Consider the following 72,089-nt stretch of genomic DNA (forward strand, 5'->3'; position numbering starts at 1 on the left):
GTATCAGCATGACCTTTGACGTTGTTCTCTTGGGGTCTTTCTTGATTCTATAGAGCAGGGATTGTACCCTTAATTACTCTGAACTTTGGCTTAGTCCTTTCTTCTGACTTGGCAGTTCATCCTGAAAATTCTTTCAGTGAAACAGGTTTTGCTCAGGAGATCTTTTATAACTGGGCAGGGAAACCCATCTGACCAAAACAATTATGTGCTGTCTTTACTGCAAGTCAGAGGCCCAAAGTAAATATATTTTCATTGCCTTTCCTTATAGTCCCATGAGTTTCTGATTTAAAATCTAGACATAAAGTTAATGTTCTAGAAAGAACTTTTTCCAAGTGGGCCCATCAATAGGCCTGTCATAGTCACTCTGTACAGAGATTCTGGTTTATATATTAAGAAGTGTTCATGCCTCAAAAAGGCAAATAATAAAATTATTTATTCCTTTAACATCCTAATTTGTTCTTTCTTTGTAACTAAAATTAGCTAACTCAGAAACCTAAAATCTTTTGAAGCAGTAACATAAAAATGTTCCCCTTCTCGATTTCCATAAATGGAATTATTTAATTCCTGTATTCTTGTCTGTCATTCATAACTTTTTGTACTCTTCCCACCCCTGACCTCACAAGCCCTGCAGTATAGTGTTGATGTTACAGGTGAAATTTTTAAATACTTTGAGGCCATGGGCCAGGTTTTCTGAACAGTGCTTTACACACTCTCATTCTCTCTTTGTCTCTTGCTCTCTATCTCTCTCCCAACTTGTTTTGTTTACCAATACTTTCATTAATTATTCTATTTTCTCCCTGAAAGAACTCCATGATTCATTATTAATACCTTCATTTTTAAAGATGAGAAAACTGAAATCTATGAGCTTATCCAAGGTAACACTGCAGCAGTTCATTCATTCATTTAGTAAACAATGAACTGAGACAAGAGTTCAGTCTTTCTTTTGCTTAAAATCCTTCACGGTCTCCTAGTTGTTCCTAAAACAGTCTACCATGCTTGATTTGGATAACAAGGCCTTGACTTAATCGTTCCCACCTCAATGTCCCACCTGTTTCACATTATTCTCCCTAGTTCCTCCGCTTCAGGCACAGTGCACAGCTGTTTGTCCCTTACAGGAGTCCCAAGTCTTCTCTCCTCCATGGCCCTTTGCACATATGGATCTCTCTTTCCTATCTTATAATAAATGCTTCTCATCCTTTATTTTCAACTTAAATTTTACTTCCTCTTGGAAGCCTTCTCTGATCCCCCTCAGACTACAGAGGTGCCCTCACATACATTCTCGAAGCACCTAGCATTTCTCCTCATACACTAATCAGAATTGTTATGGAACAATCATTTGCTTAATTACAAGTTCTCTGAAGGCAGGCACTGTCCAGAATGTTTTACAGAAAGTTTGAAATCAATAAATGTATCTGAATATGTAAAAGTGCATATGTATTGAATAAGTAAAATGCATGAAAAAGCAGGATCTGCCTAGTAAAGCAATAATATGCCTATAATATTCTTTAATAACTTAAAAACATTATTAAAACTTAATGACTGTTGTTTCCATTTGAATTTCTTAATTTCCTTCTCAATTATTATTTTTCATGTGTAATAATCATAGGTGAAGTTATATCAGCATATATAATCACCTGTTTCAATCACTTTCTCTTAACAAGTACTTTTATCTTTTTCATTTGCAAATATCCTTAGAAATTATCTAAGAAAATATAGAAACAAATTATGCTTTGTATACATTTCACATAGAAACATACACTAATAAAGCGTAATATTATAAACCCAATTTTACATATGAGCAAACTAAAGTTTAGAATTTCTCAAGGAAAAACAAACATGGTATCTGAGTGATTTTGACTCTGAAACCCATGCTTTTAACCACCATGTTGCATCATCTTTCCAAAATGTTCCCCAAATATTCACTTATTCGTTATCGAACCCCCTCAATACACAATCTGAGAAGAGTGTAAATATACCATTGAACAGCTTAATAGGTGTGCTATCAGGCTTGCTTATAATGTTATGCATAATTCATCATTACAGTACGATCAGCTACACTATTTTTTCAGTCTGTGCTGAAGACTCATGGCAATTTGTATGAAAGAATATTGTGCTACAATTATAAACGATTATAATTGTTGATATTATCATTAATGGATAAATGTTTTTGCTTTTTAATTTAACTCAGAATTTGTTTATTGTATATTTAGTATATAGCCAAGATGTCAAAGACCTTACATATCATTGGAATCCAAATAATACATAAAAGAAATATATAACAATGTAAAACAATAATTAAATATATAAATAAAGAATAGTCTATTTTGAATAGAAAAAATATTAGTAGCGCAATAGGTCTGTGTTCTAGTTCTCCCTCAAATCATAACATGTAGATAGTTATCATCTGAATCTTTCATTTGACTCAATATAATTATCTTTTATGTATGTTTTCTATATTTCCTGAACTAGACTATACATCCTTGAAGACAGTTCATATTCTATAGCGCTTTTATATCCCAAGTGTCTTGAGAAGACATGGTAAAACTTGATATTCAATTAGTATGTATTTACTTTATGGATAAAAACAATGGGATCATGTTATTAAGGTTTTTGAAGACGGTGGAAAAGTAATTCAGCTTAATCTCCATAGCAAGGTAAAACCTCTGAATGCTTTTGAGCAGAGAAAATTTTCATGATCTTAATGCTCTAGTAAGATTAAATTGAGGACAAAGAGAGAGTAGACAACTCCAGGAAAGCGTAGATTCAGGAAAATTAGTTTGGAAGCTTCGGTAATCGTTCAAAAGAGGGTAGTAGTGGGAGTAGAAAAAGAAATGGAAGGAAGAGACATTTGCAGGTAAAACTAAAAGGACTGGGCCGAGCCCGTGGCGCACTTGGTAGAGTGCTGCGCTGGCAGCGCGGCGACGCTCCTGTCGCGGGTTCGGATCCTATATAGGACTGACCGGTGCACTCACTGGCTGAGTGCCGGTCACGAAAAAACGACAAAAAAAAAAAAAAAAAAAAAAAAACTAAAAGGACTCAGTGACTAATCTCCGAGATGTTGCTGAAGACAACATCTTAAAGATAACTTCAAGATTCCAAGCCTGGAAAATGTGGACAATGGTTTGGTCATTTCCAGTAATCGGTTAGGGGAGATGTCCATTGGAAATGTCAAAAAGATAATGAGTTGTACTTGAGATGAGAGAAATATCAATAAAACTGGGTAGTAAAAGTTGGAAAATGAGCCTGACTCTTGAAAGAAAAAACAGATTAGTGATATAGACGTGGCAGTGAGCCACCTAAAACTGACAACCAAAGCCATGAATCACATGAATAAATTACCATACTCAGCATAAATGTAATAAGTATTTCCTTTTAGGTAACTATCTATAATTTCTTTATAATTTTATTATATTCTATTACATATATATTTATAAAATGTTCAATTCTTATTGTACTCCCATATATTTTTGCAAGTTTATGTCCTTTAAAATGAACTCAGAACCTTAAAATACTGAATTTTGTAGAATTTCTAAGGTTTCTTCTTTCTTGGAAATTATTTACAGTATATTTTTTGAGTATTATGCTGTATTCTAGAAACTCTAAATGCTTCACTGTGCCAGTTGGAACTGTGTTCTGTTCTGTCTTGTGTTTTCCCAAAACATTGCTAATATGATTAATGAAGCAGGCAAGAAAATTGGAATGCTAGTTGTTGTTTTTTGTTTTTTTTTTCTTCCACCTCCTATGGATGTAAATGCAAAAGGCACTTTTAAAACATCCTCTATTCCTCTCCTTCCACCCAAGGGAGGAAATGTACATTTCTGTTTCTAAGTTACACATCCTCTCTGGCATCAGACTTATCCCCAAAGGATTTTCAACTCAAAAAACAGTGTGTTTTCTGTGCAAATCGCATAACCAATCTAAATTTTAATAACTCCAATATTGTATCTTTTGCCATGTCTACTGCAATATTGTAGTGCAAGGGTGACCTTCAGAAGTCCCCACTTCTCCTGGAACTCACCTCTCACTCATTGTGAAAAACCGTGACCCTTTTTCAGATATATCCAAATGATTCTTCATGACTCCTGTCTTTCTTTCTTTCTGACTGTCTTTCTGTCAGCTTTAGACGTTGTTCACATTGGTTGTATCTTTGCAAAAGTCATTTGTCAAGCACTGGCTACTCAGCTGTTACCAAATGCAACTGAAAATTTTAATGGGGCACACTCTTAATATTAAAATGAAGAAATATTGTTAATTGTAGTAATTAAAAGGGATCATAAAGAAGGGCAAAAATATGAGCTTCGGATGCATACATGCTCCATGTTACATTTAAAACAATAAATTTTAGGCAGGGTAGTTGCCAGATACTAACTTTGGCTAGCCAAAGTTTATTTTTTTAAATATAGCATAGAGCATGTATATATCCGAGGCTCATATTTTTGCCCTTCTTTCTGATCCCTTTTAATTACTACCATTAAAAATATTTCTTCATTTTAATATTGAGAGTGCCCCATTAAAATTTTCAGTTGCATTTAGTAACAGCTGAGTAGCCATAATTGTGCATTGAAGATGTGCTCTGTGCTTGAGAGAAAAGTTCTGGTTTTTTGTGAGAAGATCTGATGAGAGAGATTTTTGGACAAGCAGAAATGAAGGATGCAGCAAATTATCTACAACTGAACAAAAGCCAAATGACATTCTGACAGAGTCTTCAGAGGACCCAAGCAATCTGCCCACACATAATGTTGATATCTGGCAACTACCCTGCCCAAAGGAGAGGCACTATTATGGTCTAGCTGAATATGCATAAAAGCACAGAGGAAACTAATGAGGGTGTTTGTACATATGTTGTGTGTCCTAAACTATACCCCCCAAAAAAGGTGCACTGCACTGTGCAAGCATTGTGGCAAGAGGGTTGGCCTACGATGGGATTATCGCTTAGGAATGAACAGATTTTGTCAACTGATTCACATTATTCATTCTTACAAGAGAATTATCGATAAATCAGGATATTCAACTAAAGAGTATTGATCAATTAGATCTCAATCTAAAGTGGAATTGAAACAACTAAGTCTGAAATCCAGACACCCACCAAGAGTATCAATGAATGTGAAAAACCAGACTGGTGTTCTGAGGATTTTTGTTAAACCGAGAATCAAAACAAAAGCAGTTGGATAGTAATACCAGATTTATAATTTCTATTATATTTGATGTTTCAAGTGGAGTTTTCCCTTCTAATTATTTAAATGTTTCTTTCTACTAAATGTCTCCTTCTCTTTTGACTATCAAAGGGTTATTTCTGACATGGTCTCACTCTCCAGTGCTATTATAGAATAGAGTTCATTACACTCCATGCCATTAAGACAAGTGACTTTTGTTTGCATTTGTCATTATCACTTTCTTCATTTCTCATAATATAATTCCAAGTCTGTAGATGATGTGGAACTGATTATATTTTAACTGCTCTCTGTTTACATAGATAAAAGAATCTTTAACTCACAGGAAAATATTTCTAGTCTACATTTTGAGATGGATGATTTCTGATGCTCTACTCAGAACTTTTTCATTCAACTTGCTTGCAAGGTAAAGCTGCTCTCCTTTTTAGGCTGTCCATGTATAAATGCTTTTTTATTTTTATTTTCTCTGATAATTTTAGGATCTTATCCACTCATTATGACTCTTAGAATAAATTTGGTTTGCAGATTGGTTCCCCCAATTCAAAGGTAGAAAACCATCAGGGGCCACCAGAGGCTGCCAGTCACCAGTGACTATTTGTTAATTTCCTATAAATGTGCACAAAGGTGGAGACGATATAGTTCTTGCCCTCAGAAAATTTACAAAATAGTACATGAGAGAAATACACAAAAAGCTAATATACAAGGCATTGTTTTAGAGGAAATGTCAAAGAAGCACAAAATAGTGTAGAGGACTCAGGGAATCAGGAAAGCTTCTCTGAAGTATGAACATGATTTTGACTGACAGAATCAGGAAAAAACACACTCAAGATATAATTACTTTTTCTTCTAGCTTCAGGCAGGAAATAATTCTGTGTCTTTTTCGCTTATCAAAGTCAAGTTCTCAAATGCCTTACGAATATTTTTATATACTTTTATTCATTATATTTACTTGATTGATTACAACTGCTAGTGATATTTGCATATTCGTCACTTATTGCTTTCAAAGTGTGTTGACCCAATTGACAGTACTATGATTTTCAATGACAAAAATTTCAATTATTTTATTCTAAATTTGGTCAGTGCTTATCTCTGAATTGTCACTTCTCTGGATATAAGACATAGTATATAGAATCCTTAGTGTGGATATAACCAGTAAGGATTCTATCAAGAAAGAAAAAAGTAAAACATTTTCTGCAAAGCTTGATTGTTGTGTGACTGCTTTGGATATTGTAGGAAAATCCATCAGTTCTTTTGTAAAGACCTTTTCCACTTCCTGGGAATGAATATATACTTAGTCTGTAAATGAGATCGGGCTTTAGAAGGCATACTCTAGAGCTAGACTTTCCTAAGTCAAAAAATTCTAGCATCTATAACTTACCAGATCTGAAACCCTACGCAAGTTACTTAATCTATCTTAGTTACTCCATCAATAAAATGGGTATAAGAGTAGCAACATCACAGTGTCATGCGGATTCAATGAGTTCATATATGCAGAATGCTTGCAACAGCACACCTGGAACATCATAAGCCATCAGTAAGTGATACTAAACTCAAACACAGTACACAGTACACAGTAAGCATCAGACAAAATGTTGGCTCTTCTAATTATTATTGCTATCAACATTAGATACACTTAAGAAAAAAGAATGCCAACTGACAAGTCTGAATTGACATGGCCGAAGGGTTAAGTGGATGAAAGAATGCAAAATATTTATTACCTTGTCAGGTAAAGACATTTCCAGAAGAATAAAACTTTAAATATGGTTGACTCTGTAAGTCAGAAATTTACAAGTGGTCTATGGCTCATTAATGAAGCACTAAATTGGACAATCAGCCTTAATGGGAATTGCACAGTAAAAGCATTGCATGTCAAGTTGAGACTCTGGACTAAATGCATAATCACACACTTCAGCAATTCAGTTTCAAGCACTCTTTGTGTCATCTTTCAGACTAGACAGATAGATAGACAATTTTTATTTGTAGAGGATATTTTCTTATTTATTAATTATATCTTATCTTCTGAAAAGAAAGAATTAAAATAAAAAGCACAGTTAAAATAGATAGCAAATATTAAATTATAGCACACAGACAGAATAAAATTCATCAAAGAATGAGACTAATAGAGTTATTGTGATTAAATATAAAATCGAGGTAAAAACTTATTGGTCATCAAAGATAAGAGCAAACGTTGAATGTTATTGGTAACTCTTAGGAAGAAATATTTCAAAATCTACTTCTCTTATATACCTGACGTGCTTTTTTTTATTAAATATCCAAGAAATGCTCTCTAAATGCCCTACATTCATGCCCTCACTGCTTTAAAGTTTTGTTTTCTTTTTACTAATATGAGGAACTGGCCATTTGTTTCAGAAGTTTCTTTATCATGTCTCCTAGGAAACCTAGATAATCGTCAAGCAAATAAGCCTATTTGTATGATGGCCTTAACTCCTGGAGTCCTCTAGAGAGAGATGAAGTGTAGCAGCCTGCACACTACCCTTCCTTGAGGAGCTAACCTTTTGCTTGTGTGATTAGGCATCTGAAATACATCTCACTTTCCTTTTATAGCTTATATTTCCTGGAAAGATGATTGACATGACACCTCACAGTTTAACATCATGGAGCAGTTAAATCCGACTCCATTACCTGTCGAATTTAGTTTCTTAATCCCAAATACAATATGCACACAACTTAGTCCTATCCAGCTTTTATTTAAAGCTCATGTCACGGTGCTTTATGTGGAGTCAAGCAGTATTAAACGGTGTGGAGTGAAGCAAATGGAAAGATTAATTTTGCAATGTGACACTAAAAGGAACACTTTAAAACAGGGATTAGGGGCTGGGTCCGCTCAGGAAAAATACTGAAACATATCCATTATAGGCACCAGTACCTTGATCTACTGCCATGAGAAAACCTGAACTTATAAACATAACTTTTATATTCTTAGGGAAAAATACACCTAAAATGGAATAAAAAGCTGAACATTTCTGCTTAGAAGTAGCCTGGCACCTTTCTGATTTATCCTCCCACCCCCACCCCCACCCTTTAATAAAAAGTTATTAGAGTAAAACTAAAACATAAATTTCTACAGAAAAAAAAGAGATATATCTATGAACATAACTTTTAGAAAATCCAAGCTTACAGAGCCTTGCAATCAAGTCACTACCTTCAAAAATAACCATTACAACGATGTTCATGAATATAAGTATGTCATGGCTTTTCTATGAGCAAAAATACAAGAGAACTAGATTAATAATTTGTTTTTATTTTGTTTAGTTTATTTTATTTCCTCTATGTTAATACTTTTGAACATAATTAAATAGGAAATACACATGCTCAAAAAAAAAAACCGAAATCTATAATGACCATTTGAAAACTCATTATTTTGTCTTGAGGAGCAGCTGAAGGAAAACATAAAAATTCCAAGTATATAAAAGTACATCACACAGAGAATGTTCGAAAACAGGAAATGGCATGAAGTATTCAGATAAGAACCAAGGGTAAATTTCCTGACAGATAACGCTGCTAGAGCCCGGGATGTGTTACCAAGGGAGGCAGAGGAATCCCATTTTTCACAAGTATTTAAAAACATGATAGATTCTCATTTCACTGAACAACAAAATTTATTGGATTTTTATTCTAAATTGAGCACTGTACTAGAGAGTCTTGGGAGGATTCAAGAGAAATAGAAGCTATTCTCTAACTTTGAAAAATTTTGACTGGAGAATGGAAAACACAACCATAAAATGATCAAAAAATGCTAAACCAAGGAAAAGTTGGCAAACTATTTAAGTTGTATACTGGACAGTCATGGCAGTCAACACTTCCTGATCAGCCACTATAAAAAGACACACAGATTGATGGAAAAGAAAGATGGGCTTCCAGGCAAAGGGGATCTTGTGGGCAGTACAGGGAGAGTCTAAAGGACATGAAAGAACTGAATTCCATAAAAACAATGTTGGTTTATCTTGTTTCTTCCTCTGAAGAAAGAGAATAGTACTAATTTCTTCACATGGTTGTAAAGGAACATAAGTTAACACATATAACATATTGTCTAATTGAGTAAGAACTCAAAGAGTGGAAACCATTCCTAATATCATCATCATCATCAACATCTTCATCACCTGCCTCTCTTTCCCTCCTACTTTTTCTACCTCCAGTAACAGAGTTGAACTTAACAGGTAGCAGTTTCAGGTATTCCGCCTCCACCGTGATGTGCGTTGAAGCTGTGTCTCCAAACCAGCTCCCATTTGTGCTCGCAAACATGACGAAAGCATTGTGATTCCTGCAGAGTTTAAGCAGCACCTAATCAACTGAAAACAAAAGATTCCTTCAGTTCGCTCTAAGTATAACAGGAGTCACCGTTGTCTGAACACAGGAAAGCTAAGGCCTGAAACCCGAACTATTGGGCAGACAAAGCAACCAGATGCAGCCCTTACTGTAGGATTAATTTTAATTTTTACCTGGCATTTCCTCAGAGGAAGACTTACACCATATAAAGAATATTTTTCAGGTTCTTTAGATTCATATTTATCATTTTCAGGTGGGTGGTGAATGATTTCATTAGTAGTATTTACTCAGCCCTATAATTTGGCAACTTTCAGCAGATATACTCACTAATTTATCCTTGTGAATTCTATCTTCACTCAGAAGCAAAAAAGTTTACTACTGCACTCAAAATAGTCCTTAATGAATGTGCTAATTGGAAGCACATTAGCACATTTCATTTGTTTCAGTGTTTATTTCTAAAAAGTAGTAAATTTGCTGTCCTGTGTAGATTAGCATTAAGTAATTTCTACTGTAAGAAAACCATTTGCAAGTTCCTCACCTCAGCAGCAAAGGCTTGAATGATAAGAAAAAATTTATAACAAAATATTTTTAAAAGTGATATTATTCAAAGGAAAATTGTTATGACTTTTAATAGAAATGGCTGAGGACACTATAGATGTCTTCTATTTTGTTACAAAGAGGAGTGGTTTATGACATCAACCAACAGAACTGAGCCCCTGAAACTCAGCAGAATCCCACGCAGTTTCACAATGCCTAATAAAAATTTATAGGTTTAGTGCACTGATACTTACTTAGATATTCATTAAAGGACATTTCACAGGTAGAAAAAAAATTACTTTCTAGAAAAATCATTCTTTTAAAAGGTCCCAATTCTGTCCAGTTCTCAACACCAGTTTATAGCCCCAGACTGTGTTGCACCTCAGAGGGTTATGGGAACCCCCAAATTTACTACCAGTCAGTCAGAAGTGTGGGTAGGCTGGGGATCCCCTAAATGTGACCATCATCTGAAATGAGGGCAGTCTTGTGGAGGACTAAGCCCTTAACACATGGAGTCTGCACTAACTCCAAGAAAGTAGTGCCAGAATTGAATTAAATTGCAGTACACCCAGTTGGAGTGGAAACAGAGCAAATATATTCAAGAACAGAAAAAAGTGAATTTGTTCTCTCTTTCTTGTGCCCTTGGACATCAGAACTCAGAGTTCTCTAGCCTTTGAACTAAAGCACTTTTCACCAGTGGCTCCCAGTTTCTCAAGTCTTCGGCCTCAGACTGAGAGTTATGCAGTTGAATTCCCTGGTTCTCGGGCCCTCGCATTTTGACTGAGTCACACTTTTGACTGACTGACCATAAATGCAGGAGTTCCCTCAATCCTCCCAGGTTAATGATTCACTAGAACAGCTCAGGAAAGTGCTATGCTTACGATTACTTTTATCATAAAAGGTACACATAGTCAATATCTAGGAGGAAGCTCAGAGCTTCTGAGGCCTCTGCATGTGGAATAAGGGAGCATCTCCCTCCATACACTTCAATATGCTCACCCACCTCCACCAAGCCTTAGGGTAGAGAGTTTTTATTGGGGTTTCATTATATATGCATGACTGATTAAATCATCATCCACATGATGAAAATCAATCTCTAGCCCCACGGCTTTTCCCTGGAGGTTGGGGTAGCCTAAAGTTCCAACCTTCTAAATACCTAGAAGGTCTTATCTGGCCACCATCCCCCATCCTAAAGCCCACAATTAGTTATCTCATTAGTATAACAAAGAGACCCCTACCACTCAGGAAATGCTAAGCATTTTTGAAGCTCTGTGCTATGAATTGTAGACAAAGACCAGATATATTCTCTATCATGCCACAATATTTTACACACTTGTTTATTCACTGTCCTCCACATAAAAATATATGTCATGAGGACAGAGAACTTGTCTGTCTCATTGACTTTTGTACCCTGCACCCAAAGGAGTTCTAAGCACATTATAGATACTCAATATTTATTAACTGAATAAATGAATAAGTGTAAGGATGAATCATTTGTATACTATAACTTTTTTCATTTGAATATTGACAGATTTAGTAGTCCTCTAACTTCCCCTATTAAAACAAAAAATCTATAACAATGATCACTCATAAACTTTGAACAAATAATACTTGGACTTGGATAGATTCATGAATGGTAAAAATTTAATACAATTCAACAAGTATTTATTGAGTACCTACTATGTTTCAGGCACTGTTCTAGGTATTATGTGTTTAACAATTGGGCCAGATGACTTTAACTTCAGCAAGTTTGAAAGCCACCATGATCTTACAATCACTGATGTCAACATCTATTACCATCTCATGCAGTGCTTGCAGCTTAATTATCCCAAACACCACTTTTATTATACCTTTTTTAGATAAAATACTTGGAATTTTATCAATAGGTTAGAGGATGAAGTTTAAGATCTATCACATGCTGACCAAATTAATCACTCCCATTTGTATCATCCCCTAGGATAAATGCTCTATATTTCATGGACATCAGAACACATTTTACTCGTTCCCATCTTCAAGCTCTTGCTCCTTCGTTGCACCCACCAGGAATGCTATTCTCTGCCTTCTCCATTAATCTATATCTGATTCATTTATCTGTTGCAATCCAGCAGTAGGTCCCTTTATTGTGGCTTCCCAACCTTTGTATTCTCTCTATTTCTCTCAGTTTCTACAGTATTTGTATCTTCAGCACTCACATGGCACTTGCCCTACTAACTATATAGATTTTTTGAATGTACCATAAAAGATTATTACTAATATTTTTCAAACCTGAGTCAAATGTTAACTGATTCTTTACAATTGCATTCTCCACATTTGAAAAAGAATTATAGAATATTGAACTATTTTCTGTGTGTTTTCTTGAACTTCTCCTTAAGCATTTAGATACCTGGAATTTATTGTCTGAATCTAACTTTTTACAGTTCTGCAAGACAGACTAAACAAAAAACAAAATAACCTTACACACAACCCACTTATAACCATTATTATAGATTTTTCTCTAATTCTTTCTTCCAGAATTTGACTTAATAAGGCAAACTGTATTTTTTTCTAATCTTCAATACCTCCAAATAGATATAGGAGCTTCTTTATGGCCTGCAGTTCCAAGGTACATACAGCCTAGATGTAGGTTTCTTTGGGGGCCATTCCAAAATAAGTGGAGTTTTAACTGTGTATTTGTCATTCACAATAGAAAATTATGTGGGCAGCTTTCATTATAGTTGGGTAAATTTAGATAAATGAAGTGTGTCAACTCGGTAATTACTAAATGTTATATGTGAAACAATTAAAGCATGAATGCTTTTAGACAGTCTTGTAGCTACAGGCTGTTTTTTATAAATTGTCATTCAAAAAAATAAAAGCTGGTTTTAAAGTGAATCAAAGGAAGAAAAGAGGTAAGGATGCCCTACAAGTCACTCTACTCTCAGGAAGGCTGTATTTTACCCTCTGGTGATAAAGTGAAACAATGAGATGACTTTTTTAAATGACATCCTCTTCCTCTCTGCTTGAAAATGAACAATGCTTAATACTTGTAATGTTCCTCAGAGTATAACTGAGGCAGAGATATTGCACTCTTTTATAAATTAAACTATGATTCAGCTACTAAGGCAAGACAAGAACCAAGAACTCATATATTACATATTAAATCATATTCTCTTAATACTGCTAATATTAGTCCATTTCTCAAAATGAGCAAAGTTTTGAGAATTCCCTTTCAATGAACAAAATAATATAAAGTCTGAATTCGTTTACAATGAACAAAATATAGTATACATTACTTCTCAGCAATAAGGCTATTTCAAACAATAGTAATTCACAAATGGTGTACTAAAGTGAATTGATCGATACCTCTTTTCCTTGTAAATATCTTGCAATAAGATCAAGCCATGCATTCATTTTGTTAAGCTCTGCGAATTCTCATCAGTTCAGGGAACTACCAATTTTACCTATATTGATATTTGGCTCCAACTTCAAATGAAAAATCAATATTTTAGAGAAAGAATTGTACCTTGCTCTTTAGATATTCCTTTAATAGATAAATAACAAAGAACCCTCTCCCTCTCTCTTCCTCACCCTTTCCCTCTGCCTTCCCAGCCCTCCTTCCCTCCTCCTGTCCTGTCCAAAATTTAGTGACTACTAGAATTTCTTTGGATACTATTTTTAAATTATTCACTGAATGCTTTCCATTTCCTAAAGATCCGTCAATTATGCTCACCATTTGGTTGTCCCTTGCCAGTGGTATTTCCACTGGGTAATATAACTTCAGAATTAAGGCTATTTGAGAGATGACAGCAGTGACTATACATTTCTCCTCATCCCTGATTTTAAGCTGGGCACAGGCTGCCCAGAATAAAGCACCATTTCCCAGCCTACATTCTGTTAAGTGGAATGTAAGCAGAAGTCAAAGGTAAAAACTCCAGGATGTTTTTAAGGAGACATGCCCCTTTTCAAATCATTTCTTTTTCTCACACTGAAGTGAGAACATGGTAGCTAGATCTTGAGTGGCCACCGTGGATCACAGAGTAGAAGACATGTATTGCTGATAATGAAGCAGGAAGATAGAAAGAAACTGAATATCTGATGACTGTGAGGCACAATTACCAGCCTTTGGCTGCTTATCCCTGCCTTCATTTCTGTGAAGGGAAAATCAACCACTACATTAATCAAACCATTGTTATTTGGAAGCTTCAGTCATATGCACCAAAACTTATCCTGATAAATGTAAATGTCCAGTGAATATCTTTCATCTGAATAAGGAATTTCCAAAGTTCAAATGATGGGTGCTCTTAAGAAAAGAACACAAAGGGCTAGTGGGTTAGCTCAGTTGGTTAGAGCATGGTGTTGATAACACCGAGGTCAAGGGGTCAAGAGTTTGGATGCTCCTACTGGCCAGCCACCAAAAAAAAAAAAAAAAAAACACATATTTCATTGTACTTGCTATTTGATTAAATTGATCTTTTCTGGTCACCTCTTCTGAACTCTACTACTTTAAAATATGTTCCTAAAATAATCAAAAGAAAAGTTGTACTTTTTAAGAAAAGGAAATCTGTGTGATGCTGATACCACTAAATCTATATTTTCACTTTTTTCAGGGCCACACTAAAATACTGGTTTTATTTAGCATTCTTTACAATACCCAATTAATTAAGCATATTCAGTCACAAATACCTATTATAGCTCCAAGCATAATCCAATATCTACCACCTGAACATCTTCAAGAACTCTAGTCATCCTAGGTCAACTTTTCCTTTAATGTGTAAATAAAATAGTTCCAGACCTATTCAACCCAGAAACAGCAGAAAGTTCAAGGAGTCCTTGAAATACTTATATTCCTCCTGATCTAATGCTCTCCAGTTTCTTGCTTCCACTGACTCCTGCACTCCTACCCTCGTCTTGCTTTCTAAAGTTCACTTTCCTTTCTTCTCTGCCTTACTCCATACTGGACACCACACCTATTCTTTCTTTTAAGAACTGCATGCACAAGGCTGTTGTGTGTGTTTCAGGTCGAATTTCAGATCATCTACATCATAGAAATATCTCACTGCCCATCTTTGTATTCTGGCCCTCTCTGCAGATTTTTTCCCCATCTTTCTTCTCTTTTCCTCATCTTCCTGGCCCTGAGAAACCATCTTTTTATCCCGATCTCAAGATACTGTCTCCTAATTCCTATTACTTTGTTTGCAGATCTACATAGTCTTAGTTAAAGTAATCCTTTATTGCAGTCCAGAATAGGAAGTGGGGAGAGGAGGGCCCACAGGCTCTTTTCATTCACAATCAAAAGATTCATTAAGGTACAGGAAATCAAACACAGACATAAGAGATATAATCTATATCTTCAGTTATGATAGGGATCAAAAGATTAGAAGTATCAGTTTTTCTTAACTTTGGTCCAGATTAAAGTTTAAATATTTAGGCAGGGCTTTCTCTTAAATGAGAAAAATCTCTGTGAATGAAAGGGGTAGCTGTAGAACCTCTATTCTCCTGTCCTTCTGATCACATTCTCCACAGTTGTGAACTTTTTTTTTTTTTTTTTATTACACAAGCCCTTTGCTCTCTACATATAATACCACTAAGATCTTCTAGGTGACTTCCAGGGCATTGCTCTTTCCAAACCACTTTATTGGAGTTTCTTTCCCAAATCTATTTTGATCTCCTTTATAAAAGTAACAGGAGTTAATGACCACCTTTGAAGAGTATGGCTATTGACTAAATTGATGAGAAGGCTGTCTCATTCCTTTGCATCAGGACATGACCAGATTTCATTTGCTTTCATGAGTGAAGAGACTTTCTCACCAAAACTACTACTTCATAATCCTCCTGTAGAAAAATAAAACTCTTAGAAAAGATTCCAAGAATAAATTCCTACAGAAGGCATAGTCCCAGAATTTTGAAAATCATTTTATTTTTTTTCCAATAATCATCTATTTGACACCTTTTATCTGCTAGCCATCAGGCTGGTCAGTGGAGCTATGTAAAGATAAGTATGATTTAATTTTATACTCTGGAGTAGGGAGAAAGTCAAAGGGAGATATGATAAAAGGCATAAGAAGAAGCTATGTGAGTACACAGAGGGGCTCTTATCCCAGTCACAGAGGCTTCATGAAGGACGTAATATATGAGCTGGATTTTTAAAGACAAATGGAAATAAAAGTTAGCTAGAAAAATGAGGTCTCACAGGACATTTCATGCAAAATCAATATGAGCAAAGATTTAGAGGAATCAAACCTCACATGCAAGTAGTTTTGAATTAAGATAGCATTAACTGTAAAGTGACAAATGGAACAAGATTACTGGCTCTAATTATTTATTTACCTATTTGTGATTTGTCTGTCTTATGCTCTATGAAAGTGGAATTTTTGTCTTTGTTTTGTTTTGTTTTGCTTTGTTTTCTGCACCTGAACAATGCTGGTCACATGGTAGATAGTAGGTACTCAATAAATATTTGTTGAATGAAAGAATGACTCTAAATTTAGCTGGAGAGGAGGGTAAAGACCATAAGTTCTATCTGAGGGAAACTTGTGCACGCATACAATAGGAAGCATGTATAAGAATGTACATAGCAGCACTGTTCACAAATAACAAAGTCCTGGATACACCCTGTTGGGAAAACTGAATAATCAGGCCTCCTTGTCTTAGGTCCAGTTGGGGGGTGGTGTGGAGCATTCTTTGTAAACAAGTTGTGTGTGGGTGGAGTTAGTGCACATGCACTGCGCCGCAACCTAGCTGCCATTGACTGCCTCTGACATCCACCACACCCAGCCATGCTCTCAAACCTACAGCACCAAGGACCTTTTTGCCAGTTTCCTAGTTCATAGGCCTGCATGTGAGGAGTCTGGGGACACAGCCTGGCGTGTGAAGGGTTTGTGACCCAGTCTGGACAACGGGCTTGAGGGGTCTGTGAGCTCCAGACCCAGCCCTAGCCTGACAATTGGCCCAGTCAGCAGGATTATGGACAAGTAAAAGAGCATAACACAACACAATGCCCATAACTGAAGAGCAGATCAATAAAATGTAGTATATTCATAAAATGGTTATTATAAAGTTATCAGAGCACAATAATATAGATCAGTCTTAACAATAATATGTCCCAAAAGATTGCATACATCATGATAGCTTTTTTGATGTGAAAAACATCTAAAATAAAAATATATATGTTTTAGGAATATGTATGGTAGCAACAAGACAATCTAAAAAGAAAAGTAGATTCAGAATGATGGTTACTTCAGGGAAAGAGGGAAAGGAAATGAATGGAACATATTTTTAGGTTTAGATTATTGTCAAGGTCTTAACATGTGTTTTGGGTGGCATTTATTGCTTTATTAAAAATAACAAATTATCCATGCATGGCAATATTGAGAATGTGTCACAAAATAAACACTAAATCAATGTTGTGCAACTGCAGCCCAAAGAATAAAAAGGAGGGGGAAAATGTGCTCCTGAGCACTTGCTCTCTTTTAGGAGTGGGGTGAGGTGACAAAAGTTATTCTGTACTCTAGAATCAGGTCATCTGGGTTCAAATTCCAAGCAGACAGCTTTCCAGCTGTGTGATCTTGGACAAATTCCTTAAAGGCTTTGTCCCTGTTTTCCTCAACTGTAAATGGGACTAAAAATAGTACTTTGATTTTAGGGTTGTTTTGAGATTACATTGAATATATGTAAATGCATGTGCCTGGCACATAGTGCTAAGTAAATGGTGATAAATCCAAAAATAAATAAATACTGGCTGTTAGTAATATAGGATCAAAAACTTGAAGACCTTATATATTACATTTATTATATGTAGTTTCCTCTGTACCTGCAAAGGCTTGGAGAACTCCAGAAAAACATTAAGTCAGGAAATAACATGACTAGATTTTCATTTTCAACAGGTCCCTCTAACTACAATATTGTGAAGGAGTGTAATCATTTTAGCAGGGAGGCCAATTATTACAATAGTTATGAAGAAAGGTTATGAAAGCCTGAAATACAACAGTAATAGTGGAGAAGGAAAAATGGGAACAGAATGGTGAATTATAAGGAAACAGAATCTTGGTGCACAGTTGTATGTGGGATGAGGGGCTTGGAATGACGCCCAGGAGTTAGGATCATGGGGTGAGCACATGTTGGCACTGCTCCCACAAGTGAAAACACAGGAAGAGTGGAGTTTTCTCATTCTCGGTACTATTGACACATTGGCATGAATTAGCCCTGTAAACAGAGAAACAGCGTATTTCTGCGGAAAGATGATGAGTTCAGTGTTAGATATGCTGGCTTTGAGATGCCTACGGGGCATAAGCTATTACTGTCTAATAAATAATTGGATGATAAGAGTGTGCAATTTAGGAGCAAAGTCAGAATTTCCAGTTTAGATTTGGACTCTATATTTATATTTATACAATTATATAATTTATATAAGAAGCCATGGGAAGCAACGAGTTCACCTAGGTGGAGCACATGGAGTAAGAAGGTAAAAACATTGAGGATATAAGTCTGGAGAACACATCGATCCAGGAATTAGCAGAACATAAACCAGTCAATAGATTTTTTTTCTTGTGTTATTACATTCTCTAGGACCTCCAGTAGGTGTCATATAGCAGTGACAGCAAGCATTAAGGTGTTGTTCCCAAATATAGTGAGAATGCTTTTAAATTTTTCACCATTTAGAATGGTGCTTCTGGAGAATTTTGGTAGATGCCAAGGGAGAGATTGTTAAAGTGCTTATATCCGAGGAGATTAAAAATAACCAAGGACACAGATGGAGGAATAAGTTTGAACAAAGGAATATACTAAAGAGAAACCTCTGTACTGTTTTCCATCATGCCTGTACTAATTTACATTCCCACTAACAGTGTAGAAGAGTCCACTTCTTTCTCCAAGAATGGAGAAAAGGAAGTGAGAATGAGTTTTCATTGTTTTCTAATAATTACTTCCCTTTCTTTTATATAAAATATATGAAGTGTTTAACTTACTTAGACTAACTCTCATAACCATTCTGCCAAAAAAAAGTCAGACCAATATTCTGACCTGTAAGTTCATAGGTTTAGAGAATGGAGAACAGTTTATGCCTAATAGCCTCAAATTCTTTTTATAAAACTATAGGCTATCCAAATGCAGACATCTTTTAATGGATTCAAAGTGTCCCCTGAGAGCTAAAAACCCAAAGCTTTATTTATATGGTAGAGCTGAATAGGATTCCATTTAGGGAAAATAACACTTAAATATGATTTTTCTACATATTTAAGTTCAATTCTGCTGTTGCTACTAACTTCAAATACGTTTGGAAATTCCCTTCAGATTGAGATTCAATAATCCTCTCTCTCAATGAAAAAAGAAGATCTATGGTATAGATCAGGGATTGATAAACTACAGACCACAAGCCAAATTCTCCCATTTTTCTAGAGCTACTTGAACCCACTAGCACCACGAGGCACTCAGAGACCAACCCAGGCATCCATCCTGCATCCCATGCTCCACACTTAGCACCTGCCTCTCCAGCTGGCAGCAGAGCCTTGTTGCTGCCCAGGGCCAGCACTTGTGGCCACCTGAACATTGGGAACTTCATTGTCAGCATCTAGTGGTAGAATCTCGGTCCAGGAGTCACCTCACCACCAGCTCCCACCTTCCCCAGCTGGCTGCTCTTCCTCCAGAGAAAGTCTTAAGAACCACAACTGGGTGTGAAGTTTGCCCACCACTGGGGACCACACATTTCAGGCAAATAGGAGAAAATAGTAGTTTTCTCTCTTGGGGACGTAAGTATTCTTGATTTTGCCTCTTAGCCCCACAAAGCCTAAAACATTTACCATTTGGCACACAAAATGTTTACTGATCTCTGATGTAGATCATTTCTTGGAAATCAAGTAAAGGGAAGAGCCAAGAATAAAAAATTGTTTCAAAGAAAGTTGCAATTATTTGTCTAGCTATGGAAAATATATCTTTTTCTTCCTAGGTTAACTAAATTACCAAAAGGTAAACTATGTGACTTTGTCACGGTTAAGGTAACTCAGGGTCTCTAATCCAAGACACAATTGGACATTTAGGTTTATTAATAAGTCCTGTGCATTGAAGGATATTTAGGGCCATCCCTGGCTTCTACTGACTAGTGCAGGCAGCAAAGCCCCTTGCTTCCCCCAACACAGTTGTGACAACCAAAAACATCTCCACATATTGCCAAATGTCCCCTGAGGAGGGGGACAAAATCACTCTCAGTTGAGGACTACTGGAATAATTATAAGGTCTCACAAGATTTGCCCCCTCCTGTTCTATCAGCATTTGAATTGGCAGAGCCAGGAAGACATAGCAAGCACAGGACATCACACATAAATGGGGAAGCGTCTAAGATCGTTGCTTTGAAACACATCATTGCCTATGACTTTTATTTGCCAGCTGCCATATGGCATTTAAACTGCCTAGCAAAGCTGAAAGGGCCAGAGAAGATAGTGACCCACTGATCGGATCTACTGGCACATATGTTAGTAAAGGGAAGTAAAATTCTTTATTCTGATATCACTTCAGAAGATGGCACACATGGTGATACACCTGTGCTTAAATGAAGACAACCTTTTTCCTAAACCTTCAGGTTTTCTGGCACTCACGGACAGGAAGTGAGGCTTAATTTACTGAAAAGTCCAGACCAAGCTAAGATGGAACATGTATACTAAGGTGCTCTGACTCAGGAGGGGCTGGAGCAAGAAAACTAAGAGCGTTAAGGCTTTCCCGCAGCTTTGCTCCCTCACTGCTCCAGCCCATCGAACATCTGTGTTTAGTCTCTTTTCTACTAGATGCAAACTTGTCTTGGTATTCAAGGGCTGCCTCCCTGACAAGACCTTGACAGAATCCCCTGCGGGTTCTGGTTGCTTCTGTCATTGTAGCAACACCCTTAGCCTCAGGTAGCAATGTCCCGGCTTACACATGTATAAGTTTTTTCTGTGTATCTTCAGTGTTTTTTGTTCTGTCCCTCTTGTTTTTATTAGAGTGCCTTGTTCCCACATAATTCCCTACTGCGACTGGGACAGTTATCTGCAACGCGGCAGGTATTCAGTAAATGTTGCCTGCCTGCCCGACCACTCAGACAAGGACTCCCATCCCCAGCATATTAATGATGGGACTTCTTTTGAGATGACATAGTTGTGTTATATCTATGCTGGAGATTCTTTGATCTCTGTTGGTCTCTGCCTCATTATTTCTTTTTCTAAAGGCTTTATCAGTCATACACACAAGAATTCTAGCCATGTCTTTCCCTTAAGAATAAGAATATGGGCACGAATAGCAAAATGAGATTCAACTTAGAAAAATGCACAGAATTTTTCTTAAGAGAGTCTAAGACCAAGGGAAAAAAAATTTGATGAAGGAGTAAATTTAAAAGAAAGGGAGAGGGAGACAAATAGCAGAACAATAGCACCTCTTTTGATGTACCCTTGCACACTCTGGATCCATTTGTACTTGTCTTAATGACAGACCATAGTCTCCTCATCTCCTGGAGAGCAGAGGCTATTGTGTGCGTGTTCGTGTGTGTGTGTGTGTGTTGTAAGTTTAGTACCTCTGTATGTACATATAATAAAGAGCAATGATCATTCTCACTATTAAATCTTAATGTTCCCCCTATAATAACAGTCTTTAGAGATACTCCAGAACAAGTTATTTGATCAGGTTATTTTGGAGATACCTTTTCCCGTAGACCCATTCGGCACACTAGCATTGTTTAACTTTGTTTTACACTGCATGTCCCCATTTTGACCACAAAATCCTTCCATCATATCACTCCTATTTCTAGTTCATTGCCAAGCTGGGAACACTGCTTTGCATTGTAGGGTGAGGTTAGAGAAGGAACTACAACAGCAGCCACAGACTGCTGTCCAAAATGTCTCTCTCCTCTATTCCTGTAATCTTACCAGGAAGCAAGAGAACACCAGATGGGACAGCCTCTATCTTCCCTCAAATCACGAAGCTTTCATTAGCAGACCTAGCTAGGAACAGAGAGGATGAAGCAGGCTCACTTGCTCCCCTGTGACTTTCCATAAAGCATTCCAGAGGCCTCCAGAAGGCAGCCTGAGGCTAGCAGCAGGGCCATGTCCAATACTGACTCAGGCAGGTGCCCACTGGGATCTGGGTGGGCTTTGACAGCCAAAAAGCTATGTCAAGTCAAAAGAGAATCTTCAAAGGGAAGGTAGGGGAGATGGACACAGGGTCACTGTCCTTTCCAGTATAAACAATGACTACAACAAACCAGCATGACCTCCCAGGCCAGACAACTCACTGGGCTTCCTTTTGGCTCATTTCATTCTGTTTGGAACCCTATGAGTGACAGTTGCAGGATGAAAAAAGAAAATGACAAGTCACAACACCTGTTCTTTTTCTTCCTTCTGTAATATAAGCTTCACATCCTGCAGAAAGGCCAGAAGTCATACTATGAGTCTCTGTACTGTCTGCTGTTAATGAGGCCTCCAGTGACATTTCCCCGCCAGACAGTGAAACAGGTAACAATATTGGTTCTGAAAAAGGAGAGATGGGTCACACCTGGGGCATCCCTGATTATTTCCAGCAGCCAACCCCTGCCTTGGGGGAACCCCAGCCCTGGCAGGTATACTAATCATGGCAGAGTGGCTGGGATAAAAGGCCCTGGATTATTGGGGTGATGGCCGTGCCAGCCTGCAGAGCATTGTGCAGAAACTCATCTCAGGGATTCTGAGAGTGAGCTGCCTGTGTGGTGAGAGGTGCCTGTTTCTGGGAGTCTCCACATGCCTTTGCAGCTCTTCAACCACTTGCAAGGAAAAAGTGACTCTAAGGCTGGTCCCAGGCATTTGCTGATACTCAATCAAACCATAAGTGGGCTACACTGGCTTCATCTAGAATCTAAGCTGCATGCAAAACAACCTTGTTACCAAGACTGATTTGTTTGGTTCCCCAAGGCCATCACTAGCTCATGAAAGCTTCCTAAGCATGTTGACTTGTTTGGGTAGATAGTGTGAACGTTGTGTCCTTCTCACCATGCACCCCCTTCAGATATCATCTCTATAGGCTAATACATGCAGTTCTGCCCAGCACAGTCCTCCCCGTCTGTGTTACCATGAAATGGTTCGTTCATGCTCTCCATTTTACACTCACCTTTTTTCCCCTTTAGCTCCATATATCATTACATTCAGAGCAATTGCTACCTCCCTGACTATGATTGATCCCCACTTATTTCATCCTGCATGCAAAGTATTTGATTTCAAGTGTGGTTCAGTCTGCTCAGTGAACTCATTATAAAGTCAAGCTGAACATCTCACAGATGTGAAACACCTTGTATTTGAGGTTCAGCAATCTAATTTAGAATCTCATAATAGATATTCCACTGGTGGTGGGCACAGGGGCAACTACCTGGCTGGCATCTTCCTGCCCATCTCCTATCCCATAAAGAAACTGTCATTTCAATACAGGCACACCAGAATACTTCCCATTTTGAAATATAGCTTTATTTATCTCTTGACAAATGTTTCTTGGCCCTGATGAGAGAGTAATACTTTGTAGGCTGTTTTATTAAGCATCTCAGGAGGTCAGCTGCTGAAAAAGACAGCTTGCAGCTGCTTGCCTCTCATCTAGTTAGCAGGCTTCTCTATGGGTCTTGTGTTACATTTTCTAAAATTTGCGGTGTGGTTGTCATTTTGCTAAGAATCTATATACCAAGAATCTTTGCTCAGCACCATAATGTAGTTTAACTCCGGGAGAACTGATTTCTGATGTCTCTATGGTGGATGAAGGGAGAATGGGGTTGAAATGGAAAGTTAGCTTTATTTGCAGAGAGATGCATTGATTCTGAAAGATTGATGAATTAATTTTTTTCCACCTATTTGGTGCTTTCAAAACCAATGAGCATTCAAGGCTCAGTTCTGGCTGCTGATGAAGTTTTTATTTCTCCACTTTCTATTCTAAAACTGTGAAAAGGAGAATATTTGCGTTTGCAAATGCAATTGTTGCCATTCCCCTGCAGAGCAGGCTGAGCCTTGAAAAGAACTGGAACTTTTGTTGCTTTGCTATATCAGTGAATGGATTTCTGATCATATAGAAGGAAAAGTGAGCTGATAGTATTTACATATAACAATGAATAGGGACAGGTTAATGTAGCTGTGTTAAGCAACATACATGGATTTTTATCTACATTTAAATTCTGCAAAAACACAGGTTTTCCCAGAATCGCATCCCACCTCCTGGCTTCTCAGCTCGATCTACAAAAGGGGTCATCAAAGCACAGCCTGTGGGCCAAATCCATCCCACTGCCTGTTTTGCAATTAAAGCTGTTTGGAACACAGTCACATCTATTCATTTCTGTTCATTGCTGCTGCTAAGCTGCAAAGTCAGAGTAAAGTAGTTGTGACAGAGACCATAAAGCCCTCAAACCTAGAAAATTTGCTATCTGTCCCTTTACAGGAAAAGTTTGGTGATGTCTAATCTAGGAAAAGATATCTTATGACTCTCTCTAATTCAGGTTTAACAAAGCATGTGTTTTGAAAATATTTTTCAGTAGGATAACTGAGATGAGGATTATAATCAGCCCAGAATAAGAATCTGACCCCACTGAACTTTCAGGAAGGTTTCATGAATCATAAACCTCTGCTGTGTCTACCCAAGAGAGGTCTTCCACTGCAATAGTTAATTAATAGCAAAAATCTGATATAATACATTCATATTTTGAATGATTTTTTGACTTGGAAAGCTCCCTCTTCATCGACTTTTGATTTCTACTTATGGACTGGGAAATTAATTATTTCATTTTATTTTTATTGCATTACATTTGGGTCAGACACATTACTCAGGAAAGGTGGGATTAGGCATAAGTGATAGTAAAGTTTTATAGCATACCTGCCCCATAAAATTGTTGCATTGCTGTATTTTTCCCCATTTGTTCCTCACTTCTGCTAGTTTCCCTTTGGTTGGTATGACCCCTTAGATAATACTGGCAGCTTCAGAGCTGGTAGATCGTAAGGGTTGGCTCACATCACACATCACTATATAGTTGGGAGGATGCCAAACATCCATGACTATTGCCTCCTGGATTCTAGATTTGACTCTCAGACCATGAATTATACATAATCATTAAAAAGGGTAAGGTGAGGCAATGAAATTAGATGGATGAACGGATATGATAAACAATAGATGACAGATAGATAAAGAAAGAGAGATAGATAAACAGAGACAGACAGACAGGAAAAAGCACAAGACTAGGAATTAAAAGACCCACATTCAAGTTTTGCTTCTATACTTACCTCAGCCAAGTCAGTTACCTCTTTGGACACTTGGTATCCTGAAAATGATAATATATTCTAGGAATCTTAAAGCATATTTTTAAGAGGAAATGTGACAATATATCTGAAAGTATTTTAAGTTATAAGTTTATAAGTACAAAGTTATTAGTATTGTTACAAAATAAAAAATTACTTTTTACAGGAAAGTTCACAGCCCAAGAGCATTCTGACATTGCCCGGACCAACCCTCTCTCTCCCTGCTTTTAAACAGAATGAAGTTTGTGCAACTAGAGATAGGATAGGTCAATGTGCACTGTAAAGGATTGAAATGGGGGGTCGATAGAGAGAGGTAGGAAGAAGGACACTGAGTTTTTAAAGTCTGGGAACTGCACAGAAGAATCCTCCAGAGCAGTTTCAAGTGTGTGATGGAAACAGAGAGAAGAGAAATTAGGTTTTCCTGAGTGCTGTTCATGTCATATATTTGAAAACTCTTCACAGTCTGAGAAATGCAAGTCAAAATGTGTTATTTAACTCATCGGTTGTTGGAATTCATCTCTTTGAACTGGAAAATACCAGTGGTGACTGAACTGCATAGGTCATCCAGGCTTATAAGGGTATATAATGCATTATCATCATTAATGGGTCCTTGAGTTTTTTTTTTTATAAAGTATTACTCTTAGGCATGTCTAAATTTATGCCAGTATGTGATTTTAGCTGCTTTTTATGTATATCGTAAAAACTGTCTCATTTAAAATACTCTTCTCCAAAATCCATTAGAAACGCCTATCACTGGTGCTGGAGATACCGGACAATGGCAGGGTACCATGTCCAGTGAGTCAGAGTGAGAACATTAGTCCAGAGATTTTCAAATTGGGGTGTGTGTGAGGTGTGATGAGTGTATAGTTTGGAAGAAAATATACATATTCATCTTATTGCTTTCTTAAAACAAACTAAGGAAAATATGACACATGTCCCCTTGTCTGTTGGTGATATGTAGATGATAGAGCCAAAAAGCCTATAAAGGGTGAAAAAATTTTGATGGAAATTTGTTTAAAAAGAGATTGAGAAACCTGTTTATCAGTCACTAGGAAGGACTCCAGGACTGAGTAACATGATGATAAACTTGTCCTGAAGGATTCGGAACAAAAGTTAATGTTTAATAGAGGAAGGAGAAGTATTGCTGTGAACCTACTATGTGCAATATATATATATATATTTATGTTTTATATATATTATTCCATTTAACTCACTCAATAACCCTCTAAAGAAGGTACAATGATCATTATTGTATAGAAACAAAGCTGAGATTTAGAACCTACGTATGATTATACATCTGGCAAGTAAGAAGGTAAGATTTGCAGCCAGGTGTTTTGGTTCCAAAGACCTGGTTCTCTCAAGTCCCTTCCACTCCAGGTGAGTGGCAGTGCCACTCCCGCGGGCCTCAAGGTGAGAAAGAGAATCATCAAACTCTGAAGCTGGCCAGGGACCCCACTGTGCTGACCTCACAGATGAGACTCTGAGAAGTTAAGTGACTTTTCCAGGGTCACATAATTAGTGAATGTCCTAGACTCCTAATTTCCTGAGTCGCATTCACACCCATTTCTCAAAATGCAGGTCAGGGTAAACAGGAAAATAATACCTAGGAACCTGGTCCACACGTGCATTAGAAGAGGTTAGTTGGCTTCCACTAATAGTTTTGCTTCTTAAATTTTTTCTATCAGTATCTTCTGGTCATCTTGCCATTTTTTATGTTTTCCATTTCAAACAAATGTAGCCAAAATTATGACTTTTGTACATACCTCTTTTCACGGCTTCTAGAAGAGTCCAGCTGTATTCATTTCCTAGGGATGCCATAAAAAAAAATTACCACAAACCTGGTGGCTTAAGACAACAAAATTTATTCCTCACAATTTTGGAGGCCAGAAATACAAAATCAAAAACAAAGTGATGGCAAGGTTGATTTCTTCTAGATGCTCTGAGGGAGAACCCGTTCCATGTTTTCTCCTGGCTTCTGGAGGTTGTCAGCAATTCTTGGTGTTCCTTGGCTTGTGGCTGCATATCTCCAATCTTTGCCTCCATCTTTATATGGCCTCTGATTCCTCTCCTTTTTGTCTCTTATAAGGATACTCAGCTTTGGATTCAGGGACCAACCTAAGTTCAAGATGATCTCATCCATTTGCAAAGACTATTCCCAAATAAGGTCACATTCATAGGCACTGTGACCTATGATATGGTTAAGCTCACAGGAGCAACAGGCCCTGTACACCATGTTCCAATCATAGACCAAAGGAGAGGTGTCATCCTCACCTCTCAGAATCATGGACATGTGTGCTGCCAGCTGGGTCTTGAGTTCCCAAGAACTCAACAACTCAGACTCGGCCCTGTGGAATGGGAAATGGTTCTTGAAGACAAAGACTGGGTCTGAGTCCCAGTAGCTTTACCACCATGTCTTGGGTAAGCTGCTAAATGTCTTTACGCTTTAGTTTCCTCATCTATAAAATGGTACAATAGAAGTATCTACATCTCTTCAAGCATAAAGTCTGTTCTTTAGATTCTCTTCTATTTGGGTCTAAAAATAGTTATTTCCGTCACATTTCTTGTTCTCTCTTTAACTGCTCTATGGAAACACAGTACCACTTCACTTCCTCATTCTAACCAGAAGAAGGGCCAGCAAAGGCTCCCCAACTACAAAGAAATCTGTAAAATTTAAATTAATTACTCCCGGGAATGTGCAGACACCTGCTTAGAACAATAAAATAATTTCTTGTATTTATGAGGGGTGGCCCTGGATGAAGGGAGCAATAGAGTGAAGAGGATATTTTAATTACAAGGACAAGTTATTGTGCTAAACTTTAAAAATGTGTTCTGTGAATTTAATTACAGGGGTACTATACTCTTACAAACAGATACCCCATTCTCTAATGTTCTATTTATACTATCAGATTGTTCAGCATACCTTTTTTATGAATTCATAGAAATGAGACAATTAAAACTAATGGCCAAGACAATGAACATGAAAAATTTGATTTAAGTGTTTTTATTTTTATTGCTTTCTTAGTTTTATTCATTGTGTCTTTGAAGGCTCTGCAAATGCTTAATGGGAAGAAACAAAGATCTTTAATATTCAATTAGAGTAAATAAGCCCTGCTCTTATGAAGAGATAGTTTAATTCAACAAATATGTACATCATCTTAGACAAATATAAGGCATGAAATAGCACATTCCTGCTTAAAAACCTCCAACGGCTTCCCACTGAATTAAAAATAGAATCCAAACTCATCGTTCTGAATGATCTGGCACCTTTCTACCCATTCAACTCTATCTCTGCCCTCTCTGCCCTTACCACAAAATTACTTCTGACCATTTCTTGCATATGCTAAGCATTTTCCTGCCTCTGGATTTTGTTGTTCCTACAATCCAGGATGCTCTGCTCAGCCTGCCCCACTGCCTTTTCTCATCGTCCAGGTCACATTACAAAGAAGCCTGCTCCTCCACCCTACCTAATGAAATACCTCCCTTCTCAGAGACTTTCCATCTCATCACCCTGTTGTTTGCTTTATAGCATGAATTGCAGTTGGTTATTATTTTGTATATGTTTCCTGTTTGTTGTTATTTTCCCACCATCAGAAAATGAACTCCATGGGAACAGAGACTAAGTATGTCTCCTTCCCTTTGTCTCCCTGGCACCCATTAGAATGTGCTCAATAAATGTTCTTTTGGTGTGCTAGTTTCTGAAAGAGACATAGTGATGGAAATGATTCGTTCTTCTCAAGGAACTTACAGTCTGTAAAGGAGGGGGATAGAAACACAGCCAGAATGCAGAGAAATGTGCAAATACTAACATTAGGGAATGGAATCAAAATGCTATGGGAACAGGAAATAGGTAGGAATGATCTGAGTAGGATTATGAAGAAGATTAAATAAAGAGAGATGAAATTTGAATTGGGTCATTAAATACCAGGAACAAAGGTATAGAAAAAAGTAGGTACAAGAGGGCCTGCAGAATGACGGAGAGTTTGGATGGACAAGCCATCAGTGTGTGTAATGGAAGTGAGGTGGGAACAACTCTGGGGAGTTGGGTTGGGGGCCGAAGGCAGAGAACATGAATGCATTGCCAATGTGTTAAGACTAAACTTTGAGGGCACTTAGGGAATCCTTACCTCAACAGAGAGGATGGTGTGTGGTCCATATGGAAGCACCTGCTCTAAGAGACCAGAGCAAAGAGAAGCCAACAGAAAGCTCACCGGGAGAGAGCTTCCATGGCTTAATGAAACCCTTTTCCCATCTTTTAATCTCTGCCTGCTGCAGCATCTCAAGCTGTTGATTAAATAAGCCCTCCAGAGATAATGCTTCTATCAACTGTGCCTCAGAAATGAAATCTAACATTTTCCCCTTTAAGTGCATTTCATTACAAGTAGTTACCCGCCCCCACCTCCAATTCTCAAAGGTTCCAGAAGATGATAAAGTAAAGAGAAGTAAGGACCCAGTATTTGAGGTTATGTTTCTAAGCAATGTTTTTAAACCCATGCCTAGTTTTATCAAGAGAAGAAATCAGGCAATTTTTCACTGGGTGAAGATATGGCTCATGCCTGTGGCAGTTAGAGTATCTCCAGTGCCCCCACTCTTTTTCTGGCTTTAATGCCGACTGCAGCAGCACTAAACCTTGGCCAGACAAAGGGTGACACAGTCAGCAGACTGTTTTACCAAGATAAGAACAAAAACTGAAAATAAGTCTTTATGCTCTAGGCACCTGTGTTTTACTCCATGACGGCAGGAAGCCTGTGTATTCGCTTTTTAGAAAATGGGTTTCTAGTTAACGTAACAGAAAGAGATTTTTAAGTCATCAAAAATAAAAACAGAAATCCCCTTGAGTAAGACCTGTATTCCTCCTAGATTCCTTTTTGAAATCTGAAGGTACTTTAACTCTTTAATGCTACATAATTCAGCATTTTTAATGTGGAGAGCTTAGGTTCCTCTGTATCTTCCCGCTACCCATAATGCTATCATTTCTGTGATACTATTTCTAAACACTGCTGGTAAACTTGAGCACTGCTTTGTCACAAAGACTCTCATAACTTGATCAAGCTGTATTGCTAGGACTGGGCTTTAAGGCAATTATCTGAATTGTGTCACTGTGAACTTACCTGCCTTTAACCACATGCACACCAAAAAAAGTAAAATACAAATAAATTCTATACTATTTATATGGGGCTTCTGTAGCCATGTATCTAAGGCACTAAGTATTAAAATATGCTGACTGATCTAGAATCCTGGGCTGGGGGGTGGAGGCAGAGCAACCTCAAGGAAATTCTCATGTTCCCTGGGTTCAAGGTCTTGCTTCTGTTTGAACTCCTAGAGTCTCTGAACTTCAGCTTGGGAGAACATCAGTCACATGCATGAAGATTTTCCATTTTTGTGTGGTCATTCACCCTAAACGGTAAGCTTGTATCTCCTCTATGTGTCCATATTTACTACATTGCAAATAGTAAATACTCAATAAATATTAGAATGAATGGTATGAGAAGAAGAAAAATTTGAAATCTGTGAATTTAGGTTCCAGTCACAATAGAGGAATACACTGTCCCCAGCATCACTCCCAGAAATTGACCAATTTACAACTATATAAAAAAGCAACAACTGCCAAGCTGGGGCCGCTAGAGCTCATGGGAAGAGGAGGAGAGACCTATGGAGTGCATGAAGGCGGGAGAAGCCACGATGAGAGAAAGGAAAAACTGCTCTGACCACTTCATGCCACAGCCGCTTTAAGACTATAACTGCTGAGCACACAGAGTAGGAGCCAGCAGAAGCCGCAGCTGTGCCCTTCAGATGGAGTTGCTTGGAGGCAACAGGGGAGAAGAGGGCCTTGATGGCCCCCAGGATAGCAAGACTACTAATAGGGTTCCCATGGACCCATGCAGGAGCAACGAGCCAGAACAGCTGAAAAAGGGGACTAGTGAGTCATCGCAAGGAACTGGTATATGGTCCATCCCGTGGGTAGTGTTTGCAGCACGGGTGGTGGGAGAGATGGACCCACCAGAGGAACACTGGGGCACAGCAAGGACAGCTGATCTGCCCCCATTCAGTGTAGGACCACTCAGAGGAGAGTGGTCAGGAATATAGAATTGCATGGGATGCAGTTTGATGAAAAGACTCAGGCCCAGATCAAAGTGACTACACAACCCAGGTGCACCAAGTCTCTGGAGAGCTGGAAGTATAAGTAAAGTCAACCATTATAACCTGGCTGCACAAAAATCCTTCCCTAGGGAAGCAGCAGCAAAGCAGCAATTTAGTTCAACCACAGAGCTCAAGTACTGGTCCCAACAGGAAGTTCCCCCACTTTAGAAGTAAGCAAAAGACAAAAAAAATAGTTCCGGCTCAGGGATACCACCAATGCCTTGGGTCCACCCTGGGATGTGAGGCATGGATCCAGGTACCGGAACCCCCACCCACCACCAGGCACACTGCGCCAGCACCTCAGAGGCCACCTGGAGACCCAAGGCTTGGAGTCAAGAACTGGATCCCCTTCCCACAACCTGGCACACTGTGCCAGCACCTCAGGGTCCGCCTGAGGACCTGAGACTTGGAACTGGGAATCAGACACCCCTCCCACAACCAGGCACACTGCCAGCATCTCATGGGCTGCCCAGGAACCTGAGGCATGGATCCAGGGACTGGACCCCCCCCCTCCTACAACCTGGCACACTGCATCAGCACCTCAGGGCCCACATGGGGACCCAAGGCATGGAGACGAGGACGTCCGGACCCCCCCTCCCACTACCAGGACACTGCGTGAGCACCTCAGGGCCCACCCAGGGACCTGAGGCATAGAGAAGAGGACTGGACCCCCACACACACAATCAGGCACACCCCCAGCACCGCAGGAGCTACCAGAGGCTTGGATCCGGGACTGGGACTCCCCTCCTACAACCTGGCACACTGTGCCAGCACCTCAGGGCCCACCCAGGGACCCAAGGCATGGAAAAGGGGATCAGACACCCTCCTACAACCAGGCACACTGCCAGTGCCAAGGAGTACACCAAAAACATCACCTCCATGTGGGTAGCCCACCACAGCCACCACAATAACCATGGCTGCTGCGAAAGCAGCTAGATGCCACAGCCACCACAGAGATGGTCCACCAGCAACTGCAGTGCATTGACACAAGGAGAGTCATCAGCAGAGATAAAGAAAACAAGAGGATGTCTCTCTCCCCAGAGCCCATTTCAGAGAAACAGAAGAAGCATCTGCTCTACGATAATATTAGGGGACCTGATCACATCTCTCAGCATTGGACAGATCCTCTAGGCAACAAATCAACAGACTAATCATTATTCTTTCATAAGGAGAAAAGAAGTGTAGGGTAATTAGAGGAGGGGGGAGGGTGAAGGGGATGGGGTGAGATTGGACAAGGGGCATAAAGAATAGTATGATTTATAACAATATATGTGCTAGTAATATTGATCAACATATGTCAAAGTTGAACTCCCAAAATATGCATAATCAATTTTGATTTAATAAAATTTTTTTTAAATAAAAAATACAATAAATAGATAATTAATTTTTAAAAGACTTAAAGAGAAAAAAAAAAAGAAATCTCTGAACTTAGACCAGTATTTGGTTTTGTCAAGACTCCAACTTATATCAATATGCCAGGTATACTTAGAATTACAGAGAAATATTCATGTTTTTTAATGCACTAGTCTGATCATATCTCCCCCTACTTAAACACTTTCAATGGCTTAGCATTGTTTTCAGAATAAATCCAAACATCTTCCCATGGCTGAGAAGTTCCAGCCTGATCAGACCTTCTGTCCAGAATGTATTGCTCTTTTCTTCTCCCCCTGCAGAGTCTGCACACTCAAGTTCATTTTCAATTCTTAGAACACATCAAGGTCTTTCTCACCTTCAAATTTGCTGTTCCCTTTGCTTAAGGGCTCTCATATTTCTCACTCCAATATTTTCATGACTAACTCCTTTTATTTTAGGTCACTTCTTCGTTGAGACTTTTCTCATAAATTAGTTCTAAACTATGTTTACTGTTTGATTATTTGCTTGTTTTATGATCTTAGCCTTTTTCTTATTCGTTTTCTCCATGGGTTTTAAATACAACTTTCCAATCAACTAATTCTCTATGTCCTTACTGTACATATGTGTGTGTGTTTTCTATCTCTCACATTAGAATGTCCACTCCCTGAAGACAGTGTCTTTTTCTGTTTTGTTGAGCATTATATCCCTAGCACAGTGCCTGGAAAATGTCTGATGATTTTAAAATTGAAGCGTAGGTGCCAGGCAATTGGAACTCTACCATTTCCTCCTACAATTCCATCTCTGGGGGAATATTTTTAAGTAAAATTATTTTAAAGCATCTTCTGACCCATGCTTTTTGGACTATTCTTGGAGCAATGAGTCATTAACATCTCTTGCATGAGGGTCAAGTGACTGGCTATTTGGACTGTTGAGCCATTTAAGTACCATCCATTTGTAAGTACAATTTCAGATCATTTTGTTCATTATAAAATTGCATACTTAAAGGGAGCATTCCCTTTTGGAAATTTGGCTCATTAGTAACATTGAGGAGTAATGGAGTGTGATCACAGCATCAGTGACTTCCTCCGAGGCAGTGGCGCCTTGGGGCCACTATCTAATAACTAATCCCACCTTGCTGGCACCAGAGTCTGGCTCCACCTCAGGTTCCTGAGAAACCCTGCCTGAGGGCACCAGCCATATGCCTGGCTCCTGGCTTGCCTTGTTTCACAGAATGGCAGACCTTTCTTTTGTCTTCTGAAGCACATCATGCTTATTTAGATAATAAAGAATAATCTAAATATCAATAACCACATGGAATGTTCAGTATCATATGCAAGCTTTCAGCTGCCAAAAAAAAAAGGAAAAGAAAAAGGATCTCTTTATTATTAACAGATCTCCCCAAACTTTATACATTCATGTCTCAGTTTTGTATACGTTGATAAATTCGGTTAAGGTTCATTTTCACTTCTTGACAGTTGCTTTGCTTATTTGAAATTCTCAGAAGCACACACCATATGGAGATGAAATGCACAAAGTCCCTAGGAAATTTAACTGGAAAGGCAATGGCTTTGTCTGTCAGTTTTTAATCAGAAACCTCAGTTCCTGTTCCTAGCTCTGCGTGTCTTGCTTTAAGAAGTGCATGAAAGGTCAGCTGGAATTCAAGTCTAGTCAAGTTACCCCTCATTGTAAAGAAGGCACACTTTAGATTTTGAACAACTAACAAATGTTTTGGCACTTTGAGATGCTCGCAAGGCAGGTCATGTTTGTTGACAGTATAATAGCCACATAAAGGTACTTCAGTTGTCCAATTGAAACTTTACTCAATCGATGGGCTTTTGAGTATACTCAGTACTCTCAGAAAAGTTTGACATTGCTAAAAAGTGAAATAAAGTGTTAGTATAATTACAGCCTTGAAACAGCATCCACACCAGTTTTGCAACAAATATTAGCAGCATCAACAGTAAATATTTGAAGAAACTACAAAGAATGAATACTCCAGTTACGGGGAAACATACATTAAAATTAAAGGACAACATGAGGTAAGACCTCATAAGTAAGTGCAGTGGATTGAATGTTCCCCCAAAACTCACTAAAGCTTGAATTGTGTCCCCCAAGTTTTATGAATTAGAAACTTGGCCCCCATTGTGACTGTTAAGAGGGTGGGAAATCCTATTATCATAATGGAAAGGTGGAACCTTGAAGAGGTGATTGGATTGTAGGACCAAGCCATAGTGAATGGATTAAATATAGTGGTCAGGGGCATGGTTCTAATGGATTTAAAAGAAAAGGAGAGTCTGTCTTGCTCTCTCTCTACTCCACCGTTTCCACAGTGTGATACTCTGCATTCACTGTTGCCACCACAAAGGCTCTCACCAGATATTCTCTGGACTTTGGACTTCCCAGCATCAGAAATTGTACGCGATACATTTCATTTTCTTTATAAATCACCCAGATTCAAGTATTTTGTTATAAACAACAGAAATGGACTAATACAGTAAGTGAAACTATAATCTATCCATTGTTTAAACTTTGCAGTGGTATCCCACTGCATCTAGAAAAATATACAAGCTCATTACTAGGGTATATACAATCCCTCATGGTTACACAGCACCACTTCTCCATCCTCTGATGCTGCACTCTTTCCTCACCCCCTCAATGCCAAGCTCATTTCTGCCCCAGGGCCTTTGCACTGGCTGTCCTCTCTGACTAGAAGTTTATCACCCCAGATGGTAGAAAACACCTCCACTCACAGGATATCCCTTTTTCTCACCACCCACCCCTCTTTTATTTCCTTCATAGTGTTCATCATAATCTGAAGTTATCTTATTTACTTATTTGTTTACTGGTTTATTATTTGTCTCTCCACTCCAGAATGTAAGCTCCATGTGGGTGAAGATTTTGTGCATCTTATTTTCTGCCATATATACACAGAGCCTGCATCTGTCACACCATGTGTTTTATAGATGTGTATTGAATGAAAAAATCAATAATGAATAAAATATTAGTAATAGTAGAAAACACCTTAAGACTTTTATACTTTAGAGAACAGCACTCAATAGTGCTATGAAGAAAGTATAAAATGGGTGAAATAGATACAAGGACTAGAGCAGTTCTGGGAGAAGGAAACCCTCTGGGACTAGCCCACCAGAAAAGCATATCTACATACATGGGCTGAAAAGAAAGGGTGGATTTGGGGACAAGAGGCTCAGAGAAAGGGATTTGCTGGAACAAATATGAAGGAAGAAAAAATACATATAGCATGTTGGGAGTCACATATGTAAATCAACCTGAAGTTATAAGAGAGAGTTCAAATAGAAAAATAATGGGAAATGAGATGAGAGCCTCTACTGCAGAAGGCTTTGAATGCTAGGTTTGAAAAACTGAGACCATTGTTAAGGGTTACAAGCACAGATGATTAAATTACAGATGAGCAAGAAAGTGGTCACCCCAATTATCACAATGTGTTGCCTGTGGGTAAGAAGGTGTCAGAAGGAAACACGATCATAGCAGGCTGCACAGGAAGCTTCTAGAGCAATGGGAAACTTCTGTTGATCAGGTTGGTGCTTATACAAGTGTCTGCTTTACAAGTATTCTTTAAATCATATATATTTTTAAATACTTTTCTATGTGTACAGTATCTTTCAGAAGAAATCATGTAATTTTTTAAAGTCAGCTAAGCATGGAGGTTAGGAGGGTAGACACTGGGGTCAGGCTGCCTGGGCCTAAATGTCAGCCTTGCCATGCACAGGTTGTGTTTTCTATAGCACGTTACTTGATCTCTCCACCTCAGTTCTCTCCTTCGTAAAAATGGGGATAATATACTACAGTTCCAATGTTATGGGTTGTCATAAGAATTAAACAAAATAATACAGGTAAACCATTTAGTAGAGTGCCTGAAAGATAGTAACTCTCATTGTGGGTATCTGTTCATATTAATTCTGTGGGATTTTGTATCCCAAATTGCATTTGTTTGAATCACATCTTCACTATGTTGTCTGTGCACAAACCAAAGGAAGCCATGTTACTACTGAAAATGCACAGACACCTAAGGAGATTCAGTTGACAGACTTTCTCCCTGTGATCTGCATCAAGGACATTCTCCCTGTGTCCCAACCATGTATCACAGAAGCTCCAGTAACTTAAGGTTTGAAGATTCACGAGCACGCACAGGCCTATAAGACGCAATATCTTCCTAAGATGGATTACTACTGAACTACTGATCTTAACCTCAACCTAAATCTGAGAAATTGTGGGAATGATATGTCAATTATATTATTATTAAGAATTTGTTTTCATACTCATGTTATCTAAAATCAATTTACTATATACACATACACATCTGCTTTCAGCAATAAAAATTTTTTTTAGTTTAATGTGAATGTAGTACTTATTATCCTAAATGATTTTACAAATCATTCAATCCTCTTAATTATTTTCTGAGGTATTGATGGTTTTAATGCAGGGGAGTGATAAGAGTCCAATTCAAAACCACGTCAACTGATATGGGTTGACTGTTGGTCTCCACAGCTCATGCAAAAGATTGATCCCCAATGTGACAGTGTTGAAAGGTGGGGCGTTTAAGATGTGATTGGATCATAAGGACTGTGCTTTCATGAATAAATTCATCCTTCATGGAGTAATGAGTGAATGATTTAGTGGACCATCATGGGAGGGGCACTGGTGGCAATATGAGAAGAGCAAGTGAGAAGGACAGCTCTCTCTGCCAGAAGGCGGCCCTCACCAGATGCATCCCCTGGACTGAGGAATTCCCAGCCTCTGAAATTGTAAGCAATAAGTTTTATTTCTTTATAAATTACCCAGTTTCACGTATTCTGTTATAAGCAATAGAAAATGGACTAATACATCAACATATCAGAATCACCTGATATACTAGTTTCTCAGGGCTGCTGTAACAACGTACCACAAACTGGATGGCTTAAAACAAAACATATTGATTTTCTCACAGTTCTAGAGGCTAGAAGTCCAAGACCAAGTTGCCAGCAGGGCTGGTTCATCCTGAGCGCTGTCAGGAAGAATCTGTTCTATGTCTCTCCCTTAGTTTGATGATGCTGGAAATCTTTGACATTCCTTGGCTGGTAGAATCACTCTGATCTCTGCCTTCACATATTCTTCCTATGTGCACATTCCCCTTCTTATAAGGACACCAGTCATACTGGTTAGGGGCCCACCCTTCTCCAATATGACATCTAAACTTAACTAATTACATCTGTAATGATCCTATTTCCAAATAAGGTCATATTCTGAGGTACGGGGGAGAGGAAGGGGCATTAAGATATCATCATATGAGTTTCAGGGGACCTATTAATTAATAGGTTGTTTTTTTTTTTTTGGTTTGTTTGTTTTTTTATTTTATCTTTTAGTTCTATTTTTCCATGAAACTTTTGAAGTACCCTCATATTTTTATCTCATCCCTAGTGATTTTACTGTATGTGCCTTAAATAACCCTTTCTTTAAGTAGACAGTAGAATTCCTTACTAGCAAAACTTAATTTTCTATCCAAACAGGGTCTATCCTGGGTGGAGGTCAGGAGAAAGGAACACAGACCGAAAAGCCAGGAGTCCTGGGTTCAAGTCCTGCCTTTGCCACTGTGGGATCCGGAGTGAGTCCCCTCACCTCTCTGGCTCTCAGCATTCACTCCTTTATTTATTTATTTATTTTTATTTTTATTTATTTATTTTTTTTATTTTATTTTGTCGATATACATTGTAGCTGATTATTGCTCCCCATCACCAAAACCTCCCTCCCTTCTCCCTCCCCCCTCCCCCCCAACAATGTCCTTTCTGTTTGCTTGTCGTATCAACTTCAAATAATTGTGGTTGTTATATCTTCTTCCCCCCCCCCCGGTTTGTGTGTGTGTGTGTGTGTGTGTGTGTGTGTGTGTGTGTGTGTGTGAATTTATATATTAATTTTTAGCTCCCTCCAATAAGTGAGAACATGTGGTATTTCTCTTTCTGTGCCTGACTTGTTTCACTTAATATAATTCTCTCAAGGTCCATCCATGATGTTGCAAATGGCAGTATTCCATTCGTTTTTATAGCTGAGTAGTATTCCATTGTGTAGATGTACCACATTTTCCGTATCCACTCATCTGATGATGGGCATTTGGGCTGGTTCCAACTCTTGGCTATTGTAAAGAGTGCTGCGATGAACATTGGGGAACAGGTATACCTTCGACTTGATGATTTCCATTCCTCTGGGTATATTCCCAACAGTGGGATGGCTGGGTCGTATGGTAGATCTATTTGCAATTGTTTAAGGAACCTCCATACCATTTTCCATAGAGGCTGCACCATTTTGCAGTCCCACCAACAATGTATGAGAGTTCCTTTTTCTCCGCAGCCTCGCCAGCATTTATCGTTCATAGTCTTTTGGATTTTAGCCATCCTAACTGGGGTTAGATGGTATCTCAATGTGGTTTTGATTTGCATTTCCCGGATGCTGAGTGATGTTGAGCATTTTTTCATATGTCTGTTGGCCATTTGGATATCTTCCTTAGAGAAATGCCTACTTAGCTCTTTTGCCCATTTTTTAATTGGGTTGCTTGTTTTCTTCTTGTAAAGTTGTTTGAGTTCCTTATATATTCTGGATATTAATCCTTTGTCAGATGTATATTTTGCAAATATTTTCTCCCACTCTGTTGGTTGTCTTTTAACTCTTTTAATTGTTTCTTTTGCTGTGCAGAAGCTTTTTAGTTTGATATAATCCCATTTGTTTATTTTTCCTTTGGTTGCCCGTGCTTTTGGGGTCGTATTCATGAAGTCTGTGCCCAGTCCTATTTCCTGAAGTGTTTCTCCTATGTTTTCTTTAAGAAGTTTTATTGTCTCAGGGTGTATATTTAAATCCTTAATCCATTTTGAGTTGATTTTAGTATACGGTGAGAGGTATGGATCTAGTTTCATTCTCCTGCATATCGATATCCAGTTATCCCAGCACCACTTGCTGAAGAGGCAGTCCCTTCCCCAGTGAATAGGCTTGGTGCCTTTGTCAAAGATCAGATGGCAGTAAGTGTGTGGGTTGATTTCTGGATTCTCTATTCTATTCCATTGGTCAGTGTGTCTGTTTTTATGCCAGTACCATACTGTTTTGGTTATTATAGCTTTGTAGTATAGCTTAAAGTCAGGTAGTGTTATGCCTCCAGCTTTATTTTTTTTGCTGAGCATTGCTTTGGCTATTCGTGGTCTTTTATTGTTCCATATAAATGTCTGAATAGTTTTTTCCATTTCTGAGAAAAATGTCTTTGGAATTTTGATGGGGATTGCATTGAATTTGTATATCACTTTGGGTAGTATGGACATTTTCACTATGTTGATTCTTCCAATCCAAGAGCATGGAATATCTTTCCATCTTCTTGTATCCTCTCTAATTTCTCTCAGCAGTGGTTTGTAGTTCTCATTATAGAGATTTTTCACCTCCTTGGTTAACTCAATTCCTAAGTATTTTATTTTTTTGGTGGCTATTGTAAATGGGCAGGCTTTCTTGATTTCTCCTTCTGCATGTTCACTATTGGAGAAAAGAAATGCTACTGATTTTTGTGTGTTGATTTTGTATCCTGCTACTTTTGTGAAATCATTTATCAATTCCAACAGTTTTTTTGTAGAGGTTTTAGGCTGTTCGATATATAGGATCATGTCATCTGCAAACAGGGACAGTTTGACTTCATCTTTTCCAATCTGGATGCCCTTTATTTCCTTCTCTTCTCTGATTGCTCTGGCTAGTACTTCCAACACTATGTTGAAAAGGAGTGGTGAGAGTGGGCATCCTTGTCTAGTGCCTGTTCTTAAAGGAAAAGCTTTCAGCTTTTCCCCATTCAGGATGATATTGGCAGTGGGTTTGTCATATATGGCTTTAATTATGTTGAGATACTTTCCCTCTATACCTAACTTATAGAGGGTCTTTGTCATGAATGAGTGCTGAACTTTATCAAATGCCTTTTCAGCATCTATAGAGATGATCATATATGGTCCTTGTGTTTGAGTTTATTAATATGCTGTATCACATTTATTGATTTGCGTATGTTGAACCAACCTTGCATCCCTGAGATGAATCCCACTTGATCGTGATGAATAATTTTTCGTATGTGTTGCTGTATTCTGTTTGCTAGTATTTTAGTGAGGATTTTTGCATCTATATTCATCAAGGATATCGGCCTGTAGTTTTCTTTTTTGGTTATATCTTTACCTGGTTTTGGTATCAGGATGATGTTTGCTTCATAGAATGAGTTTGGGAGATTTGCGTCCGTTTCAATCTTTTGGAATAGTTTGTAAAGAATCGGTGTCAATTCCTCTTTGAATGTTTGGTAAAATTCTGCTGTGAATCCATCTGGTCCTGGGCTTTTCTTTGTTGGGAGCCTTCTGATAACAACTTCAATCTCCTTTATTGTTATTGGTCTGTTCAAATTTTCTACATCTTCATGGTTCAGTTTTGGGAGCTTGTGTGTGTCCAGAAATTTATCCATTTCCTCCAGATTTTCAAATTTGTTGGCGTATAGTTGTTTATAGTAGTCTCGAATGATTCCTTGTATTTCAGATGAATCAGTTGTAATATCGCCTTTTTCATTTCTAATTTTTGTTATTGGAGTCTTCTCTCTTCTTTTTTTTGTTAGCCATGCTAATGGTTTGTCAATTTTATTTATCTTTTCAAAAAACCAACTTTTTGATTCGTTGATCTTTTGAATTGTTTTTTGGTTTTCAATTTCATTCAGTTCTGCTCTGATCTTAATGATTTCTTTCCGTCTGCTGACTTTAGGATTGGATTGTTCTTGTTTTTCTAGTTCTTTAAGGTGAAGTGTTAGGTTGTTCACTTGCCATCTTTCCATTCTTCTGAAGTGAGCATTTAATGCAATAAATTTTCCCCTCAATACTGCTTTTGCAGTATCCCACAGGTTTTGGTATGATGTATCATTGTTTTCATTAGTTTCATAAACTTTTTGATTTCCTGCTTGATTTCTTCTTGGACCCATATGTCATTAAGTAGAATGCTGTTTAATTTCCATGTGTTTGTATAGTTTCCAGAGTTTTGTTTGTTATTAATTTCTAGTTTTAATCCATTGTGGTCTGAGAAGATACATGGGATAATTCCAATTTTTTTGAATTTATTGAGACTTGATTTTTGACCTAATATGTGATCTATCCTGGAGAATGATCCATGTGCTGATGAGAAGAATGAATATTCTGAGGTTGTTGGGTGGAATGTTCTGTAGATATCTGCCAATTCCAATTGGTCTAGAGTGTTGTTTAGATCTTGTGTTTCTCTACTGATTCTTTGCCTAGATGATCTGTCTAATATTGACAGTGGGGTGTTCAGGTCCCCTGCTATTATGGTATTAGTGTCTATTTCCTTCTTTAGGTCTAATAGAGTTTGTTTTATAAATCTGGCTGCTCCAACATTGGGTGCGTACATATTTATGATTGTTATTTCTTCTTGATGGATCAGTCCTTTTATCATTAAGTAGTGTCCCTCATTGTCTCTTTTTATGGTTTTTAGTTTAAAGTCTATTTTGTCAGATATAAGAATAGCTACTCCAGCTCGTTTTTCTTTTCTGTTTGCATGGTAAATCTTTTTCCATCCTTTCACTCTTAGTCTGTGTGAATCTTTATGGGTGAGGTGGGTCTCTTGTAGGCAGCATATAGTTGGGTCCTCCTTTTTGATCCAGTCAGCCAGTCTGTGTCTTTTAATTGGGGAATTTAAGCCTTTAACATTAAGAGTTGTTATTGAAAGGTGTTGATTTATTCCTAGCATTTTATTGGTTGTTTGGTTGTCTTAGGTGTCTTTTGTTCCTTGCTTTCTGATTTACTGTTTGGTTTCTTTGTTTGTTGGTTCCTTAGGTTGTAGATAGTGTTTTTGTTACCTTGTTTTCTCTTCATGAATGCCATTTTTATTGTACTAGCGGGTTTAGATTTTTCTTGGGTTTTTATGGCAGTGGTAGTTATTTTTCAGGAACCAAACCCAGTTCTCCCTTGAGGATTTCTTGTAAGGGTGGTCTTGTGGTAGTGAACTCCCGCAGTTTTTGTTTGTCTGAGAAATATACTATTTGCCCCTCATTTCGGAAGGATAGCCTTGCAGGGTAGAGTATTCTTGGCTGGCAATCTTTGTCTTTTAGTATTTTGAAAATATCATCCCATTCCTTTCTAGCTTTTAGGGTTTGTGATGAAAAGTCTGATGTTAACCTGATTGGGGCTCCCTTATAGGTGATTTGACGCTTCTCTCTTGCAGCTTTTAAGATTCTCTCTTTGTCTCTGAGTTTTGCCAATTTGACTATGACATGTCTTGGAGAAGGCCTTTTTGGGTTGAATACGTTTGGAGATCGTTGAGCTTCCTGGATCTGAAGATCTGTGATTTTTCCTATACCTGGGAAGTTTTCTGCCACTATTTTGTTGAATATGTTTTCAATGGAATCTCCATTTTCCTCCCCTTCTGGAATACCCATGACTCGGATATTTGAGCGCTTGTGGTTGTCTGATATCTCTCTCAGATTTTCTTCCATGTCCTTGATTCTTTTTTCTTTCTTTTTGTCTGCTTGTGTTATTTCAAACAGCCCATCTTCAAGTTCAGAGGTTCTCTCTTCAACTTCGACAAGCCTGCTGGTTAAACTCTCCGTTGTGTTTTTTATTTCGCTGAATAACTTCTTCAGTTCAGCAAGTTCTGCTACATTTTTTTTCAGGACATTGATTTCCTTGTATATTTCCTCTTTCAGATCCTGTATACATTTCCTCATTTCATTATGATGTCTAGCTGAGTTTTCTTGTATGTCATTCAGTTTCCTTAGAATTATCACTCGAAATTCCTTGTCAGTTATTTCAAGGGCTTCTTGTTCTATAGGATCTAGAGTATGAGATTTATTAACTTTTGGTGGTGTACTTTCTTGATTTTTTGTATTTCTGGTGTCTTTTTTTTGGTGTTTATTCATTGTGGCAGGGGGTTTCACAGTCCACCGGTTTGAGACTAATGACTAACTAGGATGTTGCTGTGGTTGCCAATTTGGTATGGCTCCCGCCGTGACTGCTCAGTTGGCCTCTAGTGTCTTGTGTGTGTGGTTGCCTCGGGTCTTGGGCTTCTCCGGGGATCCACCTTTCTGGTCAGCTTGGACTCTGCTGGGCTGGTGGATCACGTAACACAGGGTGTGTGATCTCTGTTGAGCTTTCACTTCCTGTACAGGACTTCTCCCCGTTCCGTGTGCTCTGGCCCAGGCTGTTAGATCATGCAGTGGCGACCCCACAGGGTGTGTGGTTTCTGTCGAGTCTCCGCCTCCCTGGCCGCACGTCTCCCCCCTCTGTGCACACTGTGCTGGGCTGGGGTGTGTCTTCTGCACCCCTCGTCTATCAGCTGGGCCTTCAAGACCCTGCTCGGCACCGCCTCGCCCAGGAAGTCTACCAGGTTTCTGCTAGGCACAGACGACCGGTCTCTCTGGGTGCCTTTGTAGCACTGTGTAGATCTCTCTCGGGTCTTGTTCACCTTTGTATCCCCCGGGTATAAACCGAGTCTAGTGCCCGCCTGCAGCCTGCTCTCCAGCAGGTTCAAGCGGACCTGGGAACTCTCCTACCACACTATTCCCAACCAGAAATTCGTTAGGCTTTTTTCCAAACTGGTGATCGCAGAGATGGTATCTACCTCCCAGTAACAGGAAGTTTGCCGGGGCAGAGTCCAGGGTGTGGTGGAGTGACAGTCGGCCCGCCCGTACTTCCTTGCCCTCCCAACACTGGTCGGGACGCCCCACGTCCCCAGCCCTGCCAGAGAACCGCGGAGGGAGTGGGAGAGGAGGCCGGCCCGCAGGGTCCGGAAAGCCCCGCGCCAGGCCAAGCAAATGGGCTCAGTGATGGCCGAGCAGGGCGGAGCTGCCCGCACCTGGGAAAATGGAGGCAGCACCAAGGTGGTGAGTGGCCTGTTGGTGCAGGCGGGAGCCGCGTGGGCAACCACCCCCCGAACAGAGCTGTGCCAGGGATCACTCACAGTGCTGTGCCAGGTCGGGTGCTCGCTCTCTGTCTCTGGTTTGTCGCCTTCCGTGTTCTCGGCGCTGCCGCCTCGGGCTGTTCAGTCGCAGCGCGGCTCGGGCGCTCCCAGGAGTCTTCTTTAATGCCGGTCTGAAACCTCGAATCCTGAATAGGGCAGCTGGCCGCCTCCAGCGCGGCCCCAGCCTCCGGGATCCTGGCTGCATCCACAGCAGCCCTGGCGCCGTGTTCCCTGTTTCAAGACTCGCTTTTGCAGCTAAGAATCAGTTCTTTTCCTGCTCCACACTTCAAAGCTGTTGCCTGTAAATGAGGCAGCCTCTCCTGCCGGGGGCAAAGTGGCGTTGAGCCCCCACGACAGGCCAGCAGCTGTAGTCCTCGCTTAAGAGATGGTGAGAGGAAGGTCCACAAGTTTCCCGGCTGCCTGAGGCCCAGTGGCCACCTTTTACACCTCAGCTACTCCGCGCCAGCCGCCGCAGCTGCCGCCATCTTGAAACTAATTAATAGGTTGTTAATTCAACCTATTAAACACCTGCGAAGCTGTTAAAAATAGAGAGTCCTATGTGATACCTATTCAATCAGAGCCTCCAGAGTTGGGACCTCTTTTGTATTAAACTTACTAGATAATTTTGGCCCAGCCATCCTGTGACCAGTCCACGGAGTTGTACCAGGAAATGATCACTATAGCCAAGGGAATAATATGGAGTGTTTACTCTACCACGGGGTTAGGAGAGGTTGAAACGCTCTGATTGCAATCGCTCAGGAATGAGGAGCTAAAAATCAGACTCTAGTGAAAATGTGAGCAATGCAAAGGGAGGTATGACTGTGAAGGCCGCATGGAACAGACATAGTGAATATTTGCGTGGGTGGAAATGTAAAGGGAGGAGACAGGGTTGGCTTTAGGATTCAAGCCTTAGTGGCCATGAGGATCATGAAAATGTTGAATAATTCCAGAGACAGAAAATGATTTTCCCCTTTCAACAATTGAAATCCACATGTTTAAGGTGCTCACTGAGGTCCCACAAACACAAAGATGAGTGAGAGGCCAAGCCTTACCTTGAGGAGTTCACAATCTATTGGGGGAGAGAGGATACAGATAAATTATTACGATGCAATTGGGTGAGAGCTGTAATTCAGATGGCCAAGCTCCCATGAAAGGAATCTGAGTGGGGGTGTGGGATGGTGGATTCCTTTGGAGTAACTCATAAGTGACTTCAAGCTCAGGCATTCCCAAAGTTTAGACTCAGGAGAAAACCCATCTATTGATATCTTTTTCTACAGGATGTAGGTAAATCAAAGGCAGGATCAGCATTCAGCCCTACGAATAGGACCAGATGAAGAACCACAGTTCTTGTCTCTGCTTATTATCTACTATGTGCACAAGTCATGGAAAATATCCAGGGCCAGGTGATTGTCTTCTCTCTGATGCTTCTTCCATTTTATTGGTTAAATGTTTTGGGGTTTGTTTGGGCCAGTTTCTGTTCTCTCTAATATCTGTCCACTAAGATATTCAATACCAGGTAAAAATTTTTGTAAAGAGAAATTTTTGAATTTTTGTAAAGAAGCAAACATTACAGAGCTCAAAGAAATTCCTAGAACTTCAGAAACTATCTGTGTGGTCCAAGTCATTGTCATCTCCAGTCCTCTATTATGGTGTGTTTAATGTGGCAAAGGTCATGTTAAAATAAGGAGTGAGTACTCCATTAACACTCAATTGAGCCTTTTCAAGGATTATTTTTGCATCGTTTGGGGTCTGTCCGCAAGTTGTCAAGAGGAGACTGTATATGCCCATCCCCTGTAGTTTCCCAACTTAATTGGAAAAGGATACAGATCTGAGCAACAATCAGATGGCTGCAGAGAGCAGGAGAAAAGACATCTTTACACATTTTCCTCTCGGTCCCAGGTTCCTCATGAGAAAAGCTGATGCTGGTCTTGCCAGAGTTACAGAGGAAGATGAATTCCTGCTACACCATAACTCTTATATACTTAAGCTTGTATCTTCCTTCCAGAAGAACTGGCATAATTATTTATAAATTTCTGATGTATTAGTTTCCTATTGCTGCAGTAAGAAATTACCACAAATTTAGCAGCTTATAACAACACAAATTTATCATCTTACAGTTCTGTAAGTTAGAAATCTGACAGGGGTCACGCTGATAAAATCAAGGTGTCGTCAGGGCTGCCTCTCCTTCTGAAGCATCAAGGGGAGACTCCGTTTCCTTGCTCTGTCCAGCTTCTAGAGGGTGACCTGCATTCCTTGCTTTCTGGCCCCTTCTTCCATCTTCAAAGCATATCTTTCAAATCTCTGCTTTAATAATCACATCTTTTCTAATTCTGATCCTCATGCTTTCTTCTTATAAGGACCCTTGTGATTTTATTGAACTCACCCAGATAATCCCGGATAATCTTTTCATCTCAAGATACTTAATTTAGTTATATCTGCAAGGTCTTTGTGCTATATATATTTATAGGTTCTGGGGATTAGGACATGGGACTCTTTGGAAGAGGAGGGAGAATTATTCACCTACCACACCTATTAAGAAGCTCTTTACAAGTTGTTGGCTCTCTTGATTTTGAGCCAAACTTTACTCCAGGGAGAAAGTCGATTAGCCATCCCTGAACATGTTCAACTATAGTTTGCACAGCCTTCAGAAAGCCAGGCTCCTAGTAACCACCAAATGGGTGTTTCAGCTAAGATACCCATTCCTTAAGGGAGGAGGGCAGATATGATTAAAAACTTACTGACATTAAGCATGTCTTTACACCATTAACTACAATGTGAATTTCTTGTGTCTCCAGCAGAGCTTAGCATATTGTCTTGTACATAGTAGGTATAGAATAACTTTAATATTAATTGAAAGAGTGAACTAGCCTACTATAAAAAAAGTGTAATTTTACATGCCAATATTTCTGCATGGAAGCATCAAAATTAATTTTTTTTAAGAGGGTTTCAGTCAGACAGCAAGGACATAAGAATATTCATTTGCAGTTATTACTGGAAAAGTGGGAGTTTCAAGTTGGCCCTCCAAACTTCTTCAACAGCTAAACAAAACAAACACAAATACGAACTTAAAACAAGTTTTTCTACTGTTTAAAGTATTTGTTATAAGCATATCTGCCTATACATTTACTTGAATGATTGATAATAACAAGTGAAAGTAGAATATTTTAAGGTAAATTGACCCCTTTCCTGGCACAGTAAAGTATAGCCAATGAAAGTAAATGTATTTACTCAATGTTACTCAAATAACATGTTTTATCTTTTGCTTGCCATCTCCTCTGACTCGTCCTTAAAATAAACGTGGCAACTAAACCTCCTTCACTTTGTTTCATTTTCTATGAAAATCAAGTCCCATTCATATTCCCACATCCTTTGAGTTAGTTGTAAATCTGGATACAGGTAAGAGCTAACTCATTTCCAGCCACATACCTTAAAGATTTTTTGTCCCACAAATTCATAATAATAATAATAATAAGTAAAGTCTTAAAGTTTTCCCCAACCCCTCCATCTCATACCAGATGAGAAAGCAGTAGCCATTCTCAACCCCACCAACGTGTTAGTTCTGTAATGTCAAGGAGAAAATCATTTTTCCTACTCACTTTTAAAAATTAATAGTCTGTAATACATTCTCTTTCTGTGTGGGAGAATGGAATATAAAAACAAATGCTTATTTGTTCTTTCTGCTGAAAATGTCTAATGTTAGAAGAAACTTTGTTTTCCACTGAAAACACTGGCTTCCCCATTAGCCATCTGCTAGATGGTGGGAAAGTTTTGTGTGGCTTTCTCAGCTGGAACATTTGGAAAATGAATACTTTGTTGCAAAAACTCACATTGTTGGCCATAATGTTTGTGATAATGTTGTTGACTTACCAGATGTCCTGGAAATTCCTGGGGTGGAAGTATTTCCAGTCTTCCAAACCCCTCTGTCATGTTGCAGAATGGTGTTCGGTATATATGACTGTAGCTGTTTCTCATGGTTTACTATGGAATTTTTCACAGACTCCAGTCATTCTGTGGCTTAAAACAAGATGGAAATAGATACCATTGAACTGCTCATGTTATCCCAAACTATACACTGAGACCTGGCACATAAAAGATCTGTTACTTGCCATTTTTCAAAATAATTCCTTTGTCAACCCCAACTATATGCATCTATCCATATGTAAGATTAAACAGCATAACCTTCATTGTACTTGTCTCCAGCTGGTAAAGAAGTAACAAAGTCTAACATTTGAATGCTTTCCTCACTCACTATGCCTAAGCAGTTTATTTGAAATGTGAATAACCTCTGTCTTCAGTCTGGGCCTTCCCTTTTGAAATTAGATTAATGGAGTGATGAATATAGTGAAAAGTCCTCTATGCTTTTGCATGCAGATAGATTAGGCTTTTTCTCTCGCAAACAGAATTATCTCTTACCAGTCTGGTTTGCTACCAGTTTCCATTTAAAGCAACAGAATTCTCTGAGCAGAGTGAGGACTTGTTCTAATTGGGAATCCATTGTAAAGCTCTATAGAATTCTGGCTGCCATGCCAATCACACGTGACTATGTGTACTTGTCCACCTGCACTTTATGATTCATTTTTGTCTTTTACTTCCACCAAAAGGAGATAGTGAGATAGGAGGTGCTCAGTTTCCCCATACTTGGGTTTCAGGACACATCTCTGGGTTTCAAGCCATTCCCTGAGGTTTCAGGCACCCCCTTTTAGTCCTCCCCTAGAGGAAAGTTACTGTTGCCAGTTCGACCTATTTTCAACACCAATAGGGTGAATGAGACCACAAGGAACTGGCTTATGCAAATCCAGTGGCTAGGCATGCTCAGTAGAGAAGGGTTATATTACCCTGGTAGCTGAATGACCTTCTGCTAGAGGTGCTAGAGAGCACAGAACATTCTTGAATATGCCTGGTGCATGTGAGAGGGTCTGAACATGCTCCAGGAAGAGACAAACTGAGCATGTGCAAGATTAAATGTTACATAACTGGGAACCACCCCCTTAACTGAATATTCATTAGATAGAGAAACTATAAAAGCCAAATCCCAGCAGAAGGTGGGGTTGCTGCTCACTTGCCTGGAGGTAACTTGCACGTCACGGGCTGAGGTGTGTATACTTTACTTTGTATCAAACTTACCTTCAGCCAGTGGCTGCTCACTCTCTTGAACCAGCCTGCACTCTGTACTGAGCTTTAAGTACGTATTTCTTGCTTTTGTGTTAAACTTGGTGTGGGCCCTGCTCAGTCTCTGGAGCTATGCTGCACTCTCTCTGTGGAACATGTATTTCTTCTCTGTTATATTAAACCTGTTCTCACTTTCTACTGTGACTCTGCCCTTGAATTCTTTCCTGTGGCAGAGCGAAGAACCTGGAAAGAGAACGAGGTGGGTTGAGGTCGACTGTCAGGTTCCTCAGACCCTACCTCCGACATCAATAGCATAAGAGTTTATATCCCCAGAGATTTTTAAAGGGTAACCATTTATATTTGAGGCCCCTATTCCATCACACAATTCTAGCTCCTTGGAGTTTACAGGGTCATAACAAAGGGGCGGCCTGTCCAGTCCTATGTCACTCATCTTTACCAGAATCCACCAACCTGTCCATCCTGTGGCCATCCTGAGCATTCTGCAGTCAGCCTGCACAATCACTACTGAGATAATCCTTTCCCGATGGCCCCTTTGAGTCCCGTGGTTCTTGGTATTGGTTAGAGACATGGGAATATCTGATAAGTTGTCTATGGGATGTCCCTTTTTAGACAGGCCCCGCAGCCATCCCCTCACTGGGCTTTTTCATTGGAAGTGGCTTAATCCCCTTTTGCCTTAGGTCTCACACACCGTTCTTAGGTTGTACTGCCTCCCTTCACTCCTCTTGCAAACAAAGCCCCGGTTCCTGTCTCCTAGCCTACTGTGATCTCTGTTCTACTTTCCCTTCATTCCTCTTCATTCCCTTACATTCCACCTTGGGTAGCTCACTAATCTTCAGGGCATTCCCTCTATTAGAACAATATCCTTACAGGAACCAGGTTTGTGGGACTTAAACTTGTGTATGCTTTTCTTCTCCCCAATCCTTCATTTGACATGAAAATCATGAAGCCAACTATCTGCTTGAATGCAAGAGTGGAGGTAGGAAAGGAAACACTTAAAATCATCTGTTAATATCTAAAAAATATTGTGCCACCACCCAACTGTCATCAAAACAGAGAAACGAATATAAGAGTAGGCCAAAATAGAGATGGAGAATTGATAACTTTACCAGTGATTTTTTGCTATTCAAAGAACCATGCTCCAACCACCTTTTGTAGAGGCTGGTATCCATACGACACACTCCAGGTTCATGATCCCTACTGCACCATGTTCAAGTAAACCAAGGCCTCATAATTTCTAATTTGATAAGAATTGTTGAGAGTTATTCAATCTATGACTAAATGAATGAGCAAATACAAATTGGTGGCAGGAAAAATATTGACCACTGTATCATTGTCCTGAGTACCATATGTTGTTCTGATGGAAAGTTTTTCTTACTAATAAGTGTCTTCTACTTTGGGAATATCTGTAAAAAAGAAAAATCATGAAAATGTAAGCCTGAAGAATCTTAAAAATTATCTAATCCAGTAGTTTTCAATCTTGACTGTAAATATCAACCACCTGGAGACATTCTACAACTATACATATGCCCTGCCCTACCCCATACTAGTTAGATCAGAATCTCTGCAAGTGAGTACCAGTCATTGGTATATTTGAGCCTCCCCAGGTGATTCTATCACAGGCACTGTAAATTGAGAATCATCATTCCCACCTACCTCTCCCATTTATGCAGATAGGTTGATTTCTACAAGGTATATCATCACAAGTAAAAGAGCAATGTCTTAAAACTCTTCTCCTTAACCTTTGTTACACATTTTTTCCACCATACCCCACTGAATCTCAACACTAAAAAACATTTTAAAGTATCCAAAAAAGGTTCTGCTCCAGTGTATTAGTCAGTTTTCTGTTGCTGATAACAGAATGCTTAAAACTGGGTGAGTTCTATGGAAATAAAATTTATTTCTTACAGTTTTGGAGACTGGAAAGTCCCCGGTCTAGAGGACACATCTGGTGAGGACCTTCTACAGAGTCCTGTGGCAACATGGGGTGAGGGCTGAGCAAGAGCACACCAACATGCTCACTTGCTCTCCTTACAAAGCTTCTAGTTCCACTCCCATGATAACCATTCATCCGTTAACCCTCTGATGCATGAATGGATTAATCCACTCATGAGCACATAGCCGTCATGTTCCCATCAACCTCTTAAAGGCCCCACTTTCAAATATCATATTGGGAATTATGTTCCAACATGAACTTAGGTGGACATTCAAACCATAGCATCCAGCTTATATCAGTGTTAAAGACAACCCATTAAAATAGCATCAGATTTTATTCACATGGTTTTCCTACTTCAAAAACCATAACTTTTGTCCTGATTTTCCCAAAGAATGACTCCACAGTCCCCCAACCCCACCCCATCCACATGTCTGATAAATGTTAAACAACACATTTATGAGATGGCATTCTATTCTAGAATGGCATTTGAAAGCTCTGAAGTTTAATTGCTGTGGATAACCATCGATCATTGCTGGGATGCCCCCGGGATGGCGGACTTTGAGGTATGCCATCCATCTCCTGGCGGTACTGTGGCTGGCTGCCTTCCTCTCTTCATCACCAGTTGATGGGGCTGATGGAGATCGGCTGCTGCACTTTCAATGTGCCTGCCTTTCTCTCACCTGCTTTGCATGACTACTGAACTGAGCCGTGTTGTGACAGTCTGCCTGCTCTTCCCTGTTCAGATTAATGAATACAGCTTTAGCTGTTAATTCAAAGCTAGTCAAGCTTAGATCCAACAATTAGAGACCGATTTTCATATTCAGCTCAAGTGTATGTGTGGAAGGGTGTGGGAGAGGAATGCAATTTGGCGTGATTCTTTCTATCTAGGGCGAGCATGAAGAAGAGGGAAGAGTAAGGGATCCTGAAGACAATACCTGAAATTCTCATTGGGTCTGGCTATAGCAAAATGTTTCAAGCCTCAACATGTTCACAAGCTACAGCAATGTGACCCTGGGGGTTTGAGCTTCCTGCCCTGCAGCTAGACTGCAATCCATCAAAAATAACAAGCACAAGGCAGGCCCCTAGCAGGCCCCTGTGCACTTCTGCCTTCCAGGAGGGTCAGCAGCTAAGCCGGCATTTGAAAAGATTCCAGAGTCAGAACCCCGACTCTCCTACTTCTCCTTCCTTCCCTCCACAATAAGAAATGAAATGTTTACTTATACATAGTATTATGTAAGTCACCTCATATGCCCCCTCTCAGTATTATCCAGGGCAATGGAAAGTTGCTATTTAATTCTCAATCCTGGAATGCCCTCCCTGATAAGAGGGCTACAAATGCCCTTTCTTGTACAGAAAGGCTATAAATGGACCCCAGATGCCAAATACTGTCAAAATGTACTCTTACCAGAATTTGTACTTAGTGAAAGGGGAAAACAAACCTGGCTGGAGTATCCGTGCCCCTGGTTACTAATGGTAGAGGTAGTTCAGAGGAGCACATGCCCATCTGAGCTACACCACACCTTCGTCCTGGGATTAGAAATCTCTCCCTACTCTATAGCCATACCACCCTGAACACACTCAATCTCATCTAATTTCGGAAGCTAAACAGGGTCAGGCCTGGTTAGTACTTGGTTGGGAGAAATCTCTCTCCTTGCTCTTTTTATTTAAAGCTTGTTGCACATGGTTGGAGCACAATACACAGCAGCTGGTAGTAGTTTTGGTAGTGTTGACAACTCTAGTTACTTTCCTTACTGAATTTCTTTTTGTCCTGCCTTAGTATTTAGCAATTGTCTTTAGCATCAGACTAGTTCAGATGTGTGATGGAATTGTTATCCTTCTTCGGGCAGTGTGCCCATGAGGACCATGTGGAGATGGCAGTGGTCATTCCACTTCGAACACCCCCACTGGGGAGGAGAAACACAGGCAAGCAGTCAGAGACAGCACCTGCAACAACCATTTTCCCATCACTGTTCCACTCAATGCTTGAAGTCTCTGGTGTGTTTTTAAAAAGTGTCTATTGTCTGTAAACTAATGATTAAAAGACCTAACTTACAGAATTGATGCTAGGAATAAATAAGATAAATGTAAAGCACCTAGCACAGTGTCTAGTACATAGGTAGAATTTAATAAGTGGTAGAGTAGAAAGTATATCAATAATGGTTGCTGTCTTCCTGGAAGTTTATATCTAATTAGGGACATATACAAAAATAATGGAATAAGTAAATAAACAGTTATAGGTGGAGTAAGGCTAGCTATGATGGAAGTTGGAAGAAAAGGTTAATGGAGAATAATCAGGATTGAGGGGGCAGCTTTGGATGGGGTGGTCAGGGAAGCCCCTCTGAAAAGGTGACATTTAAGCTGAGACCAGAGATGCAGGAGACGGAAGAGCTGGGTAAGAGGCACTTCGTGCACAGCGAATAAAAATCACAAAGTCTGTGTCTTAGTCTGTTTCGTGTTGCTATAACAGAAATACCTGAGACTGGGTAATTTATAAAGAACAGAGGTTTATTTGGCTTACTATTCTGAGACAGCTGCACCTGGCACAGGCCTCACACTGTTTCTACTCGTGGCGGAAAAGTGGCAGGTACAAGCAGATCACATGGCGAGAGAGGAAGCAAGAGAGAGAGAGAAGGAGGTGCCAGGGTCCTTTAAACAATAAGGTCTCCTGGGAGCTAATAGAGCAAGAACTCACTCACTACTCATGGTGGAAAGCAGGGCAGGCAGCCAGCAGGTACAAGCAGATCACATGGTGAGAGGAAGCAAGAGAGAGAGAGGAGGTGCCAGGGTCTATTAAATAACCAGCTCTTGCGGGAACTAATAGAATGAGAACTCACTCATTACTCCCCCCACCTAGGGAGACCACTAATCCATTCATGAGGGATCCGCCCTCATGACTCAATCAGTTTCCAACACTGCCACACTGGGGATCAAATTTCCACATGAGTTTTGGGGTTTTTTTGTTTGTTTTTGTTTTTGTGACCGGCATACCGCGCTCAGCCAGTGAGCGCACCGGCCATCCTTATATAGGATCCGAACCCGCGGCGGGAAGCACTGCTGTGCTCCCAGGGCTGCGCTCCCAGGGCTGCACTCTCCCGAGTGCACCACGGGGTCGGCTCCACATGAGTTTTGGAGGGGACAACACATCCCAACTCCATCAGTCTGAGGTGGGACAGAGATGGGAGTGGCTGGAATGAGGACAGGTGTGATAGGAGGTGAGGTCAGGTGATGCTGCACAGTTTTGATTGTCATCCAAAAGTGTGGTCCAGACATCACCTGGGGGCTGGTTAGAAATGCAAGAATTCAGACCCTATCCCAAATCACCAAATCAGAATCTGCATTTTAACAAGATCCCTGGGTGATTCCTTTGCATTTTTGAGGTTAATAAACACCAGTTTAGGAAGCCGCTGAAAAGATTAAACAGCCGCATAGTGTGATCTGCTTTATAATTTTAAAAGGATCATCCAGATGCTGTGGTGAGCATGGATTAGAGGACAGTGTTTTTATTGATATTTTATTATTACTTTTGAAGGCTTTTGCCTCGTTAACTGCTCCTCCTCCTTCCAGGACTGGGTCCTGCTGTAATCTGGCCACTTCCCACTTGAAGTCCAGGCCAGCGGCTCCATGTATCACTCAAGTATCACTCCATGTATCTCCTCATGTATCACTCAGTGTCACTGCCCACCTGCCTTGCACTTTCAAGTGTCACCTGCTCCTATATTCCCTGGAACCGAGTTCTGCCCAGCACATCAGAAAGCCCACCCTTATAATCTGGGATGGACCCTTCGGAAGCTGGAGGCGGCACTTGCCTTTGACTGTGCCCCCCACACTTTGACTGGTTTTGCCAGACCCAGCCTCTGCCTCAGAGATGGTTTCATGCCACATCCATCTGTTCCCACGGTGTGCCCTTTCCGTGCCCCAGGAATTCAAGGACCAAGTACAAAATGAACATTCCAAGTGACTGTAATTAGATTCCGAAGATGAGAAAGGAGTTCATACATAAATGCCAACCATCCTCATATAAAATAAATAAATAAAACTTTTAATCGATTGTTGCGGGGAGCTGTTAATGAGCTAACCACTTTTAATTCAATATTTGACAGTAATTGCAATAGAATTACATTTAACAAGACAGGAACCTCTATGGGTTTTTAGCAAGCAAATGAGGTAACAGAACAGTTTCTGTTAAGGAACCGAAATATAATCAAAAGAGCCTTCATGCCTGTTTTTGAATCTGAGTGACAGGACTACCAACAGTAACCCCTAGATGATGCTGGTTCTCTGGGATAAGAAACAAAAAACACAGTTTGCCTGTGCTTAGCATACCACGGTCTAGATGCTGGACCTGAAGAAGCACGTCGTTGGTTAAGGATGGTTGGAGATCTTGCTTAGCTAAAGCTGTCAAGGAGGCTACAGCCAAGAGACAAAAAGGCACTGCTTACTGAGTCCTGATTGAAGTTAACAGGTAACTTTTGCAGTGATGCTACAAGAAGATATGATCCCTCTCCATCGTGTGACAATGGTAAGGAATACTTCTTCCTTATTCTGTGTTGTTCTCTGGAAAGAAAAGCAGTTCCCATTGCTACTCAGCATCATCTCCAAAAGGCATCATAAAACTTAGCCCTTATATTAGCAGGGTTCAATCAGACCCACAAAATGAGGGAAGCCTTAAAAGAGAGGTGTTTCTATGCAGGAGGGGAGGAATGCCGGGAACATTATAAGGGTTTAATCAGGCCACATTGCATTCCATCCTTGGGGAGCTATGGGAGATTTGAGTTAGGCACCTGGGAGTACCACTGAGGCATGTCTCCAAAATTGTCTTCATTATGCACTTTCTTGAAACCCTCTGAGGAAGCTCACCTTTCTCACCTCAAACGGCTATGTCATCACCTTTATCTCTGCTCTAACTCTGGCTTTAATGGATTTCCTGAGCTGCCAGCTTTGAAACCATATAGAAAGAACAACCTCAGCTGAGTCCTATAGCTGCTACTCCAGATCAAATGTCTTCAGTCCTCAGGGACAACATTAATTTCAGAATCATGTTCAAATGCAGGTGGTTTAAAGCCAAGCAAATAGGTTCTATATATTTTCAATGGTCTCTGAAAGACACTTCAAGAAGAAGACTCTTATTTTCCGTCAGTTTAACACTATATCTGTTATAAAACAAAGGAAGTCAAAATGCCATTTTTATACCATTTGGGGAGGGAAAGAATGTGAGAAGCAAGAAAATAACTAACAAAATATTCACAATGCTATTTAAGGAAAAAGAACCTTTGGATACAAAGTTCATATGTGACAGGTAATGTGACACTAAAAGGGGAAAAAACATGAATTACAATGCAGTGAAAAGTTCATGCTCTCCGTGAACAGAGAAATAAGTGAATGCTCTTGATCAGCTCTCCAGCCGAAGGAAGGGGCTTCAAATGATTGATGAATGCAGAAGCTTTTTCTTTTAGATATATGTTGAACAATAGCAAGGAGATTAATTTGAGTCACTTTTTAAAAATATATATATAAATACATTCATAATATACTATGCTTTGCACACAGTAGGAAGTTAAAAGTGCTTTTAAGATTACTATAATTCAAAACGAAGGGATAGAGTGGTGACAGAAAAAACTAGGGACTCTATGTATTTAGTGTGAAGGAAAAAAATGCTCTAAATACTGGAATTCATTGGAGAGTTAAACCTAAAGTTGGTATCAGACTGAGAACATTGGAAGCAGAGCTAGTAACAGACCATCACAGTCACAAACCACCAGGCAAGTCCTCAATTTCTCATCAGTAAAACCTAGTAGACCCACCACCAATCATGTATGGCAAGATATAGATTAAGAGAAAAACAAAAAAGTTGAAACAGAATCAGGTTACATGCAAAAATGTATATCTCTAAATTGACTACTCATGAAAATCATGTGGGCAGTTTTTGAAAGAAGAGACAATGAGATCCACTCTACAGTCACTGGATCAGAAACACAGAGTGGACCCCAGAATGTTTCCTATAGTTCAGAGCTTGTGCTTCTTTTCCAGGCTGAATCAGCATGTTTTTTGATCAATGGTTAAGTATGAGGCCTCCATTTTAATGCCAAAAAATTTTCAGGCCCACCATGTTTACAGTTGTGGTGTCTGTTACACCTGCTGAAAGAGATTAGTAGCAAGCACATATGGGCTGAGCCTCTGAGGCTCAGTGATTGGGAATCATTAATATAGAACATAAGCTTCATGAAGTCAGGAACTATCTTCTCCACCACTGTTTCACTAGACTCTTACCTTACTAAGTACCTATATATATAACAAGTGATCACAAAACACTCATTCAACTAATTAGGGAGTTAGGAGTCCTCTAACTCTCTCTCTCTCTTTCTCTCTCTCCTCTCATAGGTAAAATTGAAGATTTAGGAGTTCCACATCCAGTGGTAATACAAAGGGGATCAGAGCGAAAAGTTCTTCATACCCAAATTTTATAATGTCTCAGAACATCTGGACCCAGGAACTTTGCCCACATTGACATCTGAGACCTATGTGATTACTCAGCTTTGTATCTTCCCTTGTGTTTATGACAATGACAAGCTCATAGGAAACGTACAATAAATAACATTTATTGAACTAATCAAGGCACTCTTTTTTTACAGCATTAGGATAATTCAGATTCATTAGTTATGAGGACAAATTTTGTAGTAGGTCTCTCCTAATTTTTTCAAAATAAATGGTCACCAAAAGGAACCAGTGAAGTATATCTAAGCTATATAAAATGCCATATTAATTCACACAACTCGTACAGAGAAAGCTATTTTGAACTTCTTAAATGGCTTAACTTTTTAAATTTTATCAATCCCTTATTAAATCAATAGAAATAAAGGCACGTTAAAGCTCAAGAAGTTTCCCCATAATATCCAGCATGATTTATCCACTTCTGTGGATTTGCCAGCCCATCAGAGTAAGAGGTAGAATCATATTTTGGGATTTCTGGCGGCCTTCACTACCTATGGCCCCTCTCTCTCCATGTGACAGAGCTCTGACCAATGGGATGTGAGCACAAGTCTTGTGGCCAACTTCAGCACTAACATCTTAAAAATGAAGCTGCTGTCCCTGCCTCCCTCTCTTTTCCCTTTCCACTGGGTGGCACCTTGACTTGGCAGTGACCCAGCTTTAACTAAAGAGACAGGGACAGCACCCTGAAGAATGACGGAGCCACAAGATTGAAGAAATTTGGGTTCCTGAATGACTTCCTTGAGCAGAGCCTTCCCCACTGTCCTGAACTGCTTGCCCTTGGGCTGTTATGAGAGAAAGAAACAATTTCCTGCCTTGGTTGAGTCCCTTTATTTGTGGAGTTTTTGTTTCAGTAGCTCATGCCTAAATATTATACTTCCTATTCGAATGCCCTATGATTCCACATACATCCAACAGGCCAAACATCTAATGTGTCATCTGCAAGGAGAATACTAGTTCCAGTTTTCCCCAAACAGGATTGTATGGGTTAAAGTAAGAATTCTACTTTGCTATCCTACATAGCTGACAACCACAACAGAAAATGTTTGCAGGACAATTATGCCAAAGAATAAAGAATATGTGTGACCAGGAAGCTAAAAATATTATGATACACACTATTTTTGACCTGGATATATCATCTGAAGGTGCATTTTGTTTGGCGTACTGTAAACACGTTCTCAGTGACAAGGAACAATATTTGTGAGTCTATTTCTGGGCATATGCATAGATTAATTAGCAAACTCCCAACTTACTGCGCATGCAAATTTCAAAGTTCAGGAAGTGGCAATTTACTCACATAAACCTTATGCAGCTTTTATTGTTTTGTCAGATCTGCTTACTTAAATGCATAAATTAAGTACTATGCATTGCACCCACTTAAAAATATGGCAGGATTCCTTGGGAGAAGTCAAAATTAAAATGTCAGAATGAATAAAGCTTTGTCATCTCAACCTCAAAGATGTGCCATGGAATGAAAGTCAGTTTTGGAGATGTGTTGGCTGCCAGGTTAAATGAGATAACAAGGCCTGGTCATTTTGCTAACTCCATCCCACTCCAATACATACATACACACACACACACACACACACGCACGCATGCACACACACACACTTGGCACAGGGAACTCTATATAGGTTGGGCTTTGAGAGCTCATGAGCTTCAGGGATACAATCAAGCACAGAGTTCACCCCTCCTCTTCCTAAGTATTTCATTTAACAATTCAGAACCAAAAACTGATCCAAGGTTCTCAGGTCAAGATCATTCCTTTTTGTTGTTCTACATACAGCAGGCTTCTTCATTCTTATTTTTGTCCAAATTATCTATGTGTTCCTGATGGATGATTATGTTTGCCTTCGCCCTGACCCCTTCATGACAGGGACTATCTCCCACTAAAAAAGATAAAAGATTTCCCCCACAGTATTCTGTTAAATTGCTTTATATCAGATTTATTCATTCAATATTTTTAAATGCTTTGCTTGGGACTAGTTTGAAATAGATTATTTATTCCTATATTGAGATTGTTCAATGCTTTTCTACCTGGATTTTAAGTCACTTAGGCATCCTTGAAGGTGATGAGGGGGCTCCTGATTATATTTGGCATTTCAAAAAGAAACAAACATGCACATATACACACATACACACAAACATTTACTCTTGATAAGGCTGAACAGGTTAGCAGACATAAATTTCTCTTCTTTAAGCTGGAATTATTTTAATGCAACATGGCAATCCTGGCTATCTTGTTTTAAGCTGGTCTAAAGCTCTGATCAACAAATATACATGTGTATGTATATATATCTGTCTATACATACATACATATGTACATATGAAAGACAATTAATTATTAGTTAATATAATTTCTTTTTGGGAGATACTTATTTGAAATAATGGGCCCAGTGGAGAGTGGGAAATAATAAAGTTTTGTGTGTGCTTAAAAATGAGGATAAATCTATCATTTTTGCTGTATATCTTAAAATTCTATTCCTAGATGATTTAACAATTTCTTTATAATACTGTGGAAGTATAAAATAGGATAATCATGAGACATTCTGCTTGTCTTCCATCCATCCCTACTTCTTCATTTAGCTGTTAGAGCAGGTGACAATACCTTATCATCAGCCGACAAAGAGAATAGAAATCCCTCCAATTTCCCAACCATTTACTACTCAGAAAATAATCAAACTAGAACTTATGTCGATTTTGTTCTTCTGACGTGTTTCTATGTCAAAAAAAATCTCATTACTTCCTATTCCACCTTTCCTTCCTCCCTGCTTTAATTTTAAAAATCCAAAGTACATTTTTTACTGAATCATTCCCACCCCATGCACATTCCCAGAGGCAATTTAAAAGAGCACAAAAGAGGGAGGAGGTAGCATCATACTCTACTGTTGCTGTGGCTCTCTGCACCAAGCCCTGCCACCTGAAAGATACCCACATCTCTGGGTCTCACGTTGAGTGTTTACTTTTTATCATTTCAAAGTGTTTCTCTCTGATAGCACTCCTGTCAAATTTATGAATAAGTCTGGAAATTTTCAAGATAAGCTGAAATCGGTCTTATTTGTTGCCTTCTGACTCAAATTCCCTCTACTTCTTCAGGGAGGAAGCTTCTGATTTTAGAATCCAACTGTTGTATGTTTCTTTGCCCCAACTCTAGCTGTAAATCACACTTGGTTTCACAGATTTGATAAAGCCTGCTAGCTTATAATGTCCCTGCCAGAACTAGCCAAGAGTTACTTCCTGGGGAATGAAGCCAGTCAGCAGCCCTCCTTAGCCACATAAATATGACCCTTCTAGGTGGAATCAGTGGGCCTGCCTAACGGCGGATATTTGCCCAAACAACTCCATAAAGTAACATGATCAAAGTGATAAAAGAAATTTTCTAAAATGACAGGGGGGAAAAAAGACAACTGCGAGTTCTGTTTCGATTTTGTCATCTGCCCTTCAACTCTGCTTGGATTCCACAGCAAGAAGGATTTCTTACCAATACATGACCTGTTTCTATATAAAACACAAGCTTATCTACTAATACAGACCATCTCTCACACCTCAGATCCTGCTGTTTTGAAAAGTGAAAGCACAGAGACTTGTACAGGTTGTGGCAGTTGTGGGAGAAGAGCAGGAAGGTTATTAAAATGCAGATATCAAGTTCATACAATTCGTGTTTTTCCAATTTTAAAATACACTCAGTGCCCTTTGATGGTACTAGTGAGGACCAGTGGTAATGGAAAAGAAGAATTATGCTGTCACATTGACATATATTTTATCCATGAATAGAAAGGGTGTGTTTGTGTGTGTGTGTGTGTGTGTGTGTGTGTGTGTGTGTGTGTGTGTGTGTGTGTGTGTATAGTCAATAATGCTTTATTATCACAAGAGCTGCCTTTCTCAGTTGGCTCTTGTTTGACTCTATCCAAGACCATCTGCTAACGTAGAATATCTGTTTGCATATTCACTCATCATCTGATTCATTCTATACATGCTGAGCGTCTACTTCGTACACACACTATATGTATTTGCCTCTGATATTATTGATACAAAGAATGTGCCTGCATGATTTGGGGGAGGTTAGGGAGAGCACAGAAAGGCATTCAAAGTCTAAAAGAAGAGAGGGAAGTTTGTTTATTTGTTCCCCCAACACAGATGCACATTTTTCCAGTTTGCCCCCAAATAAGGGTGTTCGTATTTCACTATATGTGTGTTAGGGTTTGTACATCTTCAGTTAGTAAGTCTTAAAACAAAGAACTCTAAGCTTTAAGTAGTAACTTAAGATATTAATGTTAGACAAAACTGAATAAATGATAATGATAGAAATGTTTTTATTATCTGATAATCTTTAATAAAATAAATTTAAAAAACAGAGAAACTTAAAAATTTGTCAGGAACCTTAAAGATCAAATAGCCCAACATTATTATTTAGGACATGGGCAAACTGAGACCCACAGGGCTGAGTTTCTTAACGTTGCGCAAGTAATTGTTGTGGGATACAGAAATTATCAATTATTTAAAGGGGCCGAGATTGCATCCACATGGCTTGTTGCTATCTGAAGTAAGAATTATTGTTCAGACTCATGCCTGTGTTACGTGTCTCTTTGTTCAGGTGCTTGGGGAAAAGTGAATATATGATTAAGATAGATTTTTCTTTGAACCTGAGAGAGTTTTCCTGACAGGAAGAACTTGCTTTCAAGTTTCTCTCTCAGCAAGGTCTTAACAAATTAATGGATGAAACTACAATTAAAATATCTCAAATTAGACACTAAATTCTGTGAATTGTTTTCACTATGTAATCAGAATTAAAAATCAAAATTGGGAGCCTACCCGTTCTCCAAACTTTTCAGTTCTTTGGGAAGGGGAACTCACTGACTCTTCATCTTTTTGTTAGGGACAAAACTCGCTAGATAAAAATTGCCGGCCTTGGACAGACAGTATAGGTTGTATTCCATCATGTGTGGGGTCCCTACAAAGAGTTCAATCATCTGGCTGCTGTAAGGAAACACTAAAAAAAATTAAGCAGGCCATAGTAGACTGAAGGCCACTCATCCTCAGTAAGCTGATGGATACGACTGTGTCACTTGACAGGCAGCTTTGTGCCAAGGTGCTTGACACAGAAAAGGCCATTCTGAAGCTGTCATTTAAGGCACATCTGCTGTGGCAGGACTTCATACAAGGTATCCCTTTCATAAAAATAAAGAAAAGAAAAACCCTCTAATGGATAATATAAACCTGCTACAAATAAAAATAACTATGTCAGTGAAAAAAATAAATACAAATGGTGATATAGTATATTCCTAACTTTTTTTTCATAACCCATGCCAAGTTAAAAAAAAAAGTTGGGAACCAAATGCACAGTGAAGGACTCTCGTGGAGATAATTTCAATATAGTCCCCTGAGAATCACATCAAGTGAAGTATTCTGAGAAAGCTTCTGTGGAGACTCCCATTTTTCGGGAGCAGCATTTGAAGTAGGTCCACATGCCACACAATGTCTCATTTGGTTCCTATTCTAAATTCTGTGGCTCAATGGAAAAGTATGGTGACATTTCTCCAATTGCTTTCTGTTGAATAACAGCTGAAGGTAGAAAAAGTATCCATTCTTTCAGTTGGCATACAAAATCAATTAGTAGAACCCACCAACTAGTGAGATTTGCCCTGAGGTCTCACATGCAGAGACATCTGAGAGCATGTAATAAAATTCTGAAATGGTCAGCTTGAGCTACCATTTTTCAGATCTTGTGAATTTAAGTTTATGGTATCCTAAGAGATTACAGAAATATTTATCTTGGTTAGTCATTATCTTTATATTTCTGGAGTACTTTCCAATTAAACTCCTTTTACACTTACCTTATTTAATCTTCACAACATCATGAACTATCGATTGTAAACAGGAACAGAATGAGGCTCAGAAATTTTGAGTGGTTTCCTGCAGGTCAAACAGCTGGGAAACAAGAGACATATTCTAACCCAAATGCAATGGACTCTTGTCATGTTTTGCCCACCAACATTCAAAGGCTATCTCTGAATGGGGAAAATGCACTATTTCACATTCTTTGGCCCCCAAGTCCCAACTTTATGCAGCATAGTGGAGTCAGTAGACATATTATACGTATAAATGCATTATAAATAACAATGCCCTCTGCAGAGTTCATAGGAATCCCAATCAGCCATTGCCTGTCATTATTGATGGCTTCTTCCTGAATCACCTCTCTCAAGTCAAAGCATGTCCGCTGTTCTTTAAGTAAATGTCTATACTTACAGATCTCAAGGAAGCAGAAGGGTGTGGATTTCCCTCTCTGAGTTCTCTGACAATTAGCTTGTAATCCCACAACACAGAATTAGCCAATCAGAAACTTCTCTCTGATCCCTAAAACTTGAGGGAGGAACAAAAGGCACAGAGTACATCAGAGTCCTCAGAACAGTGGTGGAAAGAGAAAGCGTCCAGCACTATAGTGGCAAGTGTTTGGCAGAAATAGCTCCAAGCACAGAGATCGAACCACCCAGCTCCTTGGTAGCCCAGGCTCCTTTCTGCTTGTTCCCCAAGCCTTGTTCTTGAAGATTGCTATCCATTCTGTGAGCTATCCCTCAGCCCTCCTAGAAATTCCTCTTCTGCTAAGTTAGCCAGGGTCGGTTTCTGTTGTTTGCAATGAAGAACCCTTCATGGAACACCTAATTTTCCAACTTTAATATCAGTGGTTTTTCCCAATGCCCTGAGCCTCTTAGAATAATTAAATTTAATATTCAATAAAGTTCTAAATACCTAATATACCATTTCCTAAAAATCAAAACAAAACCAAAAAAACAGCCAGTGTTATATATTCAGAAGGTAAATGTGGCATGTACATACGTTAATTTTACTTTCTTTGACATCATATAATATGGAGGTAATCTGAAGTTAGACTGTAAGGACCAGTTTTTTGGTGTTTGGGGTTTTGTTTTGTTTTGTTTTTCGTTGTTTTGTTTTGTTTTGTTTTTTCACGAAATTTTGCCAGAACACTCCAGCATGCCTTAAGCACGTCATCCCGGGGAGCACTCTACAGCACTTAATGTGTATATCATCACTGGGCAAGCAGTCACCTATTGCCTTAAAACAATTCTTACATTAATGTTATATCTTAAATATATCCTTAAATTTAGCTCTTATATTTTTCATATACTATCATGTAATTTTTCTAATTAGAATTATAGTAAACTAGGAGGTGGGGACCAGATACTAAATTTTTTTTGGAACTCCTCCCAACTATGCTATAGTGATTAAGTGCCTGTGCCTATAAAAGTTATTTACTCGTTTGTAAATTTTATGTAAAAACGTTTTTTCTAATTTGTGACTAGTCAATAATTCTGTTTATTTATATACTTTGCAACTTCCCTTTTTATATTCCAATCTGCTAGTACAGTAACTTATACATAATAGATGACTAGTAAATATTTGAAAAATCAATGGTTGATTGGTTCAGAAAAAGATCCCTGACATCTGTGACTGCCCAATATTATTTAAGCAGTAGTTGACATGAAATGGCCAGAGAGGAGTGGAGGAAGAGAGTGCCAATAACTATAGATTGGATATGAGATTCATATAATAACAGGACTTTTAAAAATGTAAATAAACATAGAGCATACATGTATAAAGTATATTTATACATTTGGAATACTCAATAACATTCTGCATAAAGAGACCCCCTTCGTCCTTGTCTCCCTGCCCCTGCCTAAAAAAATGCACCATAGAGCTATAGGTAATTGTCATTTTTTGCCATAGACAAAATCTTTCTCTAACAAAACAAAACAAAACAAAAGCTTTGGTAAATGCACACAGTAAAAGATTGGGAGAACTGCTAGTGGGAAATTGGTGTGCATGTATATTTTAAAAACATTTCTTTCAACTGCCAGTCGCCTTGTCTAATCAGGGCACCTCTATTCTGAAGGAGGAAATATCAAAGTCAAGATGGAATGTAAATGCAACATTATAATATATGGCATGTAGAATGAAGATATGGCAAAGGTTGACGCTGATGATGATTAAACCGCTTGGGATTTGGTGTTAGAGACATGAGGATGGAATCCATAATCACCAGCCCTCTTCTCATCTTAGGATAGTAGCTGCTAATATACACCAGTTTCATAATTACCTAGTAAAAGATAGGTGGGGAGTTCATTAACTGTGCTAATTACAAGAACAATTTATGATAAGCCATCAGCAGGAACATTAAAAACACTCCTTGAAAGCCAAAACAATGTAGAACCAACCTTACTGGCTGCAGAATATCTGTTCTCTGGGGGAGGATAAAAGAGAAAATCACAAGAAAACAGAATAGATGAGAGTAGAAAAATATTTCCTTTGTCTCTCCCCACTGAATGACAGGTGCAAGTTTATTACGTGAAGAAAATGGTGTGTATTAGAGATGACGATCTCACATGTAAAGGGGATCTGTGGCAGCTGCTGGATCTTCAAGGCTTCACCACTGGTTACCCAGCAGCACAATTTGCTAGTGCTCCGAGGGATTCCATCTCCTGCTGCCTCCTCTCTGGGGTGTGAGTTAGACAGAAAGCAATATTCCAAAAGTTTTTTGAAATGTGTTTTAAATATTATGTCCATTATTACATAATTCTACCAGATGTTCAGAAGTCGAAGAACAAAAGATGATGGCTGACTAGTAACTTGAAGGTGCATGATAGAGAAGTTTCATTGTGAAATTAACAAAAAAAATTATCGCAAAATATATTTTTAGACATTATTTAGTAAGTACATATGAGCATCAGTAGCTAAATTTTACTGAAGGATTTCTTTGAACCTTAAAGTTTAAGGGCTATTATTATTTCATGATTATGAAATAATTCCTTATGATTAGGCAGTGTCAACTAAGGATTTTTTTTTTTTTTTTTTTTGCAAAAGCCATCCATATCTAAATGCATATAATTACCTTTTTCCCTGCAGGGACAGAATTTGTAAAGAGGGAGCTGATACAGGTAATGTTTTAAGATCTCTTTAAAGTGGAAATGCTTCTTTGGAAATTTTCCACACATTTGGCATCAGAAGTCTCCTCTGTTCGAGCAGCACTAATTAGAGGCAGGCACATGGAGGTTGCCACGCAAGGTGAAGGGAGAGGAACATTAATGACCCAGGCTGTGATATCATTTGTGAGAACTTCTTTCCACTGATCTAACACCAATTGAAGTTCAGCTTTCAATTTTGTCTTTGAAACCCAGATCAAGCAGTGTCACGGACACGTCTTTTGTGTTACACAGCCATGTTTTTCCCTGAATTGTTATGGACTACCTGTGAAAGAAGGCATCCACCCCTATGCTGGCAATAGACACTGTTTCAGACTAATTTTTCATTTGATATAAAGTCTACTGCAGCAACTTTTGTGGCTTTTTAGTAGATTGGAATAGGGCCACATCATAAGGGGAAAACATTGCCTTGGAGAAGATAAACAATGACTAGAAAATTCGTTACTACCAAACTCTCCTTTTTTTCCCTAATTCATGGTCTGCTAGTGGAACTCACCAATAGGTAGGCCCAAGATTGGTAACCTCTGCTAAGCAATCTGTATGATTCTAATGACAGCAGGTCATTAGAAAATTTCTTTGAGGAATTAAGTTACTGCTGTTCTTTCCACTGTAAAAAAAAAAAAAAAAAAATTGGTCAGTCTTAGAAAAACAAGATTGTTAGCAATTGGCAATATCTTGCCTTCTTAGTTGGCAATACTCCTGTCCATTTCAATATCCACATGATACCTAGGCCTCTCTTGCTTCCCTCTTCACCTGTCTCTGCTTAATTCAGTAAATGATTTTTGATGTACAGTAGATGTTCCCAAACCCCTCAAAGGGGAACTACTTAAAAATCCCATTGCCTGGGCATCAGTCTTTTTTAAAGATATCTCCAGGGCATTCTAATGTCCAAAGAAAACTTAAGAACCACCAGACCCTATCTACTTAAAGAGTAGCTCCCAGTCCAACAACACTAATATCACCTGAGAACTTGTTAGAAATGCAGAATCTCAGGCACCTCCCAAACCTACTGAATCTAAATCTTCATTTTAGTAACAAGTACTGCTCTAGAGCAAAGGCTCTCCTTAAACTTAGTTACATGCAAAACTTCAAAGACACCTGTGACTGGAATACCATACGTTTATATTCTTGGCATTTTTTTTTTCCTGGGAAAGTATCCAATAGTTTTCATGATATTCTTCAAAGGCTTCATGACCCAAATCAGGTGAAAAACCAGCATTAAAGGTTAGACCAGATTTCATAAACTTAAATACTTATACAACAGAGCCAAATAAAATGAATGAGTGAAACGAGTGAGGAATTGCCAACTAAATAAGTAGAAATACTCTACATGAAAATAGTGCTCTTTCCCATTTTTTTGAAACATATTTCCCTCTTTCTCCATCTTTTGATAGAACCATGGGCTCAAAGCAATCAATCTACTGTAAGAAAAAAAATACACCTGTGTTGTGGAACATGACGATTAGCATAGCCTTGGAAGGCAATAGGACAAGATGAAGTTGTGGTGGCTGTGCCTTGGCTCCAGTCAGCTGCTGGTATGGAGGAATACAAGGCCAGTGTTGTCAGATCTTTTGACTTTTAAAGACAATCCCAAACTCCAGATTTTTATGTAAAACCAAATCTTTAAATGTTGCATCAGTACTTTTTGATACTGAAACTGAGTAGGCCAAACAACACTCACACATAAGCACATCTAGACAGTTCACTTTTACAAACATATTCCTCATCTATGATTAGCTTGTACAAACGTATTCTTCATCTCTGAATTCCAAGGAAACATCTTTCCAGAGCACATTCTAGCTAGAATCAAAATTCTATAAAAAATATCATGCAATCCCATTTTCTCATTTTAAAAATGAGCCAGAAAGTTGAGGCGTTTTGACAAAGGTCATGAATTAATCTTGGTTAATGTCAGTGTAGCAGTGAGAGTTTGGTCAGCAAAGACAAAAGTAATTTAAGATTTTCAAGCAAGAAGAGATTCAATACAGGGAAGCAAGTTATAAAAAGGGTGAAAGATTGAGGGCCTGGGAAACTGCTTCTAGTTCTCAGGCTTGTTGCTAACTTTCAGTCAGGAAACTGTAGGAACTTGGAGAAACTACTAGTCAGGATAACAGCTGCCTGCAGCAATAAGGTAAGTAACTTATAAGAAAATGTCAGAGGCATTCTCTGAATCCTACCTGCCAGCCCTCTACTACTTGAGGAGTAATAGGATGTTGCCTACTCTCTCCCACCTTTTGAAATCTCACACTAGTGCTTCTTATTGGCAAAATCTAACCTAGAACCCTATCAGCAAAGCAATCTGAAAAAATGTAGTTCACAGGCTTTCAACCTCTGCAATACAGAGCAGAGCACAGAAGAGGAGCAGGGATAGTGCTGAGATAACAACTGATAACCAGGCACAGGTAACTCATCTACTATTTAACCTATGCTGATGTCTAATTTGATCTGATTTATAACAAACTCATTTTAACACAGGCCTTCTTGAGATAACAGCTTCCAGCTCATATTCATGGGAGGACTAACAAATCTCTTTCCAAGAACAAACTTTATCCTACTGGGAAAATGGCTCAGGAAGCAAAGAAAAACTGATCTGTGGGAAGGTTACTAAAAGAGAACGTAAATGATGGCTCGATAAGAAATAAGTGGCAATAATAAATGTATCTATTTAAAAAGCTAAGCATGAAAAACTATTTTCATATTAATTTTAACACTTTTACTAAGCTGCACATTACTGACAGCATGTATTTTATGTCAAGAAAATAAATAAAAACATATATGCATATTAATGCCAAGGAGGCACAAGTAAGTGCACAGGTGTTTGGACCAATAGTAAATACAAGTCAAGCTCAAAACTTTCAAAACACAGAAGCAGAATTTGAATTTCTTGATGAGTTGTCTTTTTCTTCATAACTTATTTCCCTACCTAAGGAGAGCACTCTTTCTCTTACTACATTCCTGAGAAAAATGAAAATATAATATATAGAGATGATTGGTGAGAAATAGATTGATTGATTTAATGGATATATTATTAACTCCCCTAAAAGGTGTTCAACTTGCTTGTATTTAAAGGAACCAAAAATAATAGGAAGAGAGAAAGGGTAAAGATACACATTCCTTTAAGGTCAACATAATAAGTAGATGGTCTGAACACTGAGTCAAAGTTCTTTTCTCAATTCTGGCACTAATTCACTTTGTATCTCTGAACTTCAGTTCCCCAGAGGTAAAATGAGGACTTATCACAGCTTGGTTATGGAATTATTATAAAACATACCTGTGTAACAAAGAGATGATAGGAATAGGACATTCATAAGAGTCCCAGTGGGCATTCACCAGTAGTAAAACAACAGAAATCTATGATGTCAAGAGAGCTGCATTTTGTCTTGTGCCAAATAAGAACTTTGTTGAGTTGTACACATTGTTGGAAAGACAATGTGGTACATAAATGTCTTCTCTGTTTTCTTGTGGATTCAGCCCTTTTCTATTGAATCTGGGTCCAAAGAGTGAATGGGATATTATGGGCTAAATGTTTCTCCCAATAGTTCATGTACTGGAAACCTGACCCCTGTTTTAACAATGTTAAGAGGGTGGGAAATACAATTATGGAATTTGAAAGGTGGGGCCTTTAAGAGGTGATTAGATTGTAAGGACTGTGCCCCTATGAATGGATTGATCCATTCATGGAGTAACAGGCATGGTTCTGATGGCTTTATAAGGAGGGCAAGTGAGAAGTTGGCTCACTCTTGCTCAGACCTTTCTTGCCATGTAAGACCCTGGTCACCATGGGACTCTGCAGAGAGCTCCAACCCAGAAGAAGGCCTTCACCAGATGTGCTCCCTGGACCTTGGACTTTCCAGCCTCCAAAACTGTAAGAAATAAATTTCATTTCTTCATAAATTACCCAGTTTCTGGCACTTTGTTATAAGCAACAGAAATGGGCTAATACATGGGGATAAAGGGTATTTCAACCTATTGTCAAGCAGACATCATATAGCTGGGGCACTGAATAATATGAGCTAATGCTTTCTGCAGCTTGCAGTGCTCTGGGCATTATTCAAAGTGCATCAATGCATGTATTAATTTATTCAAACCATACAGCGATCTTGTGAAGAAGAGCCTATTACAATCTCCATTTTATAGGTAAGGAAACTGAGGCACCAAAAAGTAAAGTAAATAGCCCAAGTCACACTTGGGAAGAACCAGGGGTTTTTTGCTTTTGTTTCGGGTTTTTGGGTTATTTTGTTTGTTTGTTTTGCTTTTGGGTTTTTTTTGGCAGCTGGCCAGGACAGGGATCAAACCCTGGACCTTGGTGTTATCAGCACCATGCTCTAACCAACCAAGCTAACCAGCCAGCCCCAGTACCAGGTTTTGAACCAAGTCAGTCTATGTTCTTAACCACTCAGCCATTCTGTCATCAAATATAATTTTCAAATGAGTTGTATCAATTCGACCAGTAGTTGTTTTTGTTTTGTTTCATTTTGTTTTTCCCCAAGGTTTTGGCAAATGTGAGGCTTAGTTATTAATGTTATTGTGAATTTACCTTTTCCAATGTCTGTGTAGATACTTTAATGAGAATTTTGGTGAAACTACTAGCCAGAACCCATTTTAAACAGGAAATTAACATTTAAACTTTATGTCTAATATTTCAGGCCAAACCTCTGCCCTCCCTTACTTCCTTTCAGGAAGTTTGGCCCGCCCAAAGAGCCATAAGGATCTTACTAAGAATAATAGCTACAGACTCAGGCATAGAATGGAATATGTAAAAAATACATCCTAGGGATTTTACTTGGCCCCACTCTTCAGATGCAAATGTCCCTTTGTTTTCAGAAACAAATAATTAGTTGTCATACAAATCCCAACAGAAGAA

The sequence above is a fragment of the Cynocephalus volans genome, chromosome 7, assembly GCF_027409185.1.
Source record: "Cynocephalus volans isolate mCynVol1 chromosome 7, mCynVol1.pri, whole genome shotgun sequence".
In the NCBI taxonomy this organism is placed as follows: Eukaryota; Metazoa; Chordata; class Mammalia; order Dermoptera; family Cynocephalidae; genus Cynocephalus; species Cynocephalus volans.